At 44.0% G+C, this 71,912-nt stretch overlaps 1 protein-coding gene across 3 annotated transcripts; it reads left to right on the top strand.

The window, feature by feature from the left end:
• Positions 1 to 11,792: 11,792 nt before the first annotated feature.
• Positions 11,793 to 45,303, top strand: SLC35B4 (solute carrier family 35 member B4). 3 transcript variants are annotated; one of them, XM_064289700.1, is made up of 11 exons: positions 11,793 to 12,021; positions 21,833 to 21,946; positions 26,690 to 26,792; positions 27,972 to 28,021; positions 30,875 to 30,956; positions 31,162 to 31,222; positions 32,705 to 32,814; positions 34,600 to 34,675; positions 35,217 to 35,362; positions 38,355 to 38,430; positions 39,651 to 39,765. In XM_064289700.1, exons 1-10 carry the CDS (start codon positions 11,945 to 11,947, stop codon positions 38,382 to 38,384), a joined length of 849 nt encoding a protein of 282 aa, XP_064145770.1. In that variant the 5' UTR covers positions 11,793 to 11,944; the 3' UTR covers positions 38,385 to 38,430; positions 39,651 to 39,765. The 3 variants fall into 3 exon arrangements, with proteins under 3 accessions (XP_064145770.1, XP_023395738.1, XP_003420925.2); XM_003420877.4 differs by lacking the exon at positions 35,217 to 35,362 and having other exon boundaries at positions 11,806 to 12,021; positions 39,651 to 45,303; XM_023539970.2 differs by lacking the exons at positions 35,217 to 35,362; positions 38,355 to 38,430; positions 39,651 to 39,765 and adding an exon at positions 39,769 to 45,303 and having other exon boundaries at positions 11,801 to 12,021.
• Positions 45,304 to 71,912: the final 26,609 nt, after the last annotated feature.

Below are 71,912 nucleotides of genomic sequence, written 5' to 3' on the forward strand. Positions count from 1 at the left end.
CAGTGGCATAGCTTTCAGCACCACAGCAACACACAAGCCTTCACAATACAACAAACTGACAGACTCAAGGGGAATGGAATTTGATGGACTTGGAATCATTACCTCCCAATGGAGCACATGTCACCTTTACAGAGAAGGGATTCCAGTACCTGGGAGAATGAAAACCGAGCAGGGGTGACAATGAAGACAATGCCCCCACACATGATGGTCTGCAATCTGCCCAGCTGGGGCTAGAAGGAACAGATTTGGAAGCTAAAGAGTTAGGAGAATGGGAAAGTGGGGAGGGTTCAGGTTATATTTTAGGCCCAAACTGAAATGGAGAAAACCTCTACGGTGAAGTCATCTCTCTCCCCATTATATCCATAAGCTCCTGAGACAAAGGGCTGTGTGTTATGTATCTTTACATTCCTATCATTTAGAAAGGTCTTGGCACATCATGGCTCACCATTCTAGAGCATTGTGTATGTGCCAGGCCCTGTGCGAAGCATCTTACATCATACCACCTTATTCATTTCTCACCACAAGTCTATGAGGGATTGTCTCAGTTACTTAGTGCTGTCATAGCAGAAATAGCACAAGTGGGTGACTTTAAAGAATAGAAATGTATTTTCTCACAGTTCTGGGAGCGAAAAGTCCAAGTTGGGGTCTCGGCTCTGCCAATTCCTTCTGTGAGCCTCTGTCTTAGCTCTGATGTCTGCCAGTGATCGTTGGTGTTCCTTTGCTTGCAGACACGTCCTCTCATGTCCTCTGTCTTCCCCTTTGTGTGTATGTGTCTCTGTGTCTATTCTGGTCTTTTTATAACCTAGAGGTGATTAGGTTTAGGATCCACCTTACACAGGTATGAACTCAACTGATCCAGTGACCACATCACGTTAGATTTCCTGTCCTGGGAAGGCATCTGTCCCAGGTCCTGACCCTTGTGAGGTCATGCTGTGGGTGTTCCACCTGAGCTTGAGAAGCCCCTGGTTCCCATTTTTTCTCTGTCCTGTTAGAACTTGTTGAAATACCATCAATGCAAAATGGAAGAGGAACTATTCCCCACTAGAAGCTTTGGAGCTCTAGACTGTTGTTCCGCAAGAAAAATAAGCACTGGGAGAATGAAGTCCCAGGACACAATTCATGGTGGAAAGAGCATGGACTTCTTCATATTAACTGTGTGGCCCCGATGCCGGATCAGACACTCACTGTCCAGGGGCAAGTTACTCCACCTCTCTGAACTTCACTCTCCTTGTCTGTGACTGTTAAATGAGAATAAAATAATATACCTGTTTCAAAGAATGTGGCAGAGTGATACAGATACTAGTTATGTAGAAAACAGATACTAGAATGTAAAACATCTGGCAAAATGGCTGGCACAGAATTGCTACTCAACACATGTCAATTATTCTAATGAATACTGACATATAATAAAGTAATTCATTCATTTGCACAGGTATACATTGAGTGCTACTATTTGCCAGGCACTGTTCTAGGTGCAGGCTTTCTGGCGGTGACACACTAGTGGAAGAGACAGACAATAAAAGAAAAAAATATATATAAAACGATAATTAATATCATGTTTGGTTTTTTTGGGTTTTTTTAAGGTAAAATAAAGAAAATAAAGCCAGGTAGGAGCATAGATAGTGGTAGAGGCTGTTATTTTAGATAAAATGGTCAGAAAAGGCCTCTCTGAGGAAGTAACATTGAAGCCCAGAACTGAAGGAATTGAGGAAGTAAACCATGAATATACCTGGGGGAAAAGTGTTCCTGGCCAGGAACAGCGTGTGCAAAGGTCCCGTGTCAGCAAAGTGCTTGGCACGCTGCAGGCACAGCAAGCAACCCAGTGGTTGGAAAGCAGATCGCACAAGGAAGAGAGGTGGCATATGTGTGGGAGAGAGGTAGTTAGGGACAGGTCAGGCTCAAGAGTGTTTCAAGAAGTCTTCATTGTCATTGTCTCATCTTTTTTTTTTTTTATAATTTATTTTATTTTGTTGCTGTTGAGAATATACACAGCAAAGCATACACCAAACTCAACAGTTTCTACATGTACAAGTCAGTGACATTGATCTCATTCTTTGTACTGTGCAACCATTCTCACCCTCCTTTTCTGAGTTGTTCCTCCTCCATTAACATAAACTCACTGCCCCCTAAGGTTCCTATCTAATCTTTCAAGTTGGTGTTTTCAATTTGATCCCTTATAGATAGATCTGAAAAGAGCATAATACTCAGGGCAGAATATTCTTTACTAGTTAAGCTCAACTATTGTTTCGTTTTAAGAAGACTTTAGGGGATTTTTTTGGTTTAAGGCTTGCAACCAGCCATCCAAAGCACAACAATTGGTCTATCTTTGCCTGGAGGAATAGAGGAAGAAGGAGAGTCAAGAAGAGGAAATGGAATGTGTAGCTGATTGCCTCCATGAATAACTGTCTCATTTGCCATGAGACCAGACCTGGAATGGTTCCTGGCTACCATGAGTGAACATTTTGATTAAAGATTCTATAGAAGAATGCTGATCAAAAGCGGATGTCATGGATTCAATCGTGTCCCTCAAAAATATCTGTAAACTTGGCGAGGCTATGATTCCCAGTATTGTATGATTATCATTTTGTCATCTGATGTGATTTCCCTATGTGCTGTAAATCCTATCACGATGATGTGATGAGATGAATTAGAGGCAGTTATATTAATGAGATCCACAAGATTTGATAGTGTCTTAAGCCAATCTCTTTTGAGGCATAAAAGAGAGAAGCAAGCAGAGAGACAGGGAACCTCATACCACCAAGAAAGCAGTGCCGGAAGCAGAGCATATCTTTGGACCTGAGGTTCCTGCGTGGAGAAGCTCCTAGACCAAGGGAAGGTTGAAGACACAGACCTTCCTCCAGAGTTGAGAGAGAAAGCCTTTCCCTGGAACCGAAGCCCTGAATTTGGACTTGTAGCCTACTACACTGTGAGAGAATAAATTTCTCTTTGTTAAAGCCATCCACTGATGGTATTTCTGTTAGAGCAGCACTGGATGACCAAGACAGAGGGAAAATATAGAACAGAATTTCAAAATCTCATGGAATCTAGACTTTCTAGAGCCATGGAGGCTGGATGAACCCCCAAAACTATTGCCCTGTGATAATCTCTAAACCTTAAACCAAAAATATCCCCCGAAGTGTTCTTAAAGCCAAACAATAGTTTAGCTTAACTAGTGAAGAATCTTTCCTCTATTTGTAGTCTTGCTTCTGTGACGAGCCAAAAGCTTCCTGGGTGGGTGGAGCAGAGCAGTTAGGACTCTAGTCTCTAGAATCAGATGGATCTGTTCATTAGCCAAGCTCCAAACTTAAAATCACCTTGAAAAGTTCTCTTAATCTCTTTCAGCCGTATCTTCCTCTTCTACAAAATGGAGATAATAATAGTGCCTACTATTATGTAAGGGCTCCATACATCAGCTATTATTATCGAGGGCGACAGGACCAGGCTCTATGCTTTTCTTTTATTAATCAATAAATACATAAAAAGCTCTTAACCCTGTGAGAGCAACGTGATGGATAATCCCATACTTCCTAGCGATGGGTGGGCCACACATCTAGACACTTAATGAATTTCTCTAGACTTACAAAACAGTAATAATACTTTTACCTCGCAATCGGTTGCCTGACTGATTCAGAACACAAGAACCAGGAGGGAAACAAAATATGTCTTTGAATTCCCAAAACACCTGTCAGCAAGATTATGCACTCAAGCTATAAACTTGAATCATGGAGAGCCCGCCATTCCTAACTCGTTTTTAAACCCATTCTTACATGCTCCATCAGTCAGGTTTCTCAGGCTACAGAGGAATGGGAGGGGACAGTGGCCAAAAGCCAACATGCTGAATATAAAAAGAGCAACAGTGCAAAAGAAGACAAAAATAAAAACTGCGAAAAGCATAGCGAAGGACTCAAAAAACAAGAATACGGGAATGTATTCATTCACTCTTTCATTCATTTATTCACTCAGTAAATATTTACAGGGTGACTCTTGTAGGCTGGAGTCCCTGGGTGATACAAACAGTTAACACATTCAGCTGCTAATGTAAAAGATGGAGGTTCAGGTCCACCCAGAGGCACCTCAGAAGGAAGGCCTGAAGTGGTTTGGTTTATTGTAGGCAAAGTATGACTGTTAGGAACTTGGTACACAAAAGTGACAAGAACATCATCCCTGCCCTCACAGAGCTTACAATATGATGGGGGAAGACGGGCAAACAATATCCAGACAGTGTGGTAAGTGATAAGGCAGGGGTGAGAACGCGACACTGTGGGCACTGGAGGACCACCGATCGGTCTTCAGCCATACGAGAAGGTTTCTGGAGGAAATGTGGGACTCCAGAATCTGCCAGGCGCTCCTTGGGAACTCCGTGGGGCAGTTCTACTCTGTCCTATAGGGTCGCTATGAGTCAGAATCGACTCGACGGCACTGGGTTTGGTTTTATTTGATTATTCTCGAGGAGCGCTGGTGGTGCAGTGGTCAAAGCGCTTAGCTGCTAACTGAAGGGCCTGCAGTTCAAACCCACCTATTCGCTCCTCAGGAGAAAGATGTGGCAGTCTGCTTCTGTAAAGATTATGGCCTTGGAAACCCTATGGGGGCAGTTCTACTCTGTCCTATAGGGTCCTATGAGTTGGAACCAACTCAATGGCAATGGGTTTCGTTTTTTGGTTTGTCGTTTTGGTAGTATTTTTGGTAGTATCGGAGTACTCAGGCCACAATACATCCAGTAGCTTAGTACCAGCACATTGCAGTAATGGTTGCTCAAGACCATGACCTTGAGTACACAGGACAGGGGTGGTTCACGTTCAGAGGATCGTATTTGATAAAGCAGGGAAGATTTCCATGCAAATCATCTCAGTAGGACAAATTCCAATTTTAAAGTTTATGCGTTATCTGGAAAATTTCACTTAGTTGGGATGGTTGATTTCTTGGTGATATTGGATGTATGAGAATTACTGTTATGATGCAGTTTTTAGGAAGTGCATGAGGGGTAGTACATAATATTTTGCATTGTACACAGTACTAACGTATTTGCTTTGGTCTTTTTTTTTTTTTTATAACTACCTGGTTATACCGGTACCGGTTGCCATGGAGCCAACCCCAACTCATGGTGTCCCCACGTGTGTCGGAGTAGAACTGTGCTCCACAGAGTTTTCAGTGGCTGTGATCTTTTGGAATTAGATCACCAAGCCTTTCTCCTGAGGTGCCTCTGCGTGGACTCGACCATCCAAACGTTCCGTTAGCAGCTGGGCACTTGAACCGTCTGCGTCATCCAGGGATTCCTGTCTGGTTATGGGCAGAAGGTTTAAGAAGCATCCCTGGCTAGGGATGTCCTATGGAATCTTGGTACGTCACTTTACTTGACTATGTTTCATGGCTAAGTAACGGTCAGGTGTCCTTTGGCTTAGTTTGCTGAAACAAAAGTGCCACCGATTTTCAATATGGCACAATTTGTTAGAGCAAAAAAATGGGAAACAACCTAACTATCCAACAATAGGGGACCGGTTAAATAGAAAATAGCACATCCATAAACGGAATACCGTGCAACCATCAGAAAGAATAAGGCAGCTGGGCAAACACTAATATGAAACGCTCTTCAAGATGTATTGTTAAGAAAAAATGCCATTTGAATGAACAAAACTAACTACATTTTTCGTAGCAATGGAAGAATGCAAAAACCACTGGCAACAATGGATGCCTCAAAGTAGGGGTACTGGGGGACAGGGGCTCAGGGGAAGGAAGGAAAATTATTTTACACTGGATAGTTTGTGCCTTTTGAGTTCTGTACCACTTGCATATATCACAAACACAAAAACAAATCTAGAAAAAACATTAAGTAGAGAAAAAGTAAAAAGTGTTCTCAGTCCCAAGGGGAACATGTTGGGAAGGTGGTGGAGGAGGAAAGCGAGCAATAGACCAGGTGCTAAATGAGGGGTGTTCAGGCGCTGCCTTGTCCTTTGCCTGGCTCCGTCACTTAGAGCAGGATCAGGGGTCACAAACCAGCAGCCCGAAGGAAGACTCTGGCTCAAAACCTGGCATAGACCAAGCTTTGAAAGTGGCAGCTTTTAATGCATTCAGACAGAGCGTACACTTTCCACTTCCCCAACAACACTTCTAGGCTTGGCTGCCAGACCATTTCCCACATTTGTCTAACCTGCCTGGCTCCACACGCATTCAACTTTGTGAGCCTTAGAAAATATTTTCAACCTTTCTGACCTTTGGATACCCCCTGGGAGTACTAAGCTCTATATAGGAATAATAACCCCTATCTGCCTCACATCCCTGGGTGGTTCAAATAGTTAAGTGCTTGGTTACCAACTGAAGGGTTGGCAGTTTGATTTCATCCAGAGATGCCTGGAACGAAAGACCTGGCAATCTACTTCCAAAAAACCAGTCATTGAAAACCCTATGGAGCACAGTTCTCTTAACACACGTGGTGTGCCATGAGTCGGAATCAATTCGACAGCAAATATGAACCTCACATAACTGATGCGAGGGGTAGGTGAGTTGCTGTGTGTGGAACCAGTTTATAAACTGAAGCAGTCAAGGGCAGCATATGCGCTGTGCTATGGCCACCACCTGGAACAACAGATCAGAACCTATGTCCTAGGATGTGGGTTAGTAACATCTTCATGCTTACTTCATACCTGAGTTGGAGAAAGAGAAGGTGACAGAACCAGGGAAAGAAAAAGAAATGATTTCATGGTTTTTTTTTCTTCCTTAAAATACTATCAATTATATCAGGAACATTGGAAGCCCAGTAAAGAACTCTGAGTGTGCTTCCAAGTGGGCGTCTTAGTTCATGCAGATACAAGAGACCAAGTGGGTGGCTCCTGTCAGGAGGCAGGATGAGGAGACAGGCAGGGACAGGGACTGGTTGAATGGACACGAGAAACCCCGGGTGGAAAGGTGGAATGTGTTGTTACATTATAGGGGTTGCAACTAATGTCACATAGCAATATGTGTATAAATTTGTGTATGAGAAATTAACGTGAGCTGTAAACTTTCACCTAAAGCACAATTTAAAAAAAAAGAACTCTGAGACACGTTACACTTGACGTAGAAAACACGCTTCTCTGGCATCGTTCTTCTCCTAAAGGTTGGCTTTGTTGTTGTTGTTAGATGCCATTCTCATAATGAGATGTGCCTCCTCAATTCAATAACACAATTTAACAGGCATTCACTCAGCAACGATGAATGGCGAAAACTGAGGCACAAAGTTCTGGGGCTCACCCACAACCACAGGTCTGTCTCTTCAGGCAATGGTTCTCACTTAGTAGTCTCTCCCAGAGCAAGTGCCATTTTCAACCCCTCATCTGTTTTGTATATTAAAAAACCCCAAAATCAAACCCATTGCCATCAAGTCGACTTCGACTCATAGCAACCCTGTAGGAGAGAGCAGAACTGCCCCATAGGGTTTCCAAGGAGCTGCTGGTGGATTTGAGCTGCCAACCTTTTGGTTAGCATCTGTAGCTCTTAACCACTACACCACCAGGGCCCCTTTGTATATAAGAATCCCTAAAAGGGGGGAGGGGCTGAGAAATTGGTGGTTCAAGTGTTAGAATTCTTGCCATCCATGCAGGAGACCTGGGTTCAATTCCCAGCCAGCACACCTCACGCACAGTCAACACCTGTCTGTCAGTAGAGGCCTGCATGTTGCTATGATGCTGAGTAGGTTTCTGAGAGCTTCCAGACTAAGATGGACTAAGAAAGGCCTGGCTATCTACTTCTGGGGGGAAAATAACAGCCAATGAGAGTCCTGTGGATCACAATGGTCCAATCCACAACCAGTCATGGGGATGGCACAGGACCAGACAGCATTTTGTTCTGTTGTCGGGGGGCCTACTCCATGCCAATTAACAACGTTAACAACAACAAAAAAGGAGCGAGCTTTCTAAAGGTCTCCCTTCCTTCCTTCTATCTTTCCTTCCTTCCTTCCCTCCCTCCCTCCTTCCCTTCTTTTCCACAATTGCTTACTGAGTTTCCACCCTGAGCCGCATGCCAGCTAGATGTTGATGACACTGTGGCTCATACGACACAGTCCTTGCCCTTGTGGCACTAACATTCTAGTCTAGAAGGTTTCCTTCCTAGCCCAAGCTCTTAAATGTAGTAATCTGAAAAAGAAAACCTGCCTTTGAATAATGCCCTTAAAGAAGCTAGATTAGATTTAAATCTATCAGTACCCTGGGGCATTGCTTGAGTCTGACCTATGAAATAAGTGCATGAATATTTTTACTTTATAAATACACCTCAATTATATTTATAGCACATCTTTCCTGTGCACAGCTCAAACTAGTTCAAAATTTATGTGATACAGAGATGAGAAAATCACCCATGATAGACAAGGAAACAGGTTTTAAAAAACTCAAGTGACACATCTCCATAAAATTGTCAACTTGAGAGAAGATGCCTATCAAGCAGTATCCGACAGGAGCCATAGGACTTTATTTTTTGATAACAACTTGGTTAAGTGGATTTTATAAATGATTCAAAATACATCTGAGTGGCTGCAACTCGAAGCAAAAATGGCTTTTAAGACAACCTTGACAGCTTTTCTCGCTGACAACACTGGGGCCAAGGTGATGAACGTTCCCTAAATGGTAGGTCTTTCCCTCCGAGTAAGGGGATTGCGCTGAGGTTTAAACACGTGGAGCCCGGCTGCTGTCTAAGAAGCTGTTATTCATTCAGAGATGGTAGAATTTTGAACTGAGGGGAAACGAGGAGAAGAAAAAGTCTAGGAGACGAAGCCATGCCTATGCCTACATGTCATAATTTTGGTGTTACGGTAAAAAGAATTAAAACGTTGAAGTTAAAATGATCCCTACAAGTCAATGGTGATGGAATGATTTGGGAAAGCATAGCAAGAATGGTCGCCCAATTTGAAGAACGTAATCAACGTCACTGAATTTAACATGTAGAAATTGTTGAGTTAGCATGTGTTTTGTTATGTATATTTTTACCACAATAAAAAAAAAAGAGTCCTAAAAATATATCCTGGATGTTTCTGTTGTTAATTTATAGCCTCTCAGCTCCAAATCCATCATTCAGTGCTCTGTGAGTGACGCTGAGCTGGACATGGTGAATGTTTCTCCTCTGCCAGCTGACCCAATGTTGAGTGTTGTCATGGAGGGTGCTGCAGGGACTCCGTAGGTTGTTATGGAGGGTGCTACAGGAACACTGTAGGAGAAGGTGGCTTCTCTTCTTAGTTTTGGTGTGCTTTCCTCTCTTCTTGTACCTGCAGTACTCAACCAGCATGCAGGACAACCTGTGGTCCTCACCCCCAGTGAGTTCAGCAATACCTTCCAGCTGGTATCCAGCAAGTTATGCCAGAGCTCCAGCCAGCTTCCTAGCAAGTTCCACTGGCATCCCAGAAGGCAGCCCCTGGGGAGTTTCATCAGCACCCTAGCTAGTGGTTTCCTGCTTGCCAGCCTCACCCTGTGGCACCTAACTGAACTTCTCTGCTGTCCAGAAGGCTTCAGCCACACCCTCTCCAATGAAGTCTCAATCTCAGTCTCATGGGGAGAAGGCCCTCTTCCAAATTTGTTCTTTCCTTGGGAAGCCTGCCTCAGTCCTAGGTAGTGGCTACACCCTGTATTACTATTCTTATAATCTTGAGAGTTCTTTTAACCTCTTAGTAGTTAATCCTCTGTTTGTTGTTGTTAGTTAGTTGCAGTTGAGACACTTCCAATTCACAGTGACCCAATATGTCCAGAGTAGGTCTGTGTTCCACAGGGCTTTCAACGGTTGTTTTTTTGGAAACAGGTCACCTAGGCCTTTCTCCCAAGGTGCCTCTGAGTGGACTCAAACCACCAACCTTCCAGTTAGCAGCCAGGCACATTAACTGTTTGCACCACCCAGGGACTCCCAAGGGCCACACCACACTTCAGAATGGTTTTTCCCAGTTTGTGGCCTTAAGACCACATCAGAATCCTCTAGGTGTTTGTTAAAAGTGCAGATTACTGGCTCCTATCTCAGGCCAACTGAATCAGAATCCCTGGGCATGGGGTCTAGAAACCTGTATTTTTAACAGGCACCCAGGTAATTTTACTGCATTCTAAATTTGAGAACCACGGCCTTAAGAAGATGAGGAGGAACAAGACTAACATGAATAGAGTGCCTGAAAAAAAAAAAAAAAGATTTCCTGTGGAGTGGATTCTGACTCATAGCAACCCTACAGGATAGGGTAGAACTGCCCCATATGGTTTCCAAGGCTGCAAATCTTTTTTTTTTTTTTCTTTTTTTGAGTAGAGAAATGTACCATTTTATTACAAAGATTCTCACAAACAGGAAAATAGTATCTCAAAAAGGAAACTAGACTATCCACCTCCACCTGCAGAGCTGGGGAGCGCAGGGGGCAGGCAGTGAGAGTTTCTTGGCTCACTTGGGGCCAGGCTGCAACGTGGGAAGGTATGAGAAAGGAACAAATCTAAAAATGGCTGATGTTACCTTAAGGAATCTGAAAAGAACAAGGGGTCCCTGAAGGCCCAGCTACCCCTCCTAGAATGCTCAATAAGAACACCTTTCCAAAAGTACTAAGCAGGTACTCTACATTTCAGGATTTAGTCCTCTGACTGCTTAAAAGCACCCTTTCCACCCATACCCAGCATTCTTTATGGTTCAAAACTAACAGCTGGGGGAGGGGGGAGGGCAGGGGGCAAGGCAGCAGCTGTAAGAGTTCACCCAGCAGAGCTGCCCTGGGCTAGGCTCAGGGCCCGGGTTCCTGTCTAGTCCCTGGGGATATTTATATTTAATATACTTTTATATAAATACACAGAGAAATAGAAAATATAAATTCTGAGGGGTCAGGGGAGAAACATGAATAGAGTGCCTTAAAAAAAAAAAAAAAAAGATTTCTTGTGGAGTGGATTCTGACTCATAGCAACCCTACAGGATAGGGTAGAACTGCCCCATATGGTTTCCAAGGCTGCAAATCTTAACGGAAGCAGACTGCCACATCTTTTTCCCCAAAGAGCAACTGGTGGGTTTCAAAAGCTGACCTTTCGGTTAGCAGCGAGTGCTTAACCACTGCGCAACCAGGGCTTTTAAATACAGTGCCTACTACCAGTTAAATTCAACATTTAATGAGCAACTACTTTGTGCCAGGCATAGTGCTGGCAAAATACAGTAATGAAGTAAAGAAAGTCTAAGCCTAGAGTTGCTAACAACACCAAGTAGGTGCCTTGCCAAAAATAACAAAATAATAAACATACTAAGTTAGGCTTTTCACAGATCATATCTGCTAACCCTCACAACAACCAGGCAAGACAGGCACTAGTCTTCCCCTCTTCACCTATGAAGGGATTGAAGCTCAGGGAAGTTGCCTAAGGTAGCAGAGCTGGTGAGTGGTGAGCCAAGACACAACCCCACAACTTTCTGAGAGTCCAGTGTTTTTTTTCAGGAATTTCAGAGGAATGTCTACTTTCGCTCAATTCACTAGAATTGTTTCAGATGCTAGAACACCTTCAACAGACAATCAAAGGTCTGTCGCTGCAGTGCTGCCAACTGTGAGTTTGTTTTGGCAGTGACAGACAATCCCTTTCCGAGTCCTTGGCTTCTTGACAGTGTTGAAACTTCATCTCCCAGCAAGCCCCGCGGCCACGGCCCCGGCGAGGCATGATGGGTACCTCACCCCTCTCCCTTGTAGTGGCCCGGCGGCTGCGGGCCACATCATAGCCTGACGTCGGGGCGCGAAGTATCCTGGGACATGTAGTCCAGCCCGCCCCCGGACGCCCCCTCGGATGAATGGGGCCGGCGCCGACTGCGAACTACAGCTCCTCGGCTGGCCGCGTCGGTGCCCGCCGCGGGGGAAGGAGAGGCCACCGCGGGCGCCTCGGGGAGCAGCGCGCTGGGTGGGCGACGATGCTCGGTGGTGCGGCGGCGGGAGCAGTCCGACTTCCTGGGGTAGCGGTCTAGGCGGGCGCTTGCTCGGCGCGCTCGCTGCCTGGCCCCGGCCATGCACCCCGCCTTCGCCGTGGGCCTGGTGTTCGCAGGCTGCTGCAGCAACGTGATCTTCCTGGAGCTCCTGGCCCGGTGAGTGGTGCAGCCCTGCGCGCCGCCCGCCGTCCCGGTGGCAGCTTCTCAGCATCCCTGGGAGGGGCACACCCAGGGCGTTGCTGGCGTTACCCCCTTCCACACTCGGGGGGATTGAAGCCTTGAGAGAGATTCACGTGACTGGCCCAAGGTCAGCTGGAGCTAGGGGCAGAGCCCAGGGTTGCTCTCCAAACCACTCGCCCTCTCTTCCCTTCCGACTCCAGTTGTCTCCGTTCCTGCTAATGCCACATCGTTGACTTGAGCAAAGCTTTTTTGACTTGACGGCAATGGGTTTGGTTTTTGACTTATAAAGCGTTGCCATTTTTGTATGCGCTGCAGACAAAGTTTCATTTGTATTAAAGTGCTCCGCAGAGTACTGGCTTTATTGACTTCCGAGAGAGATGTGGTACTTTGCCCAGACATACATCTCAGTGATGTAGCAGAGCGGATTCTTACTTACGTAGAAGGTCGGGCCACGTGACCCGAGGCAGCATTTGCAGCTGTAAAATATTATATAGTCTTTAGCTTGGAAAGCATGTATATTAAAGTATAACTTTATAAACTGAGAAAAGTGATGACACTTTCCCAAAGGGAAGCTAGATTGGCTTTCTTGAGGGAGCGGGCAAAGAGTGTTGAGTAAGACTGTGCAAAGTTCAGTGGTTAAAAGCTATGACAGAAAAGACAACAGGTGGAGTGGAAAAGGCCAGGCCTGAAAGCTCAGAGTTATGAATTACAGCCTTGGCTCTGTCACCCCCTGGCTCTCTGATGTCTTTGGGTTGCGTCACCTGCAGTAAAACAATGTGTGGTGCGACCTGGCGCCCTATTTCTGAACCCATGCCCTATCTCCATGGGCAGTTGGAACAATCCTGTGCAGAAGACAGGGCAAGAATTACAATCTCTGTCTTATTGAAAGTGAAACATAGACCCAGAGAAGTTACGTGGCCTTTCAAGACCTTGCTTGTAAGTGGTGGAGAATGGGAATCCAGGAAGTGAGAGCTCCTAGTCCAGCACCTTTTTCAGTCTGCCTGTTCTTTCTGAACTTGAGCAGCCCATAGATTTTGGTCACCTGTTCTTCACATGGTGACTACTAGAAGTGTATTTTACCTTCATGTGACCGTTGATAAGCCATTCTGAAGCAACTAGCTTATTTAAGGTAGTCTGTGTGGGGTTACTTAACATTCGCTCTGCAGAAACTGCTGATAAAGATCTGTCATTTGTCATTCTTGGGAGTAGGTGGTGAGGGTATGTCAACGGAAGAAAAAGTGTATCTGACTGTAAGTCTGGGACATCGCGAAAGAAAGTCACCTTGGGAATTATTTTTAAAAATATGAAACAGCAACCTAATGAGGCCATCTGTGGAAATGAAGGTCGGAGAATAATAGTGTAATATTTGTGTTGAATATGCTGTCAGTTTAAGTTAAATCTTGCAAGACTGTATGACATCAGAATATGCTAGCAACAGAAGGCCCTCTTTACTAGTTATGAGTCTGTGGCTAAATTTCTTGGTCTCCCTGCATCTGTTCCCGAAACTGTAAAAGGGGGTGATGACTATTCCAACCTCAGAGGGTTTTGAAGGATTAAATGAGATGCACGAAAAAACCGGAAGCATCGTCATAGCCACTTCCCCTTCTCCCTGATGACTTTTGTCACAGTACATGGGTATACTTTGCTTTATGTGGTCTTCCAGAAAAGTTGTGGATAAATCTAACTTTACAAAATGTTTCTGTGCATTATTTAAAAAAAACCAAAAAACCAGTTGCCTTTGAGTCAATTCTGACTCATGGCGCCCCCATGTATTGCAAAGTAGAGCTGCACCTTATAGGGTTCTCAAAGATGTGACCTTTTGGAAGCAGATCGCCAGGCCTTTCTTCCGGGGTGCCTCTGGATGGATTGAACCGCCAGCGTTTTGGTTAGTAGTTAAGCACTTAACCATTTCCACCACCCAGGGACCTAAGTGCATTATAAAACCCACTGCCGTCGAGTCAATTCTGGCTCATAGCGACCCTATAGGACAGAGTAGAACTGCCCCATAGAGTTTCTGAGGAGCGCCTTTATAGGAGTTTCTATTTAGAACAGTTTATAAATAAATCATCACTCTATTTATATGAACTTTTACATCAGTATTGGGCTTTTATGAAGTGGGAGGAGGTACATTTATTAATATGAATGGTACGTCGGACTGAATAATAAGTGCCTTTTCCTAATTTGCTTAGACAAGCCCCGACTTCTCAAGTTACACAGATCAGTAGGAGCCCGTTGGACCAGATGATCACCAAGGTTCTTTCTAGATATGGCCTTCTTGGAATTCGTGACTTTACCTGGGACATCACGGTGGAAAGCTCATAGAGTTTTACAGAGCAGGAACTGTACTTTTCACGTGGCGTCCTTTGAACCTGTCTGTCCCCTACCCACTTTACCCACTGCTGTCGAGTTCATTCCGAGCGACCCCGTAGCACAGAGTAGAACTGCCCTGTAGGGTTTCCAAGGCTGTAAATCTTTACGGAGGCAGCTGGTGGGCTTGAACCACTGCCCTTGCAGTTAGCAGCCGAGCGCTTAACAACTGTACCGCCGGGGCTCCTATTACGCATCCTGACAAATGACAAATGGCACAGTAAATATAAATGGAAATGCTAAGTGACTGGCTGAAAGAAAAGAACATTTGTAACCATTTTCCCCAAGTTGGAAAACAAATTTAGGTTTTCGTTTTTGATTTTCATCCCAGTGATTGGAGCATGTGATGAAATCCGAAGCGTGGCGTGCAGAGCAGGTGTGCGGCGCTGAGTGCGTGCCTGGGTCCCCGCCTGCGGGAGCTCTCAGATTCCCTAGGAAACAAGAGACACACCATCAATCGGCTAAGCAGCTAGGCAAGGTGTTGTGTGTCTTATATCAGGAAAACCACCCGGAACATTTTCTTTTTCCCATCTTAGTTTTCAGTCAAAGGCCTGATGTTGAATTAAGTTAGAAAGTTTGCTAAATCTAGAATCAGAAGTACAAAAGGCATAAGCTATCTCCCTAACTCTGTCCATTCGAAATGGCTTTTTTAAAAAAAATAAATAAAAGTTTGGATTCTTGTCAAAGAGAATTCTAAGTCTCAGCAGATGCATGGATAAAAAAAAATGTGGTATTTCCATACGGTGGAATATCATTCAGCCATTAGGAGAAATACTTTAGCATAAATGAACCTTGAAAACACTATGCGGAGTAAAAATGGTTGGATGCAAAAGGGCAAATACTGTAGAATCCCACTTATATGAAATTTCTAGAATAGACAAATGCATAGAGACGGAAGACTGTTAATGGTTACCAGGGGGTTGGGGAGGGGAGTTATTGCTTCAGGGGCACTGAATTATGGCTTGGGGTGATGAGAAACTTCTGCAAATGGGGAGTGGAGATGGTTGCAGAAATAAGGTGAATGTAATTAATGTCACTGACTTGCCCCCTTAAAAACTGTTCAAATGACAAATGCTTCGTTGTATAAATCTTACCACAATAAAGTTTTTCTAAAAGAGGGAGAATTCAAAGTAAGAGAAACTGTTTGCGGTGAGTGAGTACAATTCCTGAGGAATAAAGTTCAAGAAAAGGAGAGATTTAGGGGAAAGGATCCAAGGTTTTCCTCTGAAGTTCTAAAATGAATTATTCAAGCTGTGTGCTTTAAAATTAAATAATTTCATTGGTAGCTATACAATAATGTGTTCCTAAAAACCTTTGTAAGTTGATTTTTTAAAGATCGACTCATGTGAACATATTAGGTAGCGTCTTAGTTTCTTAGTGCTACTGTAGCACAGATAACACAAGCGGGTGGCTTTAGAGAACGGAAATTTATTTCCTCACAGTTTAGGAGGCTAGAAGCCTGAATTCAAAGCACCGGCTCTAGGGGAGGGCTCTGACTGCGGGCCCGAGGAGAAAACCCCGGACTGTTTGAGCTTCTGTTCCTGGGTTCCTTGGTGGTCTTCACGTGGCGTCTGTCTTCCCCACGCCTGTGCTTCATGTCTCTGTGTCTGTGCCGCACCTTCCACGTCAGGGTTGGTTAGCTTTAGGACACACCCTACACTGATATGGCCTCATGAACATAACAAAGAAAACCCTATTTCCAAACAGGATTGATTCAGGTATAAAAAAAATTAAAACTGTGGCCCTCTAGTGGATTCCCACTCACAGTGACCCTATAGGACAGAGTGGAATTGCTTCATAGGATTTCCTAGGCTGAAATCTTTGTAGGAGCAGATCACCAGGTCTAACCGCTGACCTTTCAGTTAGCAGCCGAATGCTTAACCATGGTGCGTGCTACCAGGGCTCCTTTAATTCAGGTATGTTGTTACGTGCCGTCCAGCCGGTTCTAACTCATAGCTACTTTATGTACAACAGAGTGAAACACTGCCCAGTCCTGCTTGTTTGAACCCATTGTTGCAGCCACTGTGTTAATCTATCTTGTTGAGGGTCTTCCTCTCTTTTGCTGACTGTCTACTGAGCATAGTGTCCTTCTCCAGGGATTGGTCCCTCCTGATAACATGTCCAAAGTATGAGAGACGAAGTCTTGCCATTCTCATTTCTTAGGGGCATTCTGGCTGTATTTCTTCCAAGACTTTGGTCTTCTGACCATCTATGATATAGTCAATATTCTTTGCCAACGCCATAATTGAAAGGCGTAAATTCTTCCTCAGTCTTCCCTATTCACTGTCCAGCTTTTGCATGCATACGAGGCGAATGAAAATACCGTGGCTTAGGTCAGGCCACCTTAGTCTTCAAGGTGACATCTTGTCTTTAAAGAGGTCTTTTGCAGCAGATTTCCCCCAATGCAATGCGTTGTTTGATTTCTTGAGCGCTGCTTCCATGGGCATTGATTATGGATCCAAGTAAAATGAAATCCTTGACAACTTCAGTCTTTTCTCCATTTATAATGATGCTGCTTATTGGTCCAGCTGTGAGGATTTTTGTTTTCTTTATGTTGAGGTGCAATCCGTACTGAAGGCTGTAGTCTTTGATCTTCATCAGTAAGTGCCTCAAGTCCTCTTCACTTTCAGCAAGCAAGGTTGTGTCATCTGCATAACGCAGTTGGTAATGAGTCTTCCTCCAATCCTGATGCTGTGTCCTCCTTCATATAGGCCACCTTCTCATATTATTTGCTCAGCATGCGTACTGAATAAGTGTGGTGAAAGAATACAACCCTGACACACACTGATTTTGAACTACGCAGTATCCCCTTGTTCTGTTCGAATGATACCTCTTGGTCTATGTGTAGGTTCCTCATGAGCACAATTCAGTGTCCTGGAATTCCCATTCTTCACAATGTTATCCATAATTTGTTATGATCCATGCAGTTGAATGCCTTTGCATAGTAAAACACCAGTAAACATCTTTCTGGTATTCTCTGCTTTCAGCCTTTGAAGCCTTCCGTTGAGCTCTTTTACTTAATCATTTCTTCCATTCACTTGAGGTGCTCTGCATTCAAAAGCAGGTTTCAGAGTCCCTTCTGACATCCATTTTGGTCTTTCTTTCCTGTCTTTTTAATGACCTTTTTCTTTCTTCATTTATGACGTCCTTGATATCGTCCCACAACTTGTCTGGTCTTTGGTCGTTAGTGTTCAGTGAGTCAAATCTGTTCTTGAGATGGTCTTTAAATCCAGGTGGGATATTCTCAAGGTCGTGCTTTGACTCTGGTGGACTTGTCTTAATTTTCTTCAGCTTCAACTTGAACTTGCGTATGAGCAATGGATAGTCTTTTCCACAGTTGGCTCCCAGTCTTACTCTGACTGATGATATTAAGCTTCTGTATCATCTCTTTCCACCAATGTAGTTGATTTAATTCCTGTGTTTTCTGTCTGGCGAGGCCCACGTGTATAGTTGTCATTTATGTTGTTGAAAAAAGGTATTTCCAATGAATACGTTGTTGGTCTTACAGAATTCTGTCTTGCGATCTCTGGCTTCATTTCTATCGCCAAGGTCATATTTCCCAATTACCAGTTCTTCTTCTTTGTTTGCAGTTTTCACATTTCCAATCACCAGTAGTTACCAGTGCATCTTGATTACACGTTTGGTCAATTTCAGACTGCAAAAGTTGATAAAAATCTTCAATTTCTTTATCTTTGGCATTAGTGGTTAGTGCGTAAATTTGTATAATAGTCATATTAACTGGTCTTCCTTGTAGGTGTATGGATATTACCCTATTACTGACAGCGTTGTACTTCAGGATAGCCCTTGAAATGTTCTTTTTGAAGATGAGTGCAATGCCATTCCTCTTCAAGTTGTCATTCCCAGTGTAATAGACCATATGATTTTCTAATTCAAAATGGCCAATGCCAGTCCGTTTCAGCTCACTAATGCCTGGGATATTGATGTTTATGCATTCCATTTCATTTTTGACAACTTCAAATTTTCCTAGACACATACTTCATACATTCCACGTTCTAACTATTAATGGACCTTTGCAGCTGTCTGTCCTCATTTTGAGTCAAGCATCAGCAGATGAAGGTTTCAGAACTTGACTCCATCTGCATCATTAAGGTGGGGACTCTACTTTGAGGAGGCAGCTTCTCCTCAGACATCTTTTGAGTGCCTTCTGACCTGAGAGGCTCATCTTCGGGCACTATATCAGACAGTGTTCCGCTGCTATTTATAAGGTTTTCACTGGCCAATTTTTTTCAGAAATAGACTGCCAGGTCCTTCTTGCTAGTCTGTCTTAGTCTGGAAGTTCTGCTGAAATCTGTCCCCCATGGGTGACCCTGCTGGTATCTGAAATAGTGGTAGCAAAGTTTCTAGCATCATAACAACACACAAGCCACCACCGTAGAACAGACTGATAGATGCGTGGTGCGATGGTGGGACTGCAACATGCAAGGTCCTAAATGCTGGCAGTCCTTGCGTTGTGTTCTTTGCCTTTTACTCTCTCTGGCAGGCGGTGTGCTAAGTGCTTTTCAGGAATTGGCACATTTACTCTACAGTAAACCAATGAGATAGGCACTAATTCCATTCCCATTTCACAGGTTAGAAAACTAGACTTAGGATAATTAACTTCCACTGTCACATAGGATGTGATAAACCCGGATCTTGTATGTTGTCTGTACGTTTAACCACTGTGGAACATGGTGTTTCTCAGCCCGAGGCAGCACATGGGAACTGCCTGTGGATCTTAAACACACACAGACATACACAACCACACAACTCCTGTCCCTTTCACCAGACCTAGACTAGTGGTTCTCAACCCTGGTTGCACGTCAGAAACAAGTGGGAAGCTTTTAAAAGTACAGTCCAGTTAAATCACAGCTGGGAGGTTGAAGCATCTGGGCTTATAAAGAGCAGTGATTCTAGTGCCTAGCCGGAGCTGAGAAGTGGTGCACTAGGAGCTACCTGGAGCTGAAGTTCCTTTTCCTGTCCCTTCTGCTTAGGCTAACCAAACCAAAAACCCATTGCTATCGAGCCAATTGCAATTCATAGCAACTCTGTAGGACAGAGTGGAACTGCCCCATGGGATCGCACCAGTGGTTAAGTGTTCGGCTGCTAACCGTAAGGTCAGGAGTTCGAATCCATTAGCTGCTCTTTGGAAACCCTGCTGGGCAGTTCTCCTCTGTCCTGTAGGGTCACTATGAGTCAGAAAAGACTATACTGCAGTGTTTTTTTTCCTAATCTCTATGGAAGCAGACTGCCGCATCTTTCTCCTGAGGAGCGTCTGGTGGGTTCGAACCACTGACCTTTTGGTTACCAGGTGAGTGCTTAGCCACTGCACCACCAGGCCTCCCACTGACCTTTTGGTTACCAGGTGAGTGCTTAGCCACTGCACCACCAGGCCTCCCTGTACTTAGTGGTTTTAATTTGCTCCTTGAATGCTGTGAATGTCTTCCATGATCTTTTATGGATTCCTGCAACATTTAACCTGTCCCTTGACCATAATAAATGCTCAAAGAGAAATTGTTGAATATAAAGCAGTAGTTTTCAAGGAAACCTTCATGGGCCAAAGAAAAACAAACTTATTGTTGCAGTTCAGTCAGTTCTGACTCATAGCAGCTCGACAGGACAGAGTAGAACTTCTCCATAGGGTTTCCAAGTCTGTAAATCTTTATGGGATCAAATCGCCAGGCCTTTTCTCTGTGGAGAATTGGGTTCGCAACCGACCTTTCGGTTAGCAGCTGAGCACTTAGCCACTGCGCCACCAGGACTCCTTCCCTTCATGGGCAGTGGGGCTAAATGAGCAGTAACAGTGTTCCTAAAGATGGCAAGCATAGTCCTACACAAGAATGACTCACGTCTGGCACGGTCTGTGTTCACGTGTGATAGGTGGTTTGAGAATTTGTATACCCTGGCCTTGCTATTTAATAATAATACCACCAATAGAGAATGGAGTGTTTAATAAATAGCATTGTCTTAATATAAAATGCATGTATTAGTATTTGGCAATGCAGTTAAGTCCTTCTAATCACAAGCTGTAAACGTCCTTGGTCAAAATGAAAATATAGAATATGAAGGCACGTGAGAATTAGTAATACGGAAACCTGGCAGCTGCAGGTAGGCAAAGACAACTAGCTGCTCGTTTTGTACTTCTGATGATTGAGCAGACCCAATGGAGGACGAGTTCAAGAAAACCATAAACATTTTAAGTAACTAATTTTCTCAGAGTGCCTCATGAGACATGTCAACAGGAATTTTTCTGCCATATGAACTTGTTCCTAGCGGTCACTGAGAAGATTCTCTAACCCTTCCATAGATTGCCAAAGAGGTTCAATTTAATTCCCCGAACACCTGTCGAGTGCCTATTACAGGTAGTTCCTGGATTAGGGATGAGTTCCATTCCTAAGTCTGTCTTTAAGTCGCATTTGTACGTAAGTTGGAACAGGTACGGTTCTTATCTAATGTTAGTCAAATGTTTGTCTTAGTATATAGTATGTAGTATATAGTGTACATTTCTGTGCATAAAAAACATTAAAAACACACTTCCAGGTACACAAAAACATGTTCAGGATAATAATACAGTAATAATATTTTGATGGGTCTTGCAAAGTAGCACCTTTGTTAGTATGAACCATTGTATGTACCTTGAATATTTAATAGAGCAATCTTTATAGGGATTGGTTCATAACTCCCGGTTGTGTGTAAGTCCAAAGGTAGTAACCTGATGACTGCCTGTATATTTGAATACCGTGTTAAGTGTTGTGGAGAGTAGTAGACTGGCAGTGTCTCCCAACCTTGTTTTCATTATTGTCCTCCCAAGGAGTCTGTTTAGACATTTTTTCTTAATCACTGCTCCACAGATATACTGTATTTCTATGTATATATATCTGAGCTTTATACTTATAAAAGGAGTAAGATTGCCCCCTCCCCAGCTGCAAGAAGCCGTTTTTATCCCCTTGGGCACTATCTACAGTGATGCCCTGTTATCCACACAGGGTACATTTCTTCAATTGACAGCAGTCTCCGTGATTCCTGGTTGCACTGAGGTAGAAACATTCCAGAATCTTCACTGAAGACCTCTTGGCTAAGTAAGGATTTCAGTAAGAACATATGACTGATTTCCTGCAGCTTACTAGGAGAGGTGTGTCGTAGTTCTAGGAAGGAGCATACCAGAGAGATTCTTACCCGTGGCCTGGTAGACCTAGGCAGAAGTCAGATGAGAAAGCTTGACAGTCAGGATTTTGCCCTGTGGGTACAATGCTAAATGTCTGTGATCCATGGAACGTGAAAGCCTAGGGAAAGAGGGACGATGGGCAGTTGAAATCGATCCTCCCTACTATTCAGGAACTGTCAATGTAACAAGTCTCGTCAGTGCCCTATATCTCATTTTTGTGCCTTTTTTTGTTCTCTTTTTTCCTGTCTACTTATGCAGGAAGCATCCAGGATGTGGGAATATCGTGACATTTGCACAGTTTTTATTTATTGCTGTGGAAGGCTTTCTCTTTGAAGCGGATTTAGGAAGGAAGCGACCAGCTATCCCAATAAGGTATGGCACGTTGAAGTCTGTCTTAGTCATCTAGTGCTGCTGTAACTGAAATACCACAAGCGGATGGCTTTAACAAAGAGAAATTATTGTCTCACAGCCTAATAGGCTACAAGTCCAGATTCAGGGCGTCAGCTCCAGGGAGAGGCTTTCTCTATTGGCTCTGGAGGAAGGTCCGTATAATCAGTTTTCCCTTGGTCTGGGAGCTTCTTTGCGCAGGAACCTCCGGTCCAAAGGATGCAGTCTGCTTCCCACACTGCTTTCTTGGTGGTATGAGGTTCCCGTGTCTGTCTGTTTGCTTCTCTCTTTTATATCTCAAAAGAGATTGGCTAAGATGTTATCTAATCTTGTAGATCTCATCAATATAACTGCCACTAATCCATCTCGTTGGAAGCCCTGGTGGTGTAGTGGTTAACTAGTACGGCTGCTAACCAAGAGGTCAGCAGTTCAAATCCGCCAGGCGCTCCTTGGAAACTCTAGGGGGCAGTTCTGCTCTGTCCTGTAGGGTCACTATGAGTCGGAATCGACTTGACAGCGGTGGGTTTTTTTGGTTTTAATCCAACTCATTACATCATAGTGATAGGATTTACAACACATAGGGAAAACACATCAGATGACAAAATGATAGACAATAAAATAATACTGGAAATCATTGCCTAACCACATTGACACGTATTTTTTATGGGAACACAATTCAATCCATGACAAAGCCTTTTAACTTTTGTTTTTTAAAAGAAGAGCTTTTCCGGGACCTGTATAAAAGGAACATAAATCATCCTTCCATAAAATTTGTATGAAAGGTATCAGTAGAACAAGAATTTATTTCTGAAGTTAATATGTTGTGAAACTTCAGGGATCTCATTTTCAGTATAAAGTTCTTGCTGCAACACTTATAACTATGATGGACACAGCTCTCTGTATGTGTGTATGTATAGTAAGTTGTTGTGTGTTATCAAGTTGATCCCAACTCATAGGGGCCCTAGATGACAGAGTAGAACTGCCCCATAGGGTTTCCCAGGTTGTAATCTTTATGGGAGCAGATTACCAGGTCTTTTCTCCCGTGGAGTAGCTGGTGGGTTCAAACCACCGACCTTTTAGTTAGCAGCAGAGCACTTAACCACTGCGCTACTAGGGCTCCATGTAGAGTATAAACTCAAACCAAACCTGTTGCTGTCAAGTCCATTCTGACTCCCAGCGACCCGATAAGACAGAGTAGAACTGCCCCAAAAGGTTGCCAGGGAGCAGCTGGTGGATTTGAACTGCTGACCTTTTTGGTTAGCAGCCACAGCTCTTAAACGCTGCACTGCCAGGGCTGCATAATCAGTCAGAAGCCTAGTTTTACCACAATATATGCTGTCCTTTGTGTCGAGAAGGCTCTCAGACGGTTTAAGAGTGCGCCTGTTCCTTTTTAAAGCTGCCTGGCAAGCCAAGCCAAACGGTCGATTGCAGACCTCCGTCCGTGAGTCCAGATTGCATACTCTACTCACGGGGCAGTTCTTATAATAAACACCGTGTTGAAAACTCAGCATTCTTGCCGTGAGAGACTTGAGTAAAAGTGTAGGCCGTGCATTTTTGAGTACTTGGTAGGATGCTGTGACTTAATCCCTCAGAGGGCGACATTCTGGCGTGACTGTGTCCAGATACTGAAGTGAAGGCTGATCATTGCCAGTGTCCTTTACCACGTTCCTGGGAGCCAGCTGGTGAGAACCTGGCTGGATTTCCTTATTAATGTTGTAAGTCTTCTCATGTGGGGCTGAATATTCTAAATATTTTTTGTTTTTCATAAAGCTGTGTCCTCCTGAAGGCTAGCATTTATATCACAGTAGGAATGGCAGTGTTTTTGACTCTGGCCCTTTCCCTTCTCCCTTTACCTGTCCTGTTCTGCTTCCATGGGTGTAGTTCAGGGACTTATTACTTGCCCCGTAACTTATAGTAGTACCCTAGCTGCCTGACCTCCCTGCTTCCCACCTCTTCATCCCTCTACTTTCAGCTTCCGACAGCTTTCTCAGGCCCCCTCCAGCTCACGAGCCCTCAGTGGTACCGTTATATTCAGAATGAAGTCCGAGCTCCCTGCTCTGCCTGCTGAGGCTCCCCGTGAGCATGCCCTAACAGCCAGACCCCCAAGTGTGTCCTGTCTGTGGCAGCTGTTTACCTTCCATGTGTGAAGCTGGAATCCAGGCCTTGCCCGTGTCACTCCTCCCCATGAGCAGTTACGAGGCAGCACTGTGCGGGCAGCCATGTCGGATAAATTGGAATTGATTATCCTGATACACTCTGTCCTTGACACACTGTGTCTCCAGATGGTATCTCTTCAGGATAGGAATGAGAAAATTTGGCAAGGAACATTGTGAAGTCATCACCGATAGCACATTACTTAGCTGTTGCTAGCGGTTTTGCTCGTATGTAATGCTGTGTTCTGTATTCACTGTAAAGCAACTCAAACTACCTAGACTGCGTTCATTTAGCCCTCGTTTGGCTGCCTATTAGGAGTCTCTGGGTGGCGCAGATGGTTAAGCACTTAACTACTAGCCAGACGGTTGGCAGTTTGAACCCACCCAGAGGCTCCTCAGAAGACAGGCCTGGTGCTTTGCTTCTGAAAGGTCACAATCTTGAAAACCCTGTAGAGCAATTCTGTTCTGCATAGGTGAGGGCACCATGAGTCAGAACAGACTCCATGACAACGAACGACAGTGGCTTCCTGTTGGGGCATATGGCTCAATGCCTAACAGCAAACAATAGGTTCTAGTCAGGGAACATAGATGGAGACGTATTGCCATCATATTCTTCAGGTGTGTGGAGGTGGAAAAGGCTGGGTATTTGTGCACAAAGACCAGCATTTTCTGAAGAGTATGGGACTGTGAAACCCAGAAAAAAGGGTTCCAAGATTAAAATGTCAGGGAAACACTGGATACAACTATTCAGGGCCTTTAATTTGCTGATTATCATCATCAGTTTCCTAGGGACTACTCTTGAAACCTTTCGTTTTCCACAGTGTTTTCCCCTTTTTCCATAACACATCTTGAGGGAACTAGCAGTTCAGGAAATATACCAGGGAAGATCACTGCAGGTATTGCAGAATCTACACAGGTCAGGTGATCAGTGCAGACCACCACACCACCTCTGCCCTGGCCTGTAGCCTCCTGTGCCCTGCCCCTCATGTTCCTGAATTTACACAGGTTAGGTGATCAGTGCAGACCACCACACCACCTCTGCCCTGGCTGCCGTGGCCTGTAGCCTCCTGCGCTCCGCCCCTCATGTTCCAGAATTTACACAGGTCAGGTGATCAGTGCAGACCACCACACGGCCCCCACTCTGGCCTGTAGTGCCCTGCGCCCCGCCCCTCATGTTCCTGAACTCCACTGTGAAGAATGTCACTTGGAACCGAGTCTTTGAAAGTCCTTAGCCTATTTATTGAGAGGTGACATTTCCAAGAAACCTCTTCATGTACACCAATGGGAGATACTGTTTTCTGCATTAGTAATTTTAAGGAGCTGAAAATATGATGTAAATAATCTCATTTCCTTTTTGTCTTGAAGTTAGAAAGCTTAAAACAATGTTTGTGACCCACCATAAGCAAATACATGGGGGCTTGTGTTGAAATTTAAACTTCCGATATTGTGTGTCTTACTTACTTTGGTCCTGCATTGTTTTTTATTTTAAATGTTACCTTTTCTCTGATTGCATGTATTAGGTTGAATCATATGAAATTGCTGGTATTCACCCCTTTTTGTCCAACAAAACATGGCAAGTTTATATAATTTAGCAAAATAGGTCTGAAAGCATCCGAAATGTTTTCTAGATCAAAGTAGGGCCTAAAAATGTAAGCTTATTTAGTTATTTATTTGTTCATTGATTGTTCACTTGCCTTCATTCCTTTGTCTTTCTAAGTTGTTGGAGTCACTGGATTTGTTTTTTTTTTTTTTTTTAGTTTTTGTCTTTATTTTAAGAGCTATCAACTTCCCCAAAACCCTGATTTTAAATACAAATCTTTACGAGGTGAACAATGTCCTCATTCAGGTGCTGCTGATCCAGAACGTGGGATAACTTTAACAGTCGCTGGGCTCAAAGTAGCCCTCAGCTTGGCAAAACATTTCTTTAGAAATAGTGAAAAATACATAAACAGGAGTGTGGAGGAACTATTTGAGAGAAATAATCATCTTCAGGTATTTCAGAGGTATACGAAAATAAAATATAAAAAATTGATACGATAAGAAAAATTATCTGTTCACTTTAAAAAACCTGCCATATCTATCAGCTAACACTTCTGAAGCCTAGTTTTAAGTTGCTATGTATATTTTAAACATAATAAAAGTGTTTTTTATTTTTTAACAATCTGTAATCCAGACTTATCACATATCAGTCTGGCTTGTAAAGTACTTTCATATGTACTTAGTGTGGGACTTCAAGGAGTGGTGACACGGTTAAGCACTCAGCCACTAACCAGAAGGTTGGTGGTTCCAACCCACTCAGTGGCATCATGGGAGAAAGACCTGGCAATCTGCTCTCGTAAAGCTTATGGCCTAGAAAACCCTGTGGGGCAGTTTGGCTCTGTCACATGGGGTCGCTATGAGTCTGACCGGCACCTTACAACAGCAATATTGGGCTTCACAAAATAATAGTGACACAATCCTTTAACACTGTGAAAACATCCAAAATACTTTTTTTAACCAAGAATATATTTCCTTCTTGGCTTGATCCTCCTGAAGTGGTAGATTCCATGTGATGGGGTGTCCCCTTGCTTTCCAGGTACTACGCCGTGATGGTCACCATGTTCTTCACCGTCAGTGTGGTGAACAACTACGCCCTGAATCTCAACATCGCCATGCCCCTGCACATGATATTTAGATCTGTGAGTGCTGCCGTTGGCACGCGTGCGTCCCCTGACAATGTTGCCAACTAGGTAGATCGGAAACACAGCAAAAGTAGAAAGTCTTGTGAGGAGAAAAGTCTAGAGTATGAGAATGGGCATCATGAGCGAGTGACCAGACAGGATGGCTTTCACCTGAGAAGTGAGGGGGAAAAGAGAGTGACATGGAAGTAAGGGTTTGCTTTATTTCATTTGGCCCAGCTCTGAGGAGTGATTCCTAAAAGGAAAATTAAAAGTTCCCTCAGAAATAGATTTTACCTTTAATTTCCTTCATCTAGTTGATTTTTATATTTAAACTGGATTTTAATCTTATTTAACTTCTTATCCCTTACTTTTTGTTTCTTCCATAAAGTTCAGTTGGCTTCTAGTACACGAAAGAGGTACCTTGCTTTTCTGATTTTATTTAAGCAGAGGCTTGAGATAATTACATAAAGGAAGACTCTTGCTGAAGGAAGGATTTCTCCTGAAGCAGTAGTGGTCTTCTCTGTCCCATGCGTGGCAGGAGGTCTGGGTGTAGTACTGATATAAATGACAACAGAGTGTTCCCTGAAGGGAACTTCAAGGCGAATATAGTTTGAATTGCAGAAGAATGCAAAATAGGTGATAATTGGAGTTATAACGTTATACTGTGTGTTGGAGGTTCTTGGGAGGTCGAATGTGCTAGTCCCGAAGGGAATTTCTAAGGCCAATTGTAATGACTAAGATGGCCTCCCAAGTGTTGAACACACAGTAGGCTTTCAGTAAGTACTTGCTGATTGATGGACACCTTCCAGAGAATAAATAGATCCTCACGTGACTTTCACTAAGGCTGTGGGGAGGCAGGAGGACCACTTGTTAAAAGCTCTTACAAATTAGATAGATGGGAAATTTGACCAAAAAACAAATCTGTGATATAATTTATTCCTGCCAGCCTTAGCTTCAGCTAGGAGTTGACCACTTTTATTCTCATTGTCATCTTTAAAAGGTTTTACTAATTTACCTGATAGGTTTTTGTGGTCTATATTTTTTGCTATCTTAGGAGAAAACTGAACTTTACTTATTAATCATCATAACCTCCGTTCTATTTCCCCTCCCCGCCCCCACGCATGTTCCAATTTATCTTGAATTACGTGACTGTCTTTTCCTAGTATGCTAACTCTCTTCCTGTTCTCTCTGCTGCAGGGTTCTTTGATTGCCAGCATGATTCTGGGAATTATCATTTTGAAGAAAAGGTAAATGCACTTTCATGTTTTATGTATAGGAGTGCTATCCTGAGCCAACATCCATAGCTAGTCATCTGGATTCCTTCTCCCATCGTGGGGATACGCTTGTTCTTAGCCCTCTACCTTTTTTTCAGTTCTCTTTGTGACCAGTGATGCACATTTATGAGGCAGTTGACCAAGTAAGGCCCCACCTGTGGCTTTGGAGAAGCGTCTCCTCAGAGTAGAGCTGACTAGCTCCTGTTATTGAGTCATTAGTACCGTGCTAACCTACTAAGCGAATTGATCTAGAATTGCTCTGTCCAGTATGGTAGCCACCAGCCACATGCAACTGTTTGCATTTAGATTACTTAAAATTAACTAGAATATTTCATTTCTCAGGCTCACTAGTCACATTTGAAATGCTTAGTCCCCACACGTGGCTAGGGGCTACCATATTGAAGAGCCCAGATACAGACACTTCCAACAGCACAGAAGTTCTCTTGGCAGTGGTGTCGTAGGAGGTGTTCATCAGTGCAAAGTAATGAACCAAAGGATAATCATACATATTAGAAAAGAAATTCCTAAAAGGCCTAAATGGCCAAGAAGATGGGATGGAAAGTTTCAGAAAAGTTCTTCATGACTCTGTCACCAATGGCTTTTTCAAGGGTAGGTGGGAAATGTCAGAAGTACCTGGGATGCTTTTTCAAAGCCTGTATCTTCCACCTTCATTCTGGGCCTCACTCTCACTCTCACTCTCACTCTCAAGGAGAAGGGCTTTACACATAGAGTCTGGGAAATTTCTCAGTGTATTGCGTATCCAGCCCTAGTATTGGAACTGTACTAGCTTAGAAGGGAACCTGTCAGTTCAGCGTGTGAGAGCCTAGATTTTTAAGTAATGATGCCTGTATCATAAAAGGGCAGTTGTGGAGTTCTGGTGGCGTAGTGCTTAAGAGCTACAGCTGCTAACCAAAAGGTTGGCAGTTCGAACCCACCAGCCACTCCTTGGAAACCCTATGGGGCAGCTCTACTCTGTCCTATAGGGTTGCTATGAATCAGAATCGGTTCAGTGGCAATGGGTTTGGTTTTTGGTTTCTCTGTTAGGCTCCTTGGAAACTCTGGTGGCATAGTGGTTAAGTGCCACGGCTGCTAACCAAGAGGTCAGTAGTTCGAATCTGCCAGGTGCTGCTTGGAAACTCTATGGGGCAGTTCTACTCTGTCCTGTAGGGTCACTCTGAGTTGGAATCGACTCGACGGCAGCAGGTTTGGTTTTGGATTAGGCTCCTTATCATGAACGCTGTATCTCCTGAGGCTTATGTATCCCCCACATAAGCGCAGTTGTCATTGATGGCCGTCTGGGTTCTCGGCATTGAAGCATGCATGTTTATATAATATTCAGATTTGTTGTGTTTGAAGTGACCATTGTGCTTCTCAGTAGTGTTGAAATTACCAGATCACCACCTTGGGACATACCTGTGGTCCTTCCAACCTTTGATTCTGGCCCCATAACAGGGATACAAAGGAACATGTCACAGAAGGACTTGTATTCTCCTGATATTTACCCCAAATGTGCAGGGCCTTTCTCAAGCATCTCAGTTTCCCTAATGAACTTGTTTTGGGTTTCTAATCTTGAATTGATCCAAGCCTTTTTGACTCTTTTCAATTTGAATCACCCGTAGAGCAAGAATTTCTGTAAGTTAACTATCTAATGTAGTGAATGAGTAACTTACTATCTCTTTTTATTTATCTTGGTTAGAAGCCTCCAGAGTTCATAGAGTGCTCATTATTCCAGAATTCAAAGACCAAACCTGTTTACCTTCACTGTGTCCTTCATCGTGTCTGTGGCCTGAGTTAACCTCTTCATCGTTGTCTTTGCAGACTGAAGAGTTCTTTATTTGTAGATCTGCCCTGGGCAATGCCCGTTTCCTCACCCCACCCTCTTTTCCACTGTGGTCCTCTTAGCCCTTCTACTTCACTTTCCTTGCTTCTTAGCTAGTTTTGTTGGCCTTTTATGAGGTGCTGTGCCCAGGTCTGTACAAAGCATTCGAGTAGAAAACCTTGGAAGGTTCCATGCTATAAGTTTACTTTCTTTTCATTCTTGCCTGAGGCCCTTTGCTTTATCACCAAGAGCCTGAGAGGGAGCCTAATGATGCTACTTTAACCCCTTGCCATCCAGTCGATTGGGACTCAGCAACCCTTTAGGACAGAGTAGAACTGCCCCATAGGGTTTCCAAGGGGCAGCTGATGGATTCGAACTGCCGACCTTTTGGTGAGCAGCCGAGCTCTTAACCACCGTGCCACCAGGGCTACTTTAGCTAATATGAAATGCCACCGTTATTACTGCCGGCAGTCCTCTAAGTGGAATATGCCTTTAAAAACAGCGTTGAAGTCATTTCATTCTGAGACTATAAAAAAAAATCACCTCCCCTGAAAATGGACGATAGAATTATTTTCTGCGTGTTGAATCCTGCTGTTTGTATCTGATACTCTGTTCTTCGTCTTACCTGGGGTGTGTCCTAAGATCCAGGGCTGGGCCCCCAGAAGACAGGAAAAGCAGGGCTTCCTCTTAAGACCTGGATCAGGCTTGGATTTGGATACTTGAGAGCAAAATGGAATGTCACGTCTGCTCTATTTCTACTTTCGTTTTTTTAGTGACACAAACTACATATTGGCAACAAACTATGGGAAACTATTTTTAAACCATACCAGGGGTGTGTGTTGTGGAGAAATAAACCAGCATCTCAACATACTTAACATAGACTGGTAGGGAGTGATTCGGACAGTCATATTTTAGTGACTTGTACTCTCGTGCGATATCTGACTGTAAATATCATGCAGACATTCCGATCTGTGCTTCCCTGAGATGTTTTCTTCTTATTTTTGCAGATACAGTGTATTCAAATACACCTCCATTGCCTTGGTGTCCGTGGGGATATTTATTTGCACTTTGATGTCAGCAAAGCAGGTGGTAAGAATCAGTTCACATATCATTTCTGCCCACTCCTCGCTGTGGGGGCCCAGCACTTAGTAATAAAGTATATGTAAATGCTTACATAATACAAGGATTCAAATCCCTTTCTTGAAGGGAAATGGGTAACATACATGCTTCCCTCATATCTGGGCACTGCATGTTGCTCTGATCTCTGTACCTGGTGTTTTTCCTTATTCCCTAGACTTCCCAGCCCAGCGTGAGTGAGAATGACGGATTCCAGGCGTTTGCATGGTGGTTACTAGGCAAGTACGGTAATTACAATGAAGCTAATTGCCTCTGCAGTTCTGTTTGCTGAGTTTTCTCCTAGGGGGCATGTTTCTTGGCAAGAAGCTTTGGCTAAACACATTATACTGTGAAAGGGAGAGCCTCCTGGGAGCACAGGTCTCTGAACACTCTGAGGTGTGCAAGAAATTGTCCACTCGAGGCAGGCTCTTCTCTAACAGGGATCCACGTTTTCTTGATTGCCATTGGCAGAGAAAGGAGTGTCCGAGCCTACTTGCCCATCCCTCTTGGGGAGCAGCGATTAGCGCACCATCCGTTTCTCTATCATCTGTCCAATGAGCAGGAGCTTCTGCAAAACGAGCACATTAGAGCAGTGGACTCTTGAAATTTCCAAGGGGCCTATTTCCAAATTGTAGATTTATTTTCCTCTTAAGTTTGCTCTTCTGTATGGCAGTGTTTCCCAAGCCTGGCTGCTCCTTAGAATCTGCTGGGGAATTTTTTAAAATACAAGTATCTCTTTGAGGAATTAATTAGACCACTGCTGTAGAGATTTCTTCTCACACTGTGGGATACCAGAGGTGAAACTCTTTCCAGGTGCTTCCAGCAATGGCAATAACAGGCTGAGACTTAGATAGCAGAGAAGTAAGAATGAAAGAACTATGTTCTCCTTGCCTCTTGGCTTGGGAACTTTGTCTTTTTAGTTGCTATTCTTGACACGAAAACAGCCCTTTATGAGCTGTTAGAAAAATACTTTACCCAATAAGGAAAATTTACAAAGGAATGCGCAATAATTTTATGTGCAGCCTCACTAGAAATGCAGATTGAAACAAAAATGCACTAGCTTTTTATTTCTGGCCTATCATATTGGCAAGATAGTAAGTGATAATTCTCATAGTTGCCGAGGTTGCAGTAAGAAGCCATTCTCGTGCAAACTGCTGGGAGTAGAAATTGATACAGCCTTCCTGGAAAAAAAAAATGTGTATTGGGTTTTTTAAATGTACACAACCTTTGACTCAGTAATTCCACTTAGGAGAGTTGATCCTAAGGAGATAATCAACATTTTGTTTAAAGATTCATGCCCAGGGATATGCGTTGGTTTAAATAATGACAGCATTGGAAATAATCTAACCGTTCTCATATTATAGGAAATTTAAGCATGGCACATTCACATGATGGAATATTATCCAGCCACAAAATCATACTTCAGAAAAAAATTTAACAACATGAAGAAAAAGTCCAGGAAAAAGAAAATGAGAAAGCAAGATAAAAAATTACATGTGCAGTCTAACCCTTTCTTACTGTAAAACGTATCTATGTAAATGTATAGAGAGAGGCTGTAAAGGACTGACGGTAATGTTGTGATTGGTTCTTATTTCTTTTTAAAATGTTCTACAAACAGTTGGTCTGCAACATTTGTATGATTTTGAAAAGTAAACGTTCTTTAGGAAAACTTGCGGAAACGGGCAAGTGCGGGCGCTTGTGACCTGCTGTTTGTTTCCCAGGTATCGCAGCGCTGACGTTTGCCCTCCTGACGTCAGCGAGGATGGGCGTATTCCAAGAGACTCTGTATAAACAGTTTGGGAAACACTCGAAGGAGGCTTTGTTTTATAACGTAAGCAGCTTTTTGAACCTTGGGAAGGTGAAAATTACTAAGTTGCAGTGCATTGTTTCAAATGAAATACGCCATCCTACCATGCAGTTTATTATCAGCAAACTGCACTGGGAGGGTAGACGGAAGTACTTTGAAAAGGCGCAAACAGTTGATGCGCTCGGCAGCTGACTGAAGGTTTGGGGGTTCAGGTCCACACAGAAGTGGCCCGGAAGAAAGGCCTGGTGATCTAGTTCTGAAAAACTGGCCGTTGAAAACTCTGTGGAGCAGCTCTCCTCTGACACGCGTGGGGCCGCCATGAGTCGGAACCGACCCGGTGGCCACTGGCTGGTTAGTTCACGTTGTGGAGCAGCTCTCCTCTGACACGCGTGGGGCCGCCATGAGTCGGAACCGACTCGGTGGCCACTGGCTGGTTAATTCACGTTCTGAGCCACCAGACAGTTCCCTACACGAGACGACCACGGTCAGTCAGTGTGAATAAAACATGTCTGTTTACCAGAGGCAACCCCAGGGACAAGGGACCTTCACCTCCAAAGCCCCTGTAGATGAAATCGGGTTAAAACCAGTGTGGACACCTGGGAAGGGAAGGGAAGGGAAGGGAAGGAGTCCCGGAGCTACATGCAGGGGAGGTTTGTGCCGGCAGGCATCTGAGGGGTGGAGTTTGGGAAGATGGGGTGAGAAGATAATTCTTCTCGGTGGACTTTTCTCATTGATAGCAGGTTTAATGAGCTGATTCTCTGTGTCTGAGCCTCCTCCTCTGACCTTCCTGCCCTCCTCCCTCTTTCCTGTTGCCATAATGCCCCAGGCACAGCCCCTCAAGGTTAGGGTGAGGTAGCGGCCTCCAGACACAGCCACCCTAGGGATGACTCTGCTGCCAGCCTTTTGTACTGAAGTTGCAAACAAGCAATTTGAGGCAGTTAATTAGAGTCAGAGTAGCTGCTCGGGCCTTCAGAAACAAAGGAACGTTCTCGTTGGTTCACCTCTCTTTCAGAACGGGCCCGGCACACAGTAGCTGCTCAGTAAATGAACTGTGATTCACCATTGCTGTTGTGGGGGTGGTGAGGGGGCTGTCTTTAAGTGTGTGCATCTCAGTTTGCTTGTTGTTTCTTCAGCCTCCTTTCATTCTCGTCTTCTTTTTCCCCAGACCTCGTATTTGTCCTCAGATCCCTTTTCCCTCTAGTTTCCTAAACTCCTTAAAATCCGCCATTTGCACGCTTCATAATTTTTGAATCCTGTATTTAACACCTTTCACAAAAATACTAAAGGGTAGCAAGTCTTCTTGGGCAGGAGGACTATGTATTTAAATTGCCCCGTTCCCTTTTATTAAGGAAAGAATGCTAGCTCCAATTTTTGCTTTGTCCATGATGGCCATCAGTCTCCCTAAGGGGGAGAACTGTAACTTTGGGCTTAGTAGCCCTGGCTGGTATAAACCCAAAAGTTGGCAGTTTGCTCCCACCCAGAGGCTCAGAAGAAAGGCCTGGCAATTTGCTCCCACCCAGAGGCTCAGAAGAAAGGTCTCAGCCATGAAAACCTTATGGAGCACAGTTTTACTCTGAAACACACAGGGTTGCCATGAGTCAGATTTGACTCACCGGCACCTTTTCTTTTTAGCGCGCTATGCAGTACCAAGTGGCCAGACGTGCTGGGTACATTTCAAGTAAATAAGTCTGACTTGCGTTTCTTACCTTGTATTGCTTGTCAAACAGCTGGTAAACTTTTCAAACATTGCAAAACTGTATTTTATCATGGTTTTGCATTTATATTTATGTAAAATATTTCTTTCCCCAGCACGCCCTTCCACTACCTGGTTTCATCTTCTTGGCTTCTGATATTTATGACCACGCAGTTCTGTTCAGTAAATCTGGTGAGTTTGGGGTTACGTGGGAGAATTACCTGACAGTTTTTTCTCTGGTGAAGTCTCAGCTTTATTCTTGACTTGACTGCTGCTTTTTTCAGGATCTTATCCACATCATCTGTCCCCTCCACCTTGCAGGAAGTACTGCTATTAATCAATAGTTGTAGCAGCAAAAGCTGTTACAGGCACTTCTCAGTTATTTGCGATTAAAGGAAGAGAATATCTTCAAATCCTCTCTGTTTGACTTTGAAATTTGGGAGTTTGCATTTGAATGTGGAATGTTTGAAGTTTTGAGGACAGAGACAAAAATAGGAATAACACACTGCAGAGATGAGAGGCAGGGACTTGGGCAGCCGGCAGCTCCCTGCACCCTTCATCCTTCTCTACCAGGAGAGGCACCTGCGCCTGATCCATCCAGGCTGCCCGGCCTGCCTGAGGGCGGGAGGGAAGCAAAGTTGATGCCCTGGCTTCTTTCTGAGTTACAGGTTAGATAGGCGGTAAATATCCACATTAATTTCAAAAGTCTACAATATAAGGTATTACTTACTAGGAGCCCTGGTGGCGCAGTGGGTAAGAGCTCGGCTGCTAACCAAAAGTCTGCAGTTCCAATCCACTGGCCACTCCTTAGAAACCATGAGACGGTCGGACTCTGTCTTGTATGATCACTGTGAGTTGGAATCGACTCGACGGCAACAGGTTTGATTTTTGGATTACTGACTAACATGACTGTTTATTAAATTATCTGTTTATTGTCACTTAACCTGAAAGCAGTTATTTATATGATCTGATTATCTACTAATAGACACAAAGTGCTATATAGACAAATGAACACACAAGGAACAAATAACCATTTTTAAATCAGGCCTTTATGTTGCAGGCACCTAGAGTGGTGTTAAAAATATAATCGTCTATTAATTCAAAAAAATAGCAGAATATTTGATTGCTCTCTGATTTAACAAACAATTTGCAAGTGGGGAAAAATGGTCCCTCCTGCTCGGGGAGACTTCTTCCAGAGAATGGAGGAGTCACAGAGACTGAAATCACTTCTGTTTAAAGAATACAGGTTTCCATGGTGATGAAGGACTTAATGGCCACTGAGTTAACATTAAAAAGGTAACTTTCCAGAAGATTTGCCCCTCCACCCACCTAGAGTCCTGAAACTTCTAGAAAACTTAATCACAGGTCAATGGTTTTGTTATGATCTGCTCCTTGGAACAGGAAATAAAAGCCTCTTAGGCTCTTTGGGTGAGAGAGGAAAACAAAATCAGTGACAGGTGAATTCTGGGTTAGGAGTTTTTTAGGTCGTGGATGAGAAAGGGCATCTTGAAATAGAAGTGAAAGACTGATTTTTAATATAAATTTGATTCCACAGTGGTGAGTGTGGTTTGAATTGCAGTAGGTGCTGAGCGAGCCCTTGTTTGCCCTTTGAAGGGAGGGCGTGGTGATGGTAGACTCCCCTCTGTTTGAATTTGTAAATATTGCCTCTCCCATTCGGTCACAGGAGCATTTGTGAAGAGGGTGGTGTCTGAGAAAGTCTGTAAAGCTCTGAATGACATTTAGAATTACTTCTGATTTTTAACCTATAAGGTCTTGGAGATTCCTCACCTCGCTAAGAGCTGTTGAAATAAAAATATTATCAAGTTCCTTGGAATCGATTTAGTTACTAGAATGTGTTTTCTAAAAGTCACAGTGCTGGGTATTTATGATGAACAGTGTTTTAGACTCTGCTTTCAGTTTCTTCAGGATCAACCTTAATTACACATTTTCTTTCTCTTGCTTGTCTTGAGATTAAGTGTCTCAGATGAATCTGATACCCCTTAAGTTTTCCAAGAGATCTAAACAGCCATTCTAAATGTTTTAAGTCGTACGGATTACCTCTTTCCTCAGCAGATTTATCCGGTGGGCCTCTGAAGTTAATAAACAGTAGTCACATCTGTTAACTTCCTGTTGTTTTAGTACTGGCTAAGTGTTTTTTTTTTTTAAGTGTGTCAAAGACAACAGTACCAGAGTGCTGAGGTTGCCCAGGAGCCCAGAACAGTGATAACAAATTGTCTTTAATCATAAGTACGGGTTTTTATCTTCTTTTTGCAAAAGAAAATGTTCTTTGACTAATCAGATCTCAGCTTTACTTTAATCAGAATTTCTTAAGTTGTGCTGTGTAATTCAAACCCCAAAAGCAGTTTTAACAATACAAAGAAAACTAGCCCTTTGAGGCTTGCTAGGCCCTTATTCCCTTTGATCTTGGATATTTTATTTCCTCTCAAATATTTACTGCGCAAGTCTTGTTATAGAAAAGTAACATAAAAAGGTATGGAAAAAACCAGAATGCTCCTTAGAAACAAGGATGGTGAGACTTCGTCTCATATACTTTGGACATGTTACCAGAAGGGACCAGTCCCTAGAGAAGGACATCATGCTTGGTAAAGTAGAGGGTCAGCAAAAAAGAGGAAGACCCTTAATGAGATGGATTGACACAGTGGCTGGAACAATGGGCTCAAGCTTAGGAACAGTTGTCAGCATGGTGCAGGACTGGGCAGTGTTTCGTTCTCTTGTGCACAGGGTCACTATGAGTTAGAACCAACTTGACAGCACGTAACAATGGAAAAAAAGTTACAGTTCCATTGTTCTTCTTATCAACTAATTTCATTTTTAACACTGTCCTTCCGGGCATCGTCTCCTTACAGATATCCGTACATAGTTATAATCCTTGTGTAGGTGTAATTTTTTCACCTGCATTCTGAGTTTCTTCAAGTGACTATATCATCGTTACGATTTCTCTGTTTATCAAATGTACGACACCTCATTTAAAGTACCTTTGCTTACGCAGCCCTTGCCCCATCAGTGGGCATTTAGACTGATTCAGAGTCTTTCCTTATCATAAGGAGTGCTACAAAGAATGCAGAACTTCTTTTGAATTCTCTAGGATTAACTCCTAAGAATGGGTGTGAACACTTTTGTGGCCCTTGATAAGTATTAGGAGCCCTGGTGGCATAGTAGTTAACAGCCCGACAGCTGACCAGAAGGTTGGTAGTTCAGATCCACCAGCCTCCTCTTGGAAGCCCTATGGGGCAGTTCTACTCTGTCCTGTAGGGCCGCTATGAGTCAGAATTGATTCAATGGCAATGGTTTGGTTTTGGTTTTTAATAAGAATTGGGGAATTGATTTGTAACAGAAAGACACCAGTTTCCACTACCACCAGCTGAACGACTGCCCACCAGCTCCACTTCCACCTTGCCAGAATTAGGACAGTATTTATACATTTTAAAATTCCTAACAGGTATTGAATGGTACAGTCTTTGCTGAATTTTAAATTCCTTGATTACTGGTGGGACTGTACATATTTCTAAATGTCTTCCATTTTGTGTCGATGGTCAGTCAAAACCATGCCATTTGGAATGTTTCTGTCCTTCACAGTCTGTCTTTGTAAAGTGGAGCCCCGTTCAGGTAAACCGTTTATTTAAACGTTAAAATATTGTTTGTCTTAAGAAACCACCTAATGACTTTTGAGGCTGAGGTACCCTGGAACCAAGGCAAGCAAAATGGTGTATGGTCCAAATCCATAGATGATGCTCTCTAAGGAAATACACGTTGCCGCCCCTGTTCTGGTCAGTGTGTGTTACGTTGTTGACAAAGGTGAGAGCTTTAGCTGTCCGAGTAATATGACCGTACTCTCTTCTACTCTTTGCAGAATTATATCAGGTTCCAGTCGTCGGCGTGACGGTGCCCATCATGTGGTTCTACCTCCTTATGAATGTCATCACTCAGTATCCTTTGGAGCCCTCTGCCATGTTGTTTCCTTGTGTTGTTTAGGAGAGGAAATGTTCAGTCTTTGCTTCTAGCAGTGCAGTGACCGGAGTTTTGATTTTGCCTTGATTTGCTCTGCAGTAAGCTCGGCTGCTAACCAAAAGTCTGGAGTTCAAGTCCACCAGCTGCTCCTTGGAAACCCTGTGGGGCCATTCTGCTCTGTCCTAGAGGGTCACTGTGAGTCGGTATCAACTTGGTGACAGTGAGTTTGGTTTTTTTTAAGTGGGTGACCGACCTATTCAGTGAGCTCCTTTGTTGAGGACAAAAGAGATGCTGATGGAGCAGTAGGTCACAGAGAGGCGAGCAAGTCGACAGAAGGGTTGTTGGCCGGGAATTTAGAAGTCCCGGGAGTAATTAACAATTAGTGTGACCCGTTTCTGTCGGAGTGATTCCAAGTCATAGAAACCTTATAGGACAGAGTAGAACTGCTCCGCAGGGCTTCCAAGGCCGTGATCTTCCCAGAAGCAGGCTGCCACATCTTTCTCCCCTGGAGCGACTGGTGGGCTTGAACTATGGACCTTTCAGTTAGCAGCCAAGCACTTAACTACTGTGCCGCCAAGGGCTCCTTAAGAATTAGTATATGATGCGAACGATCGATCTGATTTCTACCTGGACCTTTCTGGTATTCTAGGATATTTCAAGTTAACACAAGCTGCCACAAAATTCTGAAAGATACTTCAAATTCATCAAAACCTAATTTTTTTTTTAATGGCTATTTGGTACTACCTTTAGTTTTTATCATAAAAATCATTGAATCTTTAAAATAATGAAATGGATTGAGATTAGCCTTATTCCTCTGTTGATTTGCTGTGCAGAGCTCCTCTTTGGAGGAGGAGGTGGAAGGGCCAGGGACAAGAACACTTGAAGGTCAGTTGTATTCAGCCTTCTGGAGAGTGTCACCCTGTGTCATTACGTTGGAGGCGACCTTCATTGTACACTGTGGGAAAAATCCAGAATACGAATAACGGGAGGTTTTAAGGCCATGTGGAATTGGGGTCCACAATTGGAATGGCAGCACAGGAATTCTGTAGGTGTTCTACAAGGGAAGAGCCCAGAGCGGCCCTAGCCAACCCTCAGGTGTTTGCTTCTTTGAATATGAAAATTCATGGCACTGTATCAGTGTTCTGCCCGCTGATCTCTCGAGAACAATCCAGAAAACCACCTTAACTCCCCCCTCCAGGTACGTGTGCATCAGGGGCGTGTTCATCCTGACCACAGAGTGCGCCTCCCTCACCGTCACGCTCGTGGTGACGCTGCGCAAGTTTGTGAGCCTCATCTTCTCCATCTTGTACTTCCAGAACCCTTTCACTCTGTGGCACTGGCTGGGCACCTTGTTTGTCTTCACTGGGACCCTGATGTATACAGAGGTGTGGAACCACCTAGGAGCCACAAAAAGGCCACCTCCCGGGGAGGACAAGAAGAACTGAGATCTGCCTGGAGCACACAGACCTGCTGCGTCCTAGCGAGAGGGGGCTGGTGAAGGGCCAGCCACCGGTTCACTGTTGTCAGTGCTGAGCGACCCCGGTATTGAACCAAAGGTGCGCCCGAGAGTCCTCGGAAGAGGGGTATTCTCAGAGTTCTTGCGGCTCTACAGATCAACGTTTGTAGACTCGTAATAGAAACCCCTTGACCCTGAAATAGGGAAAGAATAGTTCTGTAGGATCGCACAGCCTCTTCATTTGTTCTTTTTTGTTTTGTTTACCAAAATATTCAGGACTGCACTCGCTTGTTGACTTCTGAGTCCCCAGAGGCACTCATTTTTTGTTTGTGGACTTGGACAAGATCAGCCGTTTTGTTGTGATGACTCTATGCCAAATCAGTGATTATCCTGTGACCTGTCCCTTCTTTCTCCTGCCATCCCTCCATCCTCAGCAGCACTTTTCAACCTGACACACACTCCACGTGTCACTGTCAGGAACTACTAGTGGCCAAGTGAACTGGGGTGACACCAGGAGCATTGGGACCAGGCTTCCTCCAGCGTGCTGGGAAAGGAGCAGTGGGCCCTGTGAGCGCAGTGACACTGGAGCAGGACTCTGGGAACCCTCTCTCCCACATTTGCCTTTTTTTCCCCTTTTTTCTATACGCTTTCACATCTCCTGCTTTCTGAACTTAGAGCAAATCCGCAGCACATCTATATGGCACAATGTTAATAAGAAAGAAAGATTGTATGACTTTGAAACAGAGACTGTTTTCCTCAGTCTTCTGTATGAAGCCCATGAGATGGCGCCCCCAGCCTGGCCCAGGAAAGCCGACCCTGGCGGCACCAGAGAGCCGTGGCACCCCCTGGAGGCACTGCATCGCTTCTGGGCTGAATCCCTGTGGGTAGGCAAAGGCTTGGGAAGGCTTCTTCTTAACCAGGAAGATGCAGTGCAGCCTGACAACTCTGCTAGCATCTCAGTCAGGTGAATCACTGAACGTGTGTGTGTTACATGCACCCACATATATACACATGTATGTGCATTATATATCTATAGTACGGATACTTGGCGGGGGGTGTGGTGTGTAAGTCAGGTCAAATCACAAATAGAATTTTTGTTTTTCTCTTTTCCTATGAAGTGTCTTGATGTCTTGGTGGGCCTCTGGGAGAGTTCGTATGCATTTATTGTATGCAGAAATGTGCCTCTGGTAGAAATCATTTCAAAGGCTGGTTTGGAAGGAGGAGCGCTGTAGGTCTGCATGTTGCCCTCCTGGGGTTGGTGTGTGACCATTGGGAGGAGGGAAGAGCGCGGGAAATCAGTGTTCTTTGATTTCCTCTTTCTTCACTTTGCCCCTGACCTTCATTAACCTCACACAAGTACACGTAGGCAGGGAAGCTTACTGTCCCCTTCTCTTTCTGCATATAGAAAAGGCCTTTCCCTTCCTGCTGGGTGTAGGTAGTGTTCTCCAGGCAAGGCGTGGCCCCAGGCGCCTGGGCTCCCTCCACCATCTGTAGTGTTCTCCAGGCAAGGCGTGGCCCCAGGCCCCTGGGCTCCCTCCACCATCTGTAGTGTTCTTCAGGCAAGGTGTGGCCCCAGGCCCCTGGGCTCCCTCCACCATCTGTAGCAGAGCTGTCCTGGGACCCCGGGTCACTTTGGGCAAGTCCCTTAAGGTGCCCCAGTTTATTCCGTAAAGTGTGGATACTATTTCCCCACCTAAGCCACAGGCCTCAGGCTGGTTAGTTCCGGACGTTTTCAACTGCCCCATGCCTGTGAGGGTCTACCTTAAAGCATACTAAATCTATCATGGAACCAAAAAGCACTTTGTTTAAAATGTGTGGAGTTCGTCAGAATGACGTGCTATAAATACCAAGTGTTAAAGATCCTCTTAAAGACACCAAAAGCTCCTTTTCTTATCCACTTAATAGAAGGAGCTGTCCCTAGGGATTGCTCGAGTGCTACCTAGCTGGTGTCTCTGGGTAACCCTCCGTGGGTACTGCCTTACCTAGCATGGTGTCACCCTTTCGTGCTGGAGCAAATGTTAACGTTTATTTATCGAAACTGGTGCCAGTATACACAGGTACCATTTAACTGGGTCCATTCCATTTCAGAGTCTTGTTTTGGAAAGTGTCTATTCCTCTCGGTCAGAAGACCTCTGCCAGCCCTGCTAGTGAAGGGGTCAGGTAATAGATTCGCAGGCTCACACACAATTCAAGTAGTGAGCAGCAGGACGCCTGAGATGTCCTGTGGATTGATGTTTCTCTTTAGTAGTTGGGTATCAGGAAATATGTCTAACCAACATTAGTTAATACTTTGCCACTATTTTTTTTTAAACCATATGTTCACCTTTGTTAACTGATTTTGCAATCCAAGTTGAAATTTTTTCCCAGCTCTTATTAAAGGGGCAAATAAACTATTTTGTAGAGAGTCAGACTTTGACCTAACTGGATGAGAAATGCCTTAGTGCTTTTCCTCTTTCTCTGGGTGAAGACCAGGTAGTCTTGTGCTTCAGCGATAGATAGAGGATGTAGTTTGTTTACAAAGGAATGTCATGTGCAAGACTCTACCCTTAGAGCAATGATCAAATAGCAAACGACACCAACCAGAAAATGTAGTGTGTGTGTGTGTGTGTTTGTGTCCACGTGTCCACCTAACAGCTTGGTAAGACAGCAGACAAGGTGTAAAAGGAAATGACAGTGGCTTTTCAAATTACATAAATTTAAGGTCTACATACCCTCTACCAAAATTTGATTGTCATGTTTTCAATGCTATCGTTTTTCATTTTTTAATTAGTAAGATAATTTTGATCCTTTATTATCTTCCGTATCCAACTAAAACAGCCATTCCATATGTCTGTACTTGGTAAGTTGATACCATGTTCTGAAGCATTTAGACTCAGTCCCTTCTTCCTGCCCACTGGTCATAAATGTTACAGTACTTCAGGGTGGCCAGTGCTGCGAGTGCCACCCACAACCTCTTCTGTTCTTCTGGAAGGCGACACGGTAGTTTTTAAAGAATTCCAGTAAATGTCTTGTCATTTCCCTAGCACCTTCCTCTCCTCTGCCCTATTTTCTCTCACTTCCCAGCCTCAGTTTCTTCACTGTAGCTTCGGTTCACTGCTGAGCAAGACCTAGAACCTCACATCTGTGCCCCTGTTCTCTGGGTGGTTTTTGTGGATTTTAACAGGGTATTTCTATCAGTGTGCAGCATGTATTTATTTATACATCCTTATAAGCACTGATACTAGGGATGTGCGTCTGTAAGGGTGAGGGTATATAGCAGAGGGTGTGAATATCATGAGGATGAGTGTGAACATGAAGGGTTAATGTAAAAATGTACGTGTGTTCTACTCAGAGTAGGGGTGAGAACCTTCACCACCGTCCCCTTCTGTGTTTGGGAAACAGTAGTTTTCCCATTTTGCTCTTTCTTTCTTACCTTCCTCCCCCAGCTCCTTCACCCCACATTGCCAGGTGCCTCTGGAGAAGGCAGATGGAAGATTTAGGTCAGAAAGAATTCAAACCAGTGCCTCAGCTCTGGACTAGGGGGGCGTGTTTGTTGGGGGACCAGTTGGCATGTTCGCGAATGTAGCAAAGGCCTGAGTAGAGGCACCAGTCCACATCGTGAAGAACCACAGCGTAGAGATCAGAAACCCAGACCCTACCTTTGCTGCAGTTTCTCTTTGGCTTGGAATAAACAGAATTGTCAGTAATTCTGCCCTCATGAGATAACCAAAGCATTTTAGTCTCGACAGCTTTATCCTGACAGCTGGGGTTGGATCTTACCTGGTTGCAGCCCATTCTGAGGTAGAACTGTCAATAGAGATATAATGTGGTCATTATGATTGCTGGTGGGTACGACCTTTGAAAGTGAGTATAAGCAATATTTGTAAGTAAAAGAACGTGTAGTAAGCATTGGAATATGTTCAGTGTGAACTGAGTGAGGGCAGGCGACTGACTTTCTTGGCTTTGTAGTGTGTTCTTCTCTCTTTCCAGCGGTTTCCGGGAAAGGAAGAGGCCAGGGATCATGTCTTATTCATTTCTGTATTGCTAGCACAATGTCTGACTTGTGTTACTAAATGAATGCTGCCAAGGTCTCTTATTCCCTTAAGTTTCTGTGAAACCTTCTAATGGTTCCTGGTACCGACTCCCACTCTTCATCAGCTGCTTGGCAAGAAAGTGAAGAAAAGGAAGCTTCCAAAGATTCCAGGCAAGGAAAGGAGTGGGGGAGCATTGAGGACGCCCCACGGGTTGTCATCAGTATACAGCCTGCCCCCAGTTTGTGCTCGCTTGGTTGCGTGGTGGTAGGAGGGAAGTATATCAGGGTTCATTTCTGTTTGAACCCCTGCCGAGAACTTGCATTTCTAACAGTTTCCCAGGCGTTGCTAATGCTGCTGGCTAGGGACCAATTTCAAGAACCACCAAGTAGAGCAGTGGTTCACAAAATTTATTATACATAAGAATCACCTGGGAACCTTGTTAAAATGTAGATTCTGATTCAGTATGTCTGGGGTGGACTCATTAGCATCACCTGGGAACTTGTTAGAAATGCAAATTCTCAGCAGGAGTTCAAACAGAAATGAACCGGTTCGAAGCCCTGTTATATATTTAGCACTTGGCATCACTCGGTGCCCAGGAAGGAAGTGCTCCGAGATGCCCATCAGGGCAGCACTAAAGATCCTTAGAAGTTCCTGCAGTAGGCTGCACTGGGTGGCCAGCCCCACCTCATTTCTCCATGGCCAGCGGAGGTCATTGTCCATTGGTCTGTTCTCGGGGTCACACTGGGACACCTCCCCTGAGCTTTATCTGCCTAAACCACTAACCATCCAACCCAGATTCCTCATTTTTGTTCAGGTGAGGCAAGTTGCAAGGGAACCAGAGCGAAGTGAGAAAATAAGGCTTCACTTAAAAAGACATAAAACCCATACTTTCTTAGAAAAAGTTCTAAGAATTCTCTGGCACATTGAATTACTTCTGTTTTTTGAGATATAAAGAAGACTGAACCAAAGAGGGAAGCAGTGCTTATTCCCAGTGCAGTAAAAACGGCCATGGGTCACTTGGTAGCACAAGTCATTTTGGTGCTGGTCGCTTTCATTCCAGAGAATGGCGTCATCCTCAAAAAGGATAATTTTGCAAGCAAGATTTCCTGAAATTATGTGGCATGGGGGTGGGGAAGGACAGCAGGGGTTTGGTTTATCCAGCCTCTGCGCTCTTCATTCAGTATTTAGTTTTAAGCACAAAGATTGGGGGCAGCAGAGGCTGGAGAGTGGTGGAGACTGTAACACAGCTCAGAGACTTTAGTGGGTGTTCAGGTTTTGAGCTGTGCAAATATCCAGCGTCAACTTCTGCCTTCTGAGGCATTTGAACAGAGAGTTAAGGTGGAGTGGGAAGTTTTTACAAATAAAATCGTTTTGCCAAACAAGCTGAATGAGTTGTTTTTTTGTTTTTTTACCATTATTTTTTATGAAGAGCAAGCTTTTACCTTCTGAAACAACTCATCAGACATCTGGTTTTGATCTTGACTTGTACAATCCTAGTTTCTTAATAAAGGGATACATTTCTCGCCTGTGTTTCCAATCCCCGTTACCTTTCGAGGGCTTGCGTGCCATCTCAGAAGCTCGCCAGGTTTCACTGCCTAGTGGTGATGGTGCAGTTGCTACAAACGAGGGTCAGCAGCCTGGCCCCTGGATCAGTCAGAAACCACTTCTCGGGCTCCAGGCTCCTGGTCTGTTTCGCCTGTTTGGGGAGGTTTTATAGGTTCGTGGCGGTAAGTTTCTGCAGCAGGTCTGTCAAAACCTCTGCCTTAACAGAGATACGTGGACTTGTAATGCCGCAATGGCCCGTCTCCTTTCTTTGTCTTCAGTATGTTGCTTTTAGGTAAATCTAAACAGGAAGCAGCTCTCAGAGCAGTTTACCAGACCCGGTCTGTTGGGAGCCATGTTACAGAAGTTTAGGTCTAGTTGCCAGGGTGGCTTCAGACGCATGGTGGCCCTGCACGGGTCAGAGGAGAACTGTGCTCCGTAGGGTTTTCAGTGGCGGATTTTTCAGAATTAGATCACCAGGCCTTACTTCAGAGGTGCCCCTGGATGAACTTGAACCGCCGACCTTTTGGTTATCAGCAGAGCGCTTTAACTGCCTGCCCCACCCAGGTACAGAACACTAAAAAAAAAAAAATAGCATAATGAAAATCTATCTCTTTAAAAGTCACGTCACAACTTTGTCAGAAGGAGACGGCTTGGTGTACTTGAACAGTCCCGAGCCTTTCACTGTGAGCAGGGGTGGTGCTGGCTGCTCCTGAAATCCGGTCACTCTGCGGTGAGAGCCTTGTAGGCATAGGGCACATTGAACTCTGAATGTTTACATTCACGGGATTTGAAACCCCGAGCCTGGAAAATTAAAGGACTCCTGGGGAGGATCAGCTATGGTTTAATGCTGGCGAACTGTATAATCACATCAGTGGAGCAGCCTTCTCCTCTGTCCCCTGTGATTCTCCTGCCAGCGGCGAGAGCCACCTACAGAGAGCCACAGGGTATCCCTGCCCAGATGCCCTGAGTAACAAGGGCCCCAGGCACCTAGGTGAATGTCAGGAAAGACCGTTGCTTTGTCCCAGTGTTAACGATGAGCATTTAAACAGCTATCAGAAGTGAGTACAAATCAACGAATTAAATGTGTTCATGTCAGCAACAGGAGCTCTGGTGGTGCAGTGGTTAAAGCGCTCAGCTAACTGAAAGGTCAGTGGCCTCTCTGTGGGAGAAAGACCTGGCAGCCTGCTTCCATAAGGATTACAGCCTTGGAAACCCTAGGGGGCAGTTCTACTTCGTCCATAAAAAACCCTGTTGCCATCAAGTTGATTCCAACTCTTAGTGACCCTATAGGACAGAGTAGAACTGCCCCCTAGGGTTTCCCAGGAGCCCCTGGTAGATTTGAACCACCGACCTTTTGGTTAGCAGCCATAGCTCTTAACCGCTACACCACCAGGGCTCCCCTTTGTCCATAGCAATCAGGATTGCTGTGAGTTGGAATGGACTCAGCGGCAACAGGTTTGGGTTTTTTTATTTGTTTTACATCAACAATAATCTTTAAAAGAAAAAGCCAGGAGTTCATCCGGTAGAAATTTGTTAATAGTCAAAGCTTTTCAATGATATTCTTCATCCATAAATTAACTTCTTTTTAAAAATCACTCTCCATCATTAAAATTAAATTCTTTGGACGTCTACTTCTTCAGCACATCAGGGCTGTAGCATATGGCTCTGTGGTGATCACAAATGTGATTTAAAGTTTATGGTCATGATTATTGGGGCCTCTTATTTCCTAAAATAGCTTTCAATGCTGTTTACTGCATGAAGGCGTTCCTGTCATGACGATCATATGTCTGTATCAATTTTTGAGAATCTTTAACATTGTTAAAATAATGCGTTTCATTCCCGCAATGAAATGGATGGCGAAAGCACCACCCATCTGTCGGCGGAGGCTTGCGTGTTGCTATGATGCTGAGCAGGTTTTCAGCAGCGCTTCCAGACTGAGATGGACTAGGAAGAAAGGCCTGGTAATGTTCCAAAAATCGACCAGTGAAAACCCTGTGGAGCACAATGGTCGGGCCCTCAACCAGCCGTGGGGATGGTGCAGGACTGGGCAGCGCTCCGTTCTGCTGTGCGTGGGGTCGCCGTGAGTCGGGGGCCAACTTGACGGCAGCTAACAACAACAAGTAGTAAATAGGAAACATGTATTTACCACGTGAGGTAGGTACTTCACTCTACTTATATTGATTTACCTAATCCTCATGACAAATCATTGAAGTAAGAAAGTCATCCTCCTTTTCCAGAAAAGGAAACTGAGGCACAGAGGGTTAACTAACCTGCCTCAGTTACTCATCAGTGTTGGAGCTGGGACTTGAACCCAAGAAGACTGAGGAATCCGTGCTTTCTTAACCATTGCATTATGTAACCTCAAAAATCTCAGAGATTAGACAACCTACCTTCGACCTACGGCTCCCTGTTTGGTGCAGATCTCTATGTTAAGTGTCAGCAATAAGCATTGAATCTGTTATCTCACCATGTCAACACTTACCTTTGAATCCATGTCCTATTCTCTACCTTCCCTTCCTGAGAGCTTACGATCTGTACTGCAGAACAAGCGAGAAAAACCCAGGAAGTTAGTAGCAAAAAAAAGACTCTGAAACAGGCATGGCTGTTGAAACGTGCGCGTCAGAATGTGCCCATTACACCTGGTGTCTGAAGCACGTGGCTTTCGGATTAATCAACAGTATCAAAGATGCACATTAGAAGCTCAGGTAATGAAGTCACAGAGCCTTTATCAACAGTTTGCTTAAGTACTTGTCATTTACGGAATGTTCAACGCACGTCTTAACCATTCTTACAATGTTCTATTGCGGAAAGCGAAGTATTTAAATCATGTTATCTCATTTACCTGCATAAATGCCATCCCTGAATTAGACTTTGATGATAAACCTTCAGCCGTTATACAAGGATCATCACAAGAGTTTTCATTTTCAATGATTCAGTGTCTTTGGCCCAAATGGAGTTTAATGCATTATCCGTTACCCTCTTTCAAACAAGAATATTATGTTATTGCTCAGATTTTAGGTCTAGAAAACATTGTCTCTGCAGATGTGTTTGCATGTTTAATTTTGTCAGAAAATGAAAACTGTAACTGAGTGCCATCCCTTTTATACACATTCTACCAGGGTTACGCTGAACTGCATGTAATAGAAAGCCAAACTACAGTGACTTAACCTGAGAGTTTATTTATCAAAGGGGTTAGGCAGTTTGGGGCTGATTCAGTGACTCAAGGAAGTTGTCAAGGAAAATGGGTGGATGCTACCGTAAAATGGCTCATCCACAAAAACCCACGTCTGCCCACTGTTGCTGGAGGAGCAGTTATATAGCCTCTGCTTCACTTCTGCCTTTCAAATCTCACATGACTGCCTGACATTAGAGAAACCTATCCTAGAGCCCTGCTGGCAAAGATTCAGCCAAATATAGATTCCAAGACTCCCAACCCCTGTGGTACAAGAGAGAGCTTAGACGGGAAAATAGTGCTGAATTGTCAAGAGGAAATCCAGCACAGTCCACCCCTTTGGCTATTAAACAATAATATTTAACTTCCAGACAAACTAGTAACAACGGCAGGCTTCTGCCTAATGTGATATGACTATCCCATGTACAAATGAACAGGCTCTTGTTCTTTCCCCAAAAGCAGAGACCCAAGGTCCCTTAAGTCACCATATCCATGTCCAGGTCAGTCACAATTGCCCTTGATAGCCTGTAACCTAAAGACTCAAAGTTAACCACAACCATCAACGTATTTTGTACAAAATGGAAGGGGGAAAATTTGTTGCTGATGATAAAACTAACTTGCTAACGTTAATACACATTCATAACGATGCAAGGAGTGAAGTATGCATACTTCTCATTTTAGCACCTGTTTATGAAACAAACCAAACCAAACCCATTGCTGTCAAGTCAATTCCGACTCATAGCGACCCTATAGGACAGAGTAGAACCGCCCCATAGGGTTTCCGAGGATTCCAAGGGTGGATTTGAACTGCCAACCTTTTGGTTAGCAACCAAACTCTTAACCACTGTGCCATCAAAAAAAGAAACATTGCCGTAGAGTCAATTCTGACTCATAGCAACCCTATAGGACAGAGTAGAACTGCCCCCTAGGGTTTCCAAGGAGCACTTGGTGGGTTCTAACTCCCCACCTTCTGGTAAGCAGCCGTAGCTCTTAACCGCTACACCACCAGGGTTTCCTCACAGTTGGTATTTATTAACTTTCTTAGTCCACTGCCCATCCCATGTTCCCTGTGCCTCCAGCCAGTTCTTCAGCAGGTCAAGGGTCTTATGGAATGACCCAAACCTTCATCCCTGAGAGTGTGATCCTGCCCATGCTGGTGGTGGTGTCTTCCATTAACTTTGCCTCTGGACATGTAAGTACTAGGAAAGGTCTCCATGGAATGCCTTGAGTTTCAAACATTCCTTATCCCCAAGGTGTAGCAGGAACCCTGTATTCTCTTGATAATCAGGACCAATTCCCCAGCAAGCACAGTAATCCTCTTTTTTGCCTGTAGTTCCAGTGGGATGATGACCAATGTGGCTAGGTGGCAGTCTCAACTTCCTCCTCACCTGAACCTTTGTTGCGTCCCTTGGTGAAAGCATTTCTCCCTTGGGAATGAAAACTTCTTGACCCCCCTATACTCAGAGTTGTGGGAACAAGAAACAAAAGCTTTGCAAGAGGGTTATTAAGGGTAATAGTGTGAGAAGCCACTTCACTTTCATCTCCTACTTCCCAGGCCTGTGTTTTCAATTTATGGGTGAAAGGTAATATTGGTTGCTAATTCAGCTATATACTGCATCTGTATGGTAGCATCCAAACCCAAGAGGAGTTGGCTGAGTTGATGTCATACCTGAATCTTCAATGGCCATTTCACCATTTTATTAGGGTAGCTATTCTGAGCATTGGGATACAGGGCAAGAACAGTGATTCCCATGGACACAAGTCCATTGCATCACTTCTTTTTTATAAAAGGAGTTTATTGGTCAAAAGCAATACTGTGAAGGATGAAAGATGGTGAGTAAGGTATCTAGTAAAACCATCAATGGCACTGGCAAGCAGGGAAGACAGATTCATATACGCAGTGCCTTATGTGAACACATCACTGTTCTCTTTCTAATATGAGAAGTGAAATGTAATCAACCTGCCACCAAGTAATTGGATGCCCGCCCCTCCATGGTGGTGCTATATTAGGGGCTGAATGTGGGTGTCTGCTGCTGGCAGGTGGAACACTCAGTAATAGAATGAAATTGCCTTGGCAAGGAGAAGTCGGTGTTTGGAAAACTGCACATAACTCCATCCCTGCCACCATGGCCACATCGTTCGTGAGCCCATTGAGCAAGCTCTGGGTAAAAACCCAACTACAGGAGATAAACCAAATAGTTTGTTTTTCACAGGTAACAAAAGTCTAAATGTAAGTCATCTTGTCAATCTGATTAAAGAGAGCCTCCTATGCAGGGGGTGCTCTTTGATGTGCTTTCGTGTGGAACCAAATATGTCCATTCTCAGAGGTCCATCCACGTATCACTTCTCTTGACCTCTTAATCACTCATCCTCCAACCATGTTCTTTCCAAGTCCCTGACATCCAGCCAAATGATCAGTCACTTCCTATGAATTTGTATAAATTCATCCCCCCGGACCAGATAAACTGCTTGATGTTCTGCCAACTAGAAGGATTTTTCTTCCCTACTGTCCTTCAGGGCACCCCCGAGGGCACTATAATTCTGCAACAGCCCACTTCTAGATGATTCCAGCATATTCAGATGAACTATCTGTAGATCAGGCCCGGTTTTTCTTCTTTCTTAGTAAACTGATCATAGGACGTTCCCCATGAGGCCACTGGTTTGGATTGAGGGAGAGAGAGAAATGCCATAGGAGTCTGAGTCAATTGTTTATTCAACTTGTCTTCAGGACCTGACAAGCCTGATCTTGGATGTAAACTTCCACTTGATGAAGTTCTGGTGCACATGCCTAACCTTAAGGCTTGGTGGGTCAGATTATACCCAATTCATGGTGGACATCTCAGATTGCATGAGTCATTTTGTATCTCATGGTGAGGCATTTGTGCTCTATCGAGGTCTGTAACAAGCCAGGAGCTAGCTCTCAAATGAAGACTGGAGGTGAATGGAGACAAGGAAAAAGAGAAGCACAGAGGCAAAAATATTGGATGGATTATTCACGTAGATGAAGTCAGCAGCTGATGGCAGGAGTTTAGAAAGAGAAGACTCTGAGCCAGGACTAAAGTCTGCAATTATGAAGAAAGTGACTAGGAGTTTCGTGGACAACTGTGCAAGGAGATCAAGAGGATACGATGGCCAGATGGATGAGCAAGAGTTTTTGCAAGGGGGAGATGGAGTATTCGAGAATTTTTGTCTGATTAGAGGGTGGAGGGAGGTTGTTGTCCCAAGGCCCCTCCTTTTCCTCTCACCAGACAACTTCTCATTTCTTCTCCTTACGTCCACTGCAGCCCCATCCCTCCATCCCAGCCTCTATATCCAGCCCACAGTGCTAGGTTCTACTTCCACTCACTCTTGTTAAAATGCTAACTCATAATGGTTTGGGTGTGACCTTGTTACTGGTGGTGGCTGTGTTTTCACCCAGCAAATGTTTATTGAGTTGCATTCTGAACGGGACACTAAAAGGGCATCACTGTTCAGGACCTGGTCTCTAGGATCATATTCTCTGGTTTCAAATTCTGGCTTTAGCACTCACTACTGTGTGACCTTGAGTGAATCATTTAACCTTTCTATACCTCCAAACCAAACCAAACCCATTGTCGATTCTAACTCATAGCGACCCTATAGGACAGAGTAGAACTGCCCCATAGAGTTTCCAAGGGGCGCCTGGTGGATCTGAACTGCCGACCTTTTGGTTAGCAGCCATAGCACTTACCCAGTACACCACCAGGGTTTCCTCTGTACCTCTACATCTGTAAAATGGGGCTAGTAATACTGTCTACCTCAGAGGGTTCTTATAAAGGTGAAGGAAATCATACATGTAAACTAGCTAGAGCAATGCCTGGGCTGCCATGCTCAGTAAATGTTAGCTGCTATTATCATTATTAACTATTATTATTAAAGGGATAGGCACTTTTAAGACCTAAGGAGTAAGCCTGCAATCGTGAAATTAAAGTTGAATGGAGAGTTGGAGATGTAGCCAAATAATATTTTGGCAAACAATATTAATGAGTGCCCCTTGCCACTTTACCCTCCCAGACACACCTCTTGCTTCTTTAGCCCAACTCCTTACCCCTTCAGGGAGCATCATAAGGCTTTCCATATGTACTGTCCTCAGGGTCACTCAGGTGGTTAACAAGAATATTCCAAGAGACCACCTTCTCTCCCCACCCCCACCGCCCCTCCATTTGCAGGAGTCAAGATGGAAGTCCCATAATGCTGAGTACCCCTGGTAAGACTCCCCATACGACATTGCACCCAACCCTCACACTCCCAGCCTTAGCACCACTATCTGCCTTGAGGCCATCATGCACTGTCTCCAGTGTGACCATAAAACACGTCACCCAGAGTGGGACACTGTGAGAGTGGGACACTGTGAGAGTGAGGGGTGCTGGAAATAATCAGCAGTTTTAATTGATCTTACAATAGGCCTATCATGTTTGGTAATGGACACCAGACAAGACCAGTTGCCTTCGAGTTGATTCCGACTCAGGGCAACCCGATGTATTGCAAAGTAGAACTGTACTCCATAGGGTTTTCAAGGTTGTGGCCTTTCAGAACAGATCGCCAGGGCTTTCTTCCAAGGTAACTCTGGGTGGATTCGAACCACCAACCTTTCTCTATTAGCAGCCAAGCACTTAACTGTTTACTCCACCCAGGGACTCCTTGGTAAAGCAGAGGGTCAGCCAAAATGAGAGAAACCCTCAATGAGATGGATTGACACAGTAGCCACAATGATGGGCTCAAACATACCAATGACCATGAAGATGGCACAGGACCCAGCAACGTTTCATTCTGTTATACATAAGGTCACCAGGAGTCGGAGCCAACAACAGCATCAACAACAACTGGCCTACGTTGAGAATGAGATGGGCAAACCAGGATGTGCCAATTTACCTACATCTTTTGTTCTGGCCACCACACAGAAGCTAGGTCTCAGGTGTTGGATTCTAGCTTGGAACACCTTGGAGCGACACAGAGAGATTTTGCCTGGCTCTTAATTGCCTGTCTACAGTGTCATCCTTAAACGTTGCTTTAACCCATGCAAAGGAACCACATTTTCGGCTTTTCTGGTGTGAAACCTGAAAGCTACATTTTTTTTTTCTTTTGGAGGCTCCCCACCTCCCCCCGTTCCCAACTCTCTCTCTTTGGTGGGCCCACTTTAAATGTGTTAAATCAAGGAAAAAATATGAAAAGGAGAAAAACAGGTGGGGAGGAAAGAGATGAAAACACTCCTTGACAGCTCACTTCCGTTTTGCAGCTGTGAGAGCTGCGGATTTGAATGGTGTTACCTCCCTCCCTGAGCTAATTCATTCTCTCTCTCTTTTTTTTTTTTTAAGTCACGTCTCCTTCCTTCAATCAGTGTCAACAGCCCATTACAATCCTTCATCACCCAAAGTGTAATAACACAAATGTTATCCAGGAAGAAAGCAGTTGGGCTGACAAGATTAGCCATGCACTCCGTCTTTCTTAATCTTCTAATCACATGGTATGCAGCAGTTTACAATAACACGCACCAAGTTTGCCAGAAAATTCCTCCATAAAGGCCCTGTGTAAATCCCCCATCGTGGCATGTCTAAGTTTAGTGCAGGAGCTCGTGTTTTCCAGTAGGAGACGCGGAATGAATTAAGATCGGCTCCTCAGAGAGCTTTGCTCACCCGTTACCCACGTGGAGGGTTGTTAATTATGTAAAGAGAGGCACACTTGGTAGAATATACAGCCGTGGATGACATTTAGGAGCCACAGAAGGGATTTCACAGTGCTGAAACTGACACTTGGCTGCCACGTGCTGGAAGACAAGTTTCCTGCTTTTTGGGCGTCGGGTATTTGTTGATACGACTTGGGATTTTTCCCCTAATGTCTTGGGTAGAGCCCAACTGTGTTCTCGGTATGCAAGAATCACACTCCCCCACCCCCTGGCACCCCAGAGGGTGTGAGTGTAAAGGGTATGAATTTTAGTCCACAAACTGGAGTGTGAAAGGAATGTCACATATAATTGATATAAAGAAACTTTATGAGTCCCTTGCCCAGTCCCCACTGTGCTAGAAGTATTCTGGTGGGGCATACAAGCCCGGTCTTTGCCAGGGCACCCGCACCTCCCTGGGGTACACAAAAATCCAGGAGGTTGTATGGTGTTTAGAAAAGGAACACTGGAAATTATGTTCATTCGTGGTTATTGGGGTCCCTGGAACCTGGCGACCTGTAGCTCCAGTGCCTGCCTGGTTCCAGAACCATTGCCTGGGGGTCCCCTGGACGTCCCACTCTTAGCATATCCCTCATCCAAACCCTGGCTTACCTCAGGAGAGGGAGCACGAAGGACCTGGCTACCTTCTTGGAGGAGTCCCTGGGTAGTGCAAAGGGTTAACTAACGAGCTCAGCTGCTAACTGAAAGGTTGGAGGTTTGAGTCCACCCAGAGGAACCGCCGAAGAAAGGCCTGGTGATCTACTTCTGAGAAAATCAGGCATTGAAAACCCTATGGAGCACAGCTCTCCTCTGACACACATGGGGTCACCACGAGTCAAAACGGAGTGGACAGCAACTGGTAACATTCTTGGAATGGGAGAATTAAAGCCAAGGAAAGCACTTTTAACTAAAACAGAATAGCAAGGCAGAGGCGGATTGTTGCTCTAAGAAACACTGTAAAATTGTGGGTCTTGTTTCTCCAGCCCAGGGAAGAGGAGGGAATTGGTATTATTTTCCTAGCTTCCAGAAAGACTCATCATGCCCCCACCCCCACCAAGGGGAGAGTGTCCTTCTGCCCTGTTCTGTCTGTGGGGACCCCTTGCCTCACTCTTGCTGTTGTTGCCTCCAAGCCTGTTTTCAGACTCTAGACCCTGAAGGAGAGTTTCTCCTCCCTGGTGGCCACAGGAATTTCAGCTCATCTTTGAAGGTCTTATTTGAGAGCTATACTTCTTTCCGACCTCCTCTACTGAGGATGCCCTCGTCACCACTTCTTCCAGGGCCCTTCCTGCCAGGAGAACTGAATATCCCAGGAAGGCATGAAGGTTACCAGTTGCCAGGAAGTCAGTTCTGATTCATGGCAGCCCTGTGTGTGTCAGGGTAGAGCTGTGCTCCATAGATTTTCAATGACTGTGATCTTTCAGAAGGGAGACCCTGGTGGTGTAGTGCTTAAGAGCTACAGCTGTTAATCATAAAGGTCAGCAGTTCTAATCCACCAGACATTCCTTGGAAACCCTATGTGGCAGTTCTACTTTGTCCTATAGAGTTGCTATGAGTTGGAATTGACAGCAGTGGGTTTGGTTTTTGGGCTTTGGATCTTTCAAAAGTAGATTGCCAGGACTTTTTAAAAATAATTTTTATTGAGCTTTAAGTGAATGTTTACAAATCAAGTCGGTCTGTCACATATAAGCTTATATGTACCTCACTCCATACTCCCACTTACTCTCCCCATAATGAGTCAGCCCTTCCAGTCTCTCCTTTCGTGACAATTTTGCCAGTTTCTAACCCTCTCTACCCTCCTGTCTCCCCTCCAGACAGGATATGCCAACACAGTCTCAAGTGTCCACCTGGTACAAGTTGCTCACTCTTCATCAGTTTCTCTCTCCTACCCATTGTCCAGGACTTTCTTTTGAAGAACCTCTGGGTCGACTTGAACTGCCAGCCCTTCAGTTGGTAGCTGAGTGCTTAACCCAGGGATGCAGGAAGACTAGGTGCCCAGTAACCATTGCTGAGTCACGCACATCTGTGCAGGGTCGGAGCCTGGCCATCAGCTGGTCATACAGCAAAGTCAGAACATTTCTTAATGAAAACCCACCCACTGCCGTGGAGTCAATTCCAACTCATAGCGACCCTATAGGGCAAAGTAGAACTGCCACATAGGGTTTCCAAGGCTGTAGTCTTTACAGAAGCAGACTGCCACATCTTTCTCCCATGGAGCAGCTGGTGGGTTCTAACTGGTGACCTTTTGGTTAACAGCCTAACCCTTAACCACTGCACCAAAGCAGATGCCCCAAATCCTGAAATCACCGTTAACTACTGAAATGTAATCAAGGTAGATGATTTATGGGAGACAGTATTGCAGAGTTCAGTATGCTTGCTACCTTGTTCTTGACAATCTCCCACAAGGAGTGAGTGAAAACAAGCCCATTTCAAAGTAGACAAATAGTGCACGCACTCGCTTTGGATGCTGCGTGGTGAGGTCGTTTCCCAGAGCTAAGAGCTATGCGGTCACCGTACGTTGGAATCGACTCAATGGTGGCGGGTTTTGGTAAGGCGTAGATGCCACACATGCATGGGTCGTGAGCGGCTGTAGGCCTGCCAATGTGCTGGTGAAAGTGTGCTACCTGCCACTTTCATTTCCAGTACCCAGAAAGCCCTGGGTGGGTGTGGCTGGTGGTGGCATTTTGAGGCCTGTTTTGCAAGCGGGAATAATGGTGATAAATGAAGTTTTAGAATACATGATCGACGACGAGCCATTGGTAATGGGCTATGAGGGATTAAGAATTCTTACCATTTTTTAAATATGTTATTCTAATTGGTTGCTGAGTACCACAGTTGCCAAACCCTCCTGGCACAGTGGTTAAGCGTTCAGATGTTAACCAAAAGGTCGGTAGTTCGAATCCAGCAGCCACTCCTTGGAAACTCTATGGGGCAGTTCTACTCTGTCCTACAGGGTTGCTATGAGTCAAATAATCGACTCGATGGCAACGGGTTTGGTTTTGGTGCTAAACTGGCAAAACTTGGATACTAATTTCAAGAAGTTCCTGGATGGTGCGAACGAATAACACGCTCAGCTGCTTTCGGAAATGTTGGAGGTTCAAGTTCACCCAGAGGCACCTTAGAAGAAAGGCCTCACCAGGCCTGAAGAATGAACCATTGAAAACCCTATGGAGCACAGCTTTACTGTGCACACATGGGGTTAATGTGTGTTGGAATCGATTTGATGGCAACTGGTACTAATAATTCCAAGGAGCTTGCGATCTGATGTGATAATAATATGTATTGGTGATTCCCACCACCTAGAGACAATTAATGAAAATATTGGCATATTTCTTTCCAATTTTTTCTATGTCTACATAAAATATGCCAAAATTAAAAAAAAAAAAAAAGGATCATACTAAATATACAGTTCTTTGTTGTGTTTTATTCACTTAACACTGTTTTGTATGCGTTTCTTATATTCTTGGAAAATGTGACTTTTAATGATTTCACAACATTCTGTCATTTGCGTGTTCCACAGTTATGTAAACAAATTCATTGTTGTTGAACATCGAATTTGTTTCTAAATTATTTTTGCTGTAAATAATGGTCACGTGAACATCCTTGTATATAAATCTGTCTGTACTGATCAGATTTCTTTCTTAGAATATATTCCTAAAAGTAGACTTACTGAGCTATAGGGTGTGAACATTTTAAGATTCTCAAAGACATGTGACCAAATTCTTGCGGCCCTATACCCATTGCCTTTGAGTCGATTCTGACTCATAGCGACCCTATAGGCGGAGTAAAACTGCGGCAATGACTTTCCAAGGAGAGGCTAGTGGATTCAAACCGCTGACCTTTTGGTTAGCAGCCAAGCTCTTAACCACTGCACCACCAGGACTCCTTGTGGCTCTATACTTTACATAATTCACTAAAAACCAAAAACCTAACCCATTGCTGTTGAGTCTATTCCAGCTCATATCAACCCTATAATAACAGAGTAGAACTGGCCCATAGGGTTTCCAAGGCTGTAAATCTCTATGGATCTTTCTCCCATGTAGCGGCTGGTGGGTTTGAACTGCCAACCTTTTGGTTAGCAGCCAAGCACTTTAACCACTGCATCACCAGGGTTCCTGATAATTCATTAGCCAAGTATTTATTGAGCAACTACTGTGTACCAGATATGGTGCTAAGGAATTCATAGATGAGCAAAATCAACAAGGTCCCTGTCCTTGCAGAAATTATAGCCCACTGAGAGAGAATTTAGCTCTAACCTGAGAACAAGAACCTTTGTAAATTTAAGGTTAAATTTCATACAGAGCTAAGATCTTAGGGGAAAGGGGGAAAAAAAACAATAAAAAGAAAGCTTTGATTCTCAGAATACCATTTATGCTAATTATTCTCACAAACAAATGGTATTAAAATTTGCCAAGCATTATAGCAGATGTCAAATTACCCATAAATTATGCACTGTGTTCAGTTAATTAAAGTTATGGAGGAATATCAGAAATTGGTTTAACTCCAAATGGTACTCAATGGGGGAAATAAAAAATAATTATTTTACATCCACAATTTAAAAATAAAAAAAGAACAATTCACATTTCAAAGGAGCTTTCCATTTATTTTTTCAAAAAGTTATCTAGGAAAAAGTGCCAGTGATGTTAGGAACAGAAAGATTTAAGAGGAAGAAAGACTGTGTTGGAAATGTCTACATAATGTAGTGGGTTCAGCTGACATGGATGCGTCCGCTTTTGTACCAACCCCATAGAGATTGCAGTGAAAATTTTAGCAAGGAAAAAAGGAAAGGGGAGGGGGGACAGGGGGTGGGATAGAGGGAGGAAGGGAAGAAAAAAGGAGAAAAATTGAGCCACTAACTGGGAGAACATATTTTTAACACATATGATGAAGGATTAATATCTAGCATTTATAAATAACTCCTAAAACCAAGGAAAGACAAAACAACCTATGATGGTTAAGGTCGTGTGTCAACTTGGCTGGCCATGATTCTCAGTGGTTTGGCAGTTATGTAATGATGTGGTTTGGCAGTTATTTAATGATGTAATTTGGCGGTTATGTAATGATGTAGTCATCCTCCGTGATGTGATCAGCCAATCAGTTGCAAGGGGAGTTTCGTTGAGGTTGTGGCCTGCATCCAATATGTATATGAATGTTCTGGCAAAGCTCGCTTGCTTTCTCTGGATCCTGCATCTGGCTCATCATCACCTGACCTCTGATTCTTGGGACTTGAGCCAGCGGCCGGCCATATTGCCTGCTAATCTTGGAATTTGTCAGCCTCTGCAGCCCATAAGCCAGTGGTCTGCTGTCTGATCTGCCTATCTTTGGTTCATCAGACCCTGCAGCTACATGAGTCAGGAGAAGCATCCAGCATGATGCCTGACCTATGGACTTGGGACTTTCCAACCTGTACAACTGCAGGAGCCATTTCCTTGAAATAAATCTCTCTCTCTCTCTATATATGTATATATACACACACCAACACACACGTTTCACTGGTTTTGCTTCTCTAGAGAACCCACCCTTAGACACAACCCAATAGAAGAATAGGCAAAAAAGACATGAATGACATTTCAGAGTAAAAAACATCCATGGTCACTAAACATGACAGATGCTCAATCTCATTAATAATTCAGAAAAGACATCCTTAACCCAGAGTGATACATCATGTTAGATTCACCATTTTGGCCAAAACAGAAAATCAGAAAACATCAAGTGCTGACAAGGATTGTATCAATGGAAACTTTTCAATCATGGCTGTAGAGTATATATTGGTACAGCCAGCTTGGAAAACAATTTGATGTTATCTTTTAAAGCTGAGAGTATGCCCATCCTGCAACCAGAAATTCCACTCTTGACTAGAACCATAGAGAAACTCTTCCATGTGTGCACCACTGGGCATATACATAATTATAACAGTCCTGCCTGCTTTGTAAAAAACTGGAAACAACCAAAATGGCCACTAACAAGAGAATGGAAAAAGGAAAAATAATGAATGAACTATAGCTTTATCCATCAGTAAAGATGAATCTAAAAAACATAATGTTGAATGTAAAAAGCAAGACACAGAGGAAAACAGAATGATATTTTCGTAAAGCTCAGAAATTAGTTACATCAAACTATCTCTGCCTATCTATCTATATCTATCTACCTGTCTATCATCTCTCTATCTACTCACCCACCCATCCATCCAACCATCCACCATCCATCCATCTATCATCCATATTAAAAAACACAAGGTAATAGCACACAAAGTTGTCAAGGATTTCATTTTACTTGGATCCACAATCAACAGCCATGGAAGCAGCAGTCAAGAAATCAAAAGATGCATTGCATTGGGTAAAGGACCTTCTTAACGTATTGAGGAGCAAGGATGTCACCTTGAAGACTAAGGTGCACTTGACCCAAGCCATGGTATCTTCAATCGCATCATATGCATGTGAAACCTGGACGATAAATAAGGAAGACCGAAGAATTGACGCCTTTGAATTGCAGTGTTGGCAAAGAATATTGAATATACCATGGACTGCTGCAAGAAGGAACAAATCTGTCTTAGAAGAAGTACAACCAGAATGCTCCTTAGAGGCAAGGATGGCGAGACTACATCTTACATACTTTGGACATGTTGTCAGGAGGGATCAGTCCCTGGAGAAGGACATCATGCTTGGCAAAGTATAGGGTCAGCAGAAAAGAGGAAGACCCTCAACGAGGTGGATTGACGCAGTGGCTGCCAACAATGAGGTCAAGCATAACAATTGTAAAGATGGCTCAGGACCAGGCAGTGTTTTGTTCTGTTGTGCATGGTGTCGCTATGAGTCAGAACCCACTCAACAGCACCTAACAACAACAACAACAACAACAGCACACTAAGGATTCACAATTGTGCTTATCTCTGCCCTCCTGGGACTTACGTTTATTAAGGGAAACACACGATAAACAAGGTAAATAATTTTTTCTTAAATTTTAGGTGCTGAAAAGCACGCTGGATAAAAAGAAAGCAGGAAAAGGGGATGAAGAGTGTTGGGTGTAGTGCGGGTGGGAAAAGTGAGGGAGTGAGCCGAGTGGCTCTCTGGGGAAAGTGTCTGGGACAGAGGGTACAGGAAGTGCTAGACTTTTATTCGGAGCTTAACCTCCTGTATGGAGGCCAGTTTAGTAACACTGGTGCAGTGGAGACAACCAACTGTTCACCTTCAAGTTGCTTTGCCTTTTCTTTCTTTTGTCCATCTGGCTTTCTGAATCATATATTGATTGGGTTTTTAAAGACCTCCCCCAAGAACAAGCAAATGTAGTTATTATTTATGTAAACTTAGAGAGCCAAGCAAAATCTTTGTTTTGCAGAACTCATAGTTAGATCAAGAATTTTGCTACAACTTACAAGTACTGCAATTTCAGGGGAAACAGACTGGCTGTCTGTACCTAAGCTCGATGATCCAGTAAATATAAAATTTAAACATTCTGCAGTGGCAATGCGGAATATTTTGCCTTTACAATTGATCGGAAGTACTGTTTCTTACAGAAGTTAGAGAATTAGGGGTCTGCGTTAGGATAATAGAATTTTCGACAGAAGCTTATAAACTAGGGTGAAAATTAGATTTGGGGCCTCAGTGTCTGGGATTCTAATTTAGCATGCTGTGGGACCTGCCTCATCAAATTGCCAGACTAATATCTCATGCTAACAATTGCCCGGGTTAATAAAAAACTTGGAGCTTTTCGCATGTTAATAAGTAAGAGAAAATATAAAACTGCAGACGTTTCTCCTTCTTTAAATGCAGGCGAGTACTGGGTGACCTTAGCTGAACCACTCAGAATTTGATTGAGGCATTATAATTAGTGGATCAAATTGCTCTCATTTTTTGTAGTTCTTGCTCAACAAATCTTGCTGCATATGCTTTTTTTAAAACGGTGATACCCTAGATTCTGGGTTGGGCTGGGTTGATTATTATACAGAGGAGCTACGCTTTGTCTGCTGTTTCCACCATCTTTATAAACAATGCCCTGGGCAGTATCAATAGAGTTTGGGATTGGGATGTCTACATTCATCAAACACTTTAGTGAAGAGAACAGCTGAGGGAGCAGGAGAGCAGTGGGATGCAGACCCCAAATTCTTGAAAAAGACCAGACTTAATGGTCTGACTGAGACTAGAAGGACCCCGGTGGTCATGGCCCCCAGACCTTCTGTTGGCCCAGGACAGGAACCATTCCCAAATCCAACTCTTCAGACAGGGATTGGACTGGACAATGGGATGGAGAGGGATGCTGGTGAGGAGTGAGCTTCTTGGATCAGGTGGACACTTGAGACTGTGTTCTCTTCATGTGGCCACTTTTCAAAATAGTATGAAAATGATAAAAGGCAATGCTTATGCGTTAGGAAATCTAAGAGACAAAGACGCGTGTCTCCCAACACCTTTATGAGAAGCCTTGGTATAAGGGGTTTGCTGGGGTTTGGGGGAAACCAGTACCAATTTACCAGTTGCCGTTTAGTTAATTCTGACTCATGGCAACCCCATATGTGTCAGAACAGAACTGTGCTCCATGGGGTTTTCAGAAGTAGATCTCCAGGCCTTTCTTCCTGGTGCCTCTAGGTCAACTTGCACTGCCAACCTTTCGGTTAGCAATCAACTGCATTAATCCTTTGCACCACCCAGGAACTCCTTGGGGGAAAAAGGTAAGGGAATCCTCTGGGTGCCTCACACCTCTTCTCCCTCCAGGGCCTCTGTTCCAGTCCTGTCGTTACCACAGAATTCTGTTCAGAGGTGTTCCACTTCTTGGCTTCTCGCCAAGGCCTGGTCTCCCCTCTGCCACTTCTCTTTTATTTATTTTTAATTTTACAAGAGAAATATTATGCATATATAAATAGTTATAAATATAACTATTATAGCTGCATTTTATACAGCTATATGGATTGTTTAAGGAGTTTTTTTCTGGCTTTCTTTTCATTGTTTTGTTTTCTATTTATATTCTAATCCTCTTTTACAATTTACATCTTTAATCTTTGGGTTCTCTGTTTTGTCTTTGAATATGTATTATTGCATGTTTTAAATGTAACACTTTAAGATACTTATTTTGAACTTTCTAGTTTAAAACAGCTCTTTATCAACTTCTCAAACATGTTTCATTTATCAAGTCCAACACAGGAACTTTTTACACTACGGTATTATTTTTTTTTTAATTTGAGCTTTTATTTATTCTTGATTTGTTTTGAAGTTCTTGCTCTTAAACTTTTAAGTATCTCACTATTTTTTTTTTTTTAATATATCCTTCCTATTATAGTACTTCTCACTTTGTATGAATAGAAGCAATGGAAGGAGTGATTTCACATGGCCTTGCCAAAGGGGATGGGATCGGTGATTACCTACACCAGACGACTACTGAGAATGAAAGAGGGCTTTGGGACAACAGGCCTAACTGGGGCAGCCCCAAGCGGACCAGCGTACCTGAGCACTAAACCCACAGAGAAGGTTTACGTTTTCCCTCCTCCACCCCGCTCATGTCCCATGAAATGCAGGAGCCTTTCTGGTTTCACCTAAGACATCCTTCATATCTTCTAAACTCAACTTGTCAAAAATACTTATAAAAATAAGAAGAGCTAATGTGCTCTGAGCCCTGAATGACACAGTGGCCTCAACAACAGGCTCAAACATACCAATCATCGTGAAGATGGCACAGGACCAGGCGATGTTTTGTTCTGTAGCACATGGGGTCCCCATGAGTCAGAGGTGACCCAAGAACAATAACAAATGAGCATTGAGCACTTAGCTTTTGACACACACTTTACATACCCAATTCTGGGGAGAACGGAGTATGAACTTCCTTTGAAGGGGGCGACTCTTCCAGGAGTGGGTGGTGTCATTTGTTACAGTGGGCCTCTCTCATGCTTACAGGGGTTCCTTTTTGCTCAGAAATCACTGGTCTCGGATGTACTTCTTGTTGGATTTGGGGCCAGCCTTGCCGACAACATGCCATCAGACAGGAGGGAAAGATCAGAGGGGATGGGTTCTCAACAGTGAGGGCTGACTTGGTGAAAAATCTGCAATCATAGGGAGCAGCCACAGAGGGGACCCTGGGAAGCTAGTAACTTGGTTTCTACCTTTTTCTAAAACATGGATTCATAAGCTTATTTGTCTGCCATCCGTCTGTCAGTTTGTCATACCGTGGTAGCTTGCATGTTGCTGTGAATTTGGAAACTATGCTACCAGTATTTCAAATACCAGTAGGGTCACCCATGGTGGACAGGTTTCAGTGGCACTTCCAGACTCAGACAGACTAGGAAGAAAGGCCTAGTGATCTACTTCTGAAAATTAGCTAATGAAAACCCTACGGATCACAACAGACTATTATGCAATATACCACTGGAAGATGAGCCCCCTAGGTTGGAGGGCACTCAAAACACACAGTGGCCACAACAGTGGGGTTGAGAATACCAACGATCCTGAAGATAGTGCAGGACTGGGAACCATTTTGTTCTGTTGTATGTGGGTCGCTGTGAGTTGGCGCCAACTGGGCCATAACTAACAACAAGAGCGTGCATATTTGTGGCTCGCCTCTTCCTTGTTGACAAAAGGCATTTCCCAATGTATGCCGTTCTTTGGTCCTCTCTCTGGTGATGAGGACCTGGAGAAGGTGGTTGATGGGAGGCTTAGCCCAAATAGGGCTTCTGTTTTAAATGGGAGAGCCCTGCTTCTGCTGAATGCCTTCCCCTCCTTAGGCAGGACCTTACCTGGGTAGCCATGGTCCTCTGAAAGCCCCAGAGCTTCTCAGGGGCTGATGCTACTGCCACAGACAGGCTTTAGTGGCTCCTGAGTAGCAGCTGGTCTCTTACAATAATTATCGTTATCATCTTTTATTGAATCTAAGATGTTATGAATTATAATATACACCATCATTTTATATTCTACCAAGAAAGAAAAAGCAATGCTGCCAATCCAATGATGACATGACATCAACTTTAAAATGTGCCCTGATTTTGTTGTTGTTGCTGTTAGGTGCCGTTGAGCCAATTCCGACTGATCGTTGACTCCATGCAACACAGTAGAACTGCCCATAGGATTTTCTAGGCTGTAATCTTTATGGGGAAACCCTGGTGGCGTAGTGGTTAAGTGCTACGGCTGCTAACCTAAAAGGTCGGCAGTTCGAATCCATTGGACGCTCCTTGGAAACTCTACGGAGCAGTTATAATCTTTCTTTATGGAAGGAGCCCTGGTTGCACAGTGGTTAACTGCTCAGCTGCTAACTGAAAGGTCGGCAGTTCAAACCCACCAGCCACTCCACAGGAGAAAGATGTGACAGTTTGCTTCCATAAAGATTACAGCCTTGGATACCCTGTGGGTTAGTTCTACTCTGTCGTATAGGGTCACTATGAGTCAGGATCAACTTGACGGCAACGGGTTAACCACATCACTAGGTCTTTCTCCCATGGAGCCATGGAGCTGCTGGATGGGTGGGAATTATCAGCCTTTCTGTTAGCAGCCAAGCTCTTGACACTTTCGCCACCAGGGCTCCTTTCAGAGATGTTAAAATGTGGGACGGGCGTCTCTTAGAATGGAGAGAATCCTTCTTCTTCTTCAGTTCCCACCGCTTGATTATTAATTCCCTCCTAAGACCCAGCTGGGGCCGGGACCTGCCTGCAGCTTGTTCATCTTGGTTCATTACACTCCCACCCCCTCCTCACCCAGTTCTGTGAGACGACATCTCCAAAAATTGAAGAAACCAAGAGCTGAGTAAGTAAATGGCCTAACTCAGACTCCTAGCAAATGGTTGAACCAGGATTTGAACTCAGCAATTCTGATGGCAGCTCACACGGTTAACCACTATGGTTATATCACCAACCTACATATTTAGACAGGGCCTCTCAAGTAATTGCTTTTTTCCTCCCTGAATTGTGATTTTTGTATTATATAGTGTACATTAAAGAGCATTATAAGAAATGGCTGGGTCAAACTCAAGACTGTATCTAATGCTTGTATAGTATTCAGGGACCCCTGGTGACACAAACTGTTAACTGCTTGACTACTAGCTGAAAGGTTGGTGGTTCAAACCCACCCAGAGGTGTCTTGGAAGCCAGGCCTGGCGATCTGCTTCCGAAGGGGCACAGCCTTAAAAACCCTATGGAACAGTTCTACTCTGTAATATGTGGGGTCACCATGTGTTGGAATCAAGTAAGTGGCAACTAGCAACAACAACAAAACAACAATGGTATTCAGAATGTGGAGAGCATATATTCAAACAGCGCCCCCTTTGGGAGAACTGGGAAAGAAATGTCTCTGAAGTCTCCGAATCACAAAAACTTTTATTGCTCCTGGGTGGCTGGCTTGGCTTGATCTTATGGACACCACGAACCTTAAAACTGTGGAATGAATATCCTTCCATCCTCCCTCCCTTCCTCCTCCCCTGTACCTCTAAATATGTAGGCTGGTGGTATGACCTTCTTCCCTCCTTTCTTCCTCTGTCTCTTCCTTCCTCCATCTCTCCCACTCTTGCTTCCTCCTTCCCTTCATCTTTCTTCCTGGATTGCATGCTGATGACAGAAAAGTCGGTGGTACACTAAAGACATGCCTATTAGTAGTCTTTTGTACTTCAGTGTGAATTAATGATCTAAGAGAAAGCTTTTCTGTGGTTTCAGTGAAAAGAACCTGGAGGTGCTGAGACCTGGAAAGGGTGGGGAAAGCCACCAATTTCTAGAGTGGCCGGGGGGGGTGGGGAGACATGCCTAAAGAACATCAAGACTAAATATCATGCAAACAAAAAGCGAGTAAACATAGCAGTATCACAATCATACGAAGTAGAGGTTAAAGCAAAAATCATTAAATCAGACATAAAACCCCGCTTTTACATTAAACCTGGTGTATCCCATTACCAACATATAACAGGCCTAAACCCTTAGGAGCTGCATAACATAGTATCAAAGCCCAGAAAGCAAAAAGCATCAGAAGTTCAAACTCCTTTCCATCTGAATCACATAACACTGACCGCCTGTGAGGATGAAGCAGGTTAAGCTAGACAACGCGTGTGCAGTGAGTACAAAGATGTCAGCCCACAAACTTTTAATTTTGGGCTCAAATCCAAAGTGCAAGAGAGTTCGTCTTATTCTCAGTCAATTCAGGGCAGTCTCAATAAATCCCGACTTTCCCCTCTTGATTTTTCTCTGGGATTGTGTCCAACTTCCCTGGGGCTGCAGAGCATCAAGGCCTCAAGGGGGCTCCTAGCAGATGGCTGCTCCGTTTGGATCGGGGCTTTGCACTAGTCAGGAAGTCTGGACCCCGCCTGCTCCGGGGCCACGCCTGCACTGCCACTGCTCCCTGTCGTTCTGACCGCTCCAGACACGTCAACCCTCCTTTTTTCTCAATTTCGGTTCTCTTCATGAACCAAAAGCAACAGTAAAACACCAGTTTGCGTTTAGTTGATTCTGACTCGTGGTGACCTCGTGTGTGTCACAGCAGAACTGTGCTCCACAGGGTTTTCAGTGGCTGTCAACTTTGGAAGGAGATCACCAGGCCTTTCTTCTGAGGTGCCTCTGGGTGGATTTGAACCGCCAACCTTTTGCTTAGTAGCTGAGTATTTAACCGTTTGCCCTACCCAGGGAGCTCCTTCTCTTCATGACAGCACACGATAAACCAACGGCTCTCCTGTGCAGCCCGGGGTCAGGGGCCTGTCCTGAGCCCTCTCCGCCTTGTCCCCACTACTTGGAGATACTGGGAACTCATTGAAACTGCTGCCTGGAGGGGTCTATGCGGGAAACCAGGCAGTGGGCATAAATGCCTGCCGTCAAGTCCCAAACTCAACTGGGCTTTGGAATGTACCCAGTCCCTGGGCCATGCCTCCGGAGCACCGGGCTTCAGTCTGGCCTGCACCCCAGAATCTCCATGTTCTTGTTCGTTGCCGTCTGGTCCACTCTGACTCGTGGCGACCTTGAAAAAGCCCAGGGCCCAGGCTCCGTTGTAAGCCAATTAATTCAGAATCTGTGGGGGCGGGGGCTCAGGCATTGTATTTTTTTTAAAGTTCCCAGGGTGATTCCAATGTGAAGACATGTTTGAGAGCCACGGTTCCTGGAGGGTGGAGTGGGGGTTTCTAGAAGGACCTTGTCCATTTACTCTCTACTCAGCAGTTTATGAGTGACCATCTCGCCACACCCTCATTAGCATAAGGTATAATTTTTTATCTTTACTAATTTGAGAGCTGAAAAACGATATGTTATTTTACTGACCACACTTAATATTCTTCGTGTGCTTATTTTTCAGTAGTTTTTCTTTCTTAGTGAATTGTTGGTGCGTGTCCTTTACTTTTTCATCCAGGGATCTCAGTGTTTGATGTTTTTGTGTGAGCTGTTTATTCACACTTTAGTAATTGGGGCCCATTTGTTGCAAATATCCCCCCCCATTTGTCATCGTATCGTGTTTGCTATTTTAAATAGAAATGCTTTTTATTGTTATTGTGGTGGAAATACACATAACGAAACATACACCAATTCGACAATTTCTGCGTTTACAATTCAGCGGCATTGATTACATCCTTCACGTCGTGCAGCCATTAAGAGAGATGCCTTTAACTCTGTGTCTTGGGAAGTCATTGCTCGTGTATGCTCCTGAGTTTTATTTTTTAAAGCAGCACTGTCCAATAGAACTTTCTGTGAGGATGGAGATGTTTCATATCTACGTTGTCCAATATAGTAGCTACTATAGACCTGGTGGTGCAGAGGTTAAGGCACTCAGCTGCTAACCAAAAGGTCAGTGGTTTGAATCCACCAGCCACTCTGTGGGAGAAAGATGTGACCGTCTGCTTCTGTAAAGATCAAAAAAACCAAAAACAAACAAACAAACAAAACCCCATTGACGTCGGGTCAATTCCAACTCATGGTGACCCTATAGGACAGAGTACAACTACCCCCATAGGGCTTCCAAGGAGCAGCTGGTGGATTCAAACCATCAACCTTTTGGTTAAGAGCCTGAGCTCTCGACCACTGGGCAACCAGGGCTCCTGGTAAAGAGTACAGCCTGAAAATCCCTATGGGGCAATTCTACTCGTCCACCAGGGTTGCTGTGAGTAAGGATTGGCTCAAAGGCAAAGGGTTATGGGTAGTTCCACGTAAAGGAGCCGTGGTGGTGCAGATGGTTGAGTGCTTGGCTGCTAACTGAAAGGTCGATGGTTAGAACCCACCCAGGGGCCCCGAGGAAGAAAGAGCCTGTGATCTGCTTCCGTAAACATTACAACCAAGAAAACCCTATGGTGCAGTTCTACTCTGTCACATGGGGTCACTGGGAGTCAGAATCAACTCCATGGCACCCAACGACAGTTCCACGTAGCTCTTGAGTACTAGAAACATGAACTGACTTATTTTTATTTAATTTTAATGAAATTTTAAATAACTACATGTGGCTAGTGCTACCATAATGAACAGTACACTTCTAAAGAGTGTATCATTGCGGTTTTGTTCTTTTTGGCCCAAGAGTTCTTTTGAGAATTTTTGTTTTTCTTACAAGTTCTAGTTTCTATGGATTATAATGAAGAAATGAGAAGACGGCTTGTGTAATTTCTCTTTTGTAAACGTTATCAATGTTCTCTGTGCCTGCGCATGTGCTCAATTTATAAAACTCAGGGGAATTGAAGAGAAAGACTGTGGTATAAAATGTTGCTACTTCCATTAATTTTACCAGTTGCATTATTTAAGCTACCTACATATTGTCCTCTTCTATTTATTCATTTGCTCTGTCACAGATAATCCTGGTGTTTTAGTATCTCGCTATAGTAGTGCTTCTGTCTCTTCTCAGATATCAAATCGTTTTTTGCTTTATACATCTTGATGTTATGTTAATCAGTTCATAAATGCTCTGGGCTATTATATCATAATTATGAATTTCACCTTGTTTCAGTATAAAAGGATCCTTTTGTTGCATTGACTCAGTTCTGCTTTGAACTTCCCTTTGATAACATCAATGCTGCCTCTGCCTCCCTGTGTTTGCCTGATACATTTTAGCCTATCCTTTTTTTTTTTTTTTTAATCTTAGTCTTTTTATATCATTTATTTTTGGTCTCACTCTTGTAAGAAATACACGGATTTTCTTATTTAACCAAGTCCCTGCCTTCCATTTTAGTTGTGGAGTTAAATTATTTTTCTTTCTTTTTCAAACTGGTAAGGTCAGCCCTCTCTCTATCATTTTCTTTCATACTTTTCTGATGAGTTTGAGACAGTGTTTTTTTGTTTTGTTTTGCTGTTCCATTTACAGGTCTAGATCTTACTGCTTTTTTCACTAAATGGCTGAACCAGGAATTAAACTCAAGAATCCTTGTTTCCTTTCTCCCTCCCTTCCTTCCCTCCTTTCTTTCTTTTTCCCTCCCTCCCTCCCTCCCTTTCTTTCTTACTGTCCTCCATTTATGATTTTCTCAAATATTTTTGCAACCATCATTTCAAGAGGAGAAGGAAAGTCTATTGGATTTTCCCATATTTTTACCTTCTGTTGTTCTTTGTTCCTCCCTGAGGTTTAAAGATTTCTCCTGTTATCATTTATTTCCCTTCTGTTTCAAGAACTTCCTCTGGCCATTCTTTTAAGGGTAGGTCAGCTGGTGACAAATTCTTTTAATTCTCCTTCATCTGAGAATGTCTTTATTTCCCCTTCATTCCTGAAGGGTATTTTCGCTGAATAAAGAATTTGGGGTTGACCGTTCTTATGTTATTTGAAATTGTGCCACTTCTTCTGGTCTCCCTGATTGCTGATAAGAAACATGTTACCACTTAAATTGTTTTTTCCCTGTAAGTATCATTTTTTTTCTCACTGCTTTTAAGACTTTTTTCATTTTCAAAAGTTCGTGATGTAATTTTGTGTGTGTGTGTGTGTGTGTTTCTTCAGGTTTATCCTGTTTGGGGCTCACTATGCATCTTGAATCTGTAGGTTTTCGGCTTTTGCCAAATTTGGGGAATTTTTAATTATTATTTCTTCAGATATTTTTCAGCCCCCCCCCCCCCCCCCCGCCTTCTGGAATAGCATGAGCATTAGGTCCTTTGTTATACTCCCACATGGAGCCCTGGGGCTCAGTGGTTAAGAACTCAACTGCTAACCAAAAGGTCAGCAGTTCGAATCCACCAGCCACTCCTTGGAAACCCTACGGGGAGTTCTGCTCTGTCCTATAGGGTCTCTATGAGTTGGAATTGACTGGACAGCAATAGTTTTTTTTTTTGTTGTTGTTCCTTTTCTTCCCCAGTCTATTATCTCTCTGTTGTTCAGATTGGGTAATTAATATTTTTCTGTCTTCGAGTTCATTGATTCTTTTCTCTGTCCTCCCCACTTTACTGTGCAGGCCACCCAGTAAGTTTTCAAATTTCAGTTCTTGTATTGCTCCGTTCTAAAATCCCCATTTCGGTCTTCTTTATATCTTCCATTTCTTTACTGAGACCTATGTTTCGTGTGTTTCAAGCATGTTTTTAAATGCTCATTGTGGCATTTTCATGATGGCCACTTCAAAAGCCTTGTGAGATAATTCCAACACCTGTGTTGTCTTAGAGTTGACATCTTTTGAGGGTCTTTTTGTTACCGCAAATTGCAGGTTCGAGCCGCCTGCTGCAAAGCCAATACTGAGACTGGAGGCGGTAAGCAGTAAGAAGGCTTTATTGAATA

Source organism: Loxodonta africana, chromosome 8 (assembly GCF_030014295.1).
Source record: "Loxodonta africana isolate mLoxAfr1 chromosome 8, mLoxAfr1.hap2, whole genome shotgun sequence".
Taxonomy (NCBI): Eukaryota; Metazoa; Chordata; class Mammalia; order Proboscidea; family Elephantidae; genus Loxodonta; species Loxodonta africana.

Coding starts and splice junctions, on each gene's coding strand:
- SLC35B4 (XM_003420877.4), top strand. CDS start 11,945: ATGCACCCCGCCTTCGCCGTGGGCCTGGTGTTCGCAGGCTGCTGCAGC. Junction 12,022..21,832: donor TTCCTGGAGCTCCTGGCCCG/GTGAGTGGTGCA, acceptor CTACTTATGCAG/GAAGCATCCAGGATGTGGGA. Junction 31,223..32,704: donor GTTTGCATGGTGGTTACTAG/GCAAGTACGGTA, acceptor TTTGTTTCCCAG/GTATCGCAGCGCTGACGTTT.